This window comes from Dromaius novaehollandiae, chromosome 1 (assembly GCF_036370855.1).
Source record: "Dromaius novaehollandiae isolate bDroNov1 chromosome 1, bDroNov1.hap1, whole genome shotgun sequence".
NCBI classification, from domain to species: domain Eukaryota; kingdom Metazoa; phylum Chordata; class Aves; order Casuariiformes; family Dromaiidae; genus Dromaius; species Dromaius novaehollandiae.
In genome coordinates, this window is record NC_088098.1 from 205,870,873 (window position 1) to 205,942,961 (window position 72,089).

Consider the following 72,089-nt stretch of genomic DNA (forward strand, 5'->3'; position numbering starts at 1 on the left):
ACACAAAACTTAAAAAACATAAATCTAAATACGGTAACCTATCTACAGACTCAGGTGCTATGTTTGGAGACAAATTTGAATTCCATCTCTTTCTAATGGATAACACTAAAATGCAGGAGAGAAACATCCATGAAGTGGGACTTTGAAATGTGAATTTCCCTGCTGCAGTGCTTGAATTAGGCTTCCCTTGAAGATATAGTAAGAATCCAAAAACACATCTGCAAAAAGAAATTCTTGCTGTGTCTGAGATTTGCTCAGGGTTCCTCTAGATTCTCTCACTTGTAAAGGCAATGCTATATTGTAAGAAAGTGGAAAGGGATTAAACTAATATTTGATATAGAAAAGGTAAACATAAAGTCCAGTGAAGTCCCCCAGGTTTTGTCAGACACCAGTCACTGAGACATGACTTCAAGAGTGGCACTTCATATAATTTTAGCTCCTGATGAAACACCAATAGCAGCCTAAAATCCATCTAATTTTATTTACTCTGTCATACTTATATTAGCATATATGAATCTGTGTAGATAATAAAGCCTATGAGGCTTCATCTTTCCTGGCCTGAAAATAATGAAACTTGTCAGATAAACATACAGCTTCTTGATTTACCTTTACTCTGCCCACACAAGTAAAGACAATAGCCACAACAAGGAGATCCATGCTGAAGTAAGAACCCCTAAGGGCCATAGGTAGCTGTAAAGCTGGACCCCAGACAAGGCATTGACTAGGGTGGACTGATAGAAAGACCAAGTTAAAATAAGAAAAAAAGGCTCAGAAGATGACTTTTAAGGTGGAAATAATTAAACTCAAATTGAAATTTGATTGCTGATTTCGTTGTCTTGCCTACATATGTTAATAATGGCCATAAAACTATCCATCCGCAATATACTTCATGTGTTGATGACCTTTGAATAGAGCTAATATCCCTGGGATAAAGAAGAGGAGAGACATAGTGAGAAAGTGTTTCCATCCATTTTTAAACAAGTTTACTCGGTCTGTTTCTATTCATTTCCTTAAGATAATTTAGGAAAAAAAAAAAAAAAGGAGGTATTATTCACAGACATGATCCAGAGGTAGTATCCAGGATTCACGCAGAGAACTGTAAGTATTAGCAGTTGAAGATTAGTAGTGCACAGATTATATTTATTGTGTTGATGTAAATATTTGTCCCAGAAATCCAACTGCAGGGCTTGTCAGTTGTGAAGAGGTTATTGGGATATACCAATAAGTGTAAATGTGCAAACAAAATAGATGAAATCTGAATTTCAGAATAAACTAAAAACCACTAAGCCATACATGTATATGCATAAATATGAAAACCTATACACTGAAGTATTATTTGTTCAAGGCATTCAGTGAATTATAATGAATAATGAAAAGAAAAATCATGGAAACTGTGTTGTAATTCCTGGTAATTCATACACTGAAAACAAGGAGTAAATTCCATCGGCGATTCACAATGAATAGTTCACCCAGCTATTTATTAGCCTGCTGAACTCTCCAGATACATAATATGGCTATGAATAAATGTAGATATTTTTGTGTGTATAACTACATCAAGTGACTCTTCTAGTCTGTTAACTTTTGCCTGTCCATGCAAAAGCTCTGCTGCTGCTTGCATTGTAGGCTTTGGCTCTAGCTATGGGACCTCACTGTATGTCTCAGTCCTCCCGTCTGATTTCATCACCTCTGCAGCTGCTCACATACACAGGAAAACTGATGCACTGTTTATAGTAGAAATTGTTTGCTATTTCAGGACACAATGATGTCTAGAGAATATGAACTCCCTTGAGGAAGGTCTAACAGGAACAGAAAATATACGCATTGTATATTCTTTTTTACAGCTGGCCAGCAAAACTAACATATCTTTTTTTTTTTTTTTTTTTCTTTCTTAACTACAGAACAGCAGAGGAGCAATCCCTGGGTAGAGATAAGAGCAGGACATACTGCTAAGTAGAAGCAAAAGAGGTTTTAGACACTTCATATCTAATAGAAAACTGGTTATAAATGTTAATGAAATACTTATAACCTGCCAAAGAGAATCTTCATAAAATTGCTAATTCCTTCGCACCATCTGGGGTCTGAGTGCTCTTAGCAGCCTTCTAAGGGAGCGTGGTGCTTCTGGTGTGCTCATTCTCATGGGTTAGATACAAGGCAGCTCTGTGAAATTAGAATGACCAACACCCCATGAATTGCCAAAGATCTAAGTGACATAAGAATAAGTAATAATTTAGAAACACCCACATTTTGCCATGTTTTGTAAGAATATTACACATATTCCATTTTTGACTCTAATATATTCCTTGGAAGCCCCAGCTGGTTAATGGGAACCCAGTTTCTGTATTACTTACAGAAGCACAACTGCAAAGAGCTGAAGAGAGAGAATTATTCAACAATCATCTGTAAATAAAGTTTTCTTTGAATTGGGTAAATTCTTCTTCTATCGATATCAAGTTTTCTTAAAATTGCTTTAGTAACAGCAATACATAAAATTCGTTTGAAAATTTTCATTTGTCATGTCAGAATGGAGCTCATGTTCATTCCTAATATATTAGCACAGTTTTATAAATTTCCACAAGTTTCCTTAAATACCTCTGCAACTGTATTATCTCAGAATCAATGATATCTCTTTCAGTTATTTTTTCAGTGTGTTTAGAGAGGTAAATCTTACAGTAAATTTGTAAGCTTGTGGTATTTGTGTACCAGTGATGACACATACCTAGATTCTGCTGTATAACCTTCATCCATACTGAGGAATGTTTACACATCTAAGCATTAAACATAGATGAAAAAATACTGTATATCTGCTCAACATAGTAACCAAGGTTTGCCTCGTTTTGTCTCCTGTTCGTAGTTTCACTGGCTTATTTCACAACAACAAATACATGAACAATTTTTCCAGCTTTTTTAAAAGTAGCAAAGAGAAAAGCAGCCTGTAAAGAAACAAATATGTTGAATAGAAGTTAGTGCATTTACACCACTGTTTTTTAGTGCTTGGATAACCTTGACTGTATCTCCTTTTGATAAAATGATAACTGGCCACTTGTGCTGTTGATCTGCTTTTGCCTCTAGTACTGTAGGAGAGTCTGCACTAGACTTTCTTGATCTTTTTGAAATTCAGCCTCTTTAAAGTTATCCCACTAAGCAACATTGCAGTTCCTCCATTAAGCTATTTTGTTAATAAGGTTTGTTCATTTGTTGGAATGTTCCTGTGGGCAATACCTTTTTTTCTCAATACTTCGGTACTTAATGAAACGTTTGAAATAATGACAGATCCTATATACGTCTATATATCAAGTTTGTTCTTGAAGGATAGATTCATACCTACAAGAAAAAAAAAGCTTTTTCCCTCTTCCTTCTTGAAATCATGCTTTAAAACTCATGTCTTGTCTTTTTTCTTTTATGATAGCAATACTCTGCTGTCATTACCTCCAATTAATCCTTCATTTCCCTTGCCCTGTCTGCTATTCTACATTTTGCTTTTGATCCCTTTAGAGGATGCTTACATTTTACATTGAATTGCAGACAACCGTGGACTTGCTTTTCTCCCTATTATGAGCCAGCCAGAAATGCACACCCACATTCAGTACAGTGTTGAACTCAAACAGTCCCACTGAGAGATGGGGCTCATGGGCTCGGCAGTCACATAGATTTCAGTTTCAGCTGAGTCTGAGCCTTGTCCTGCCAGCTTCAAGAATAAGCAGAATGTCCTTAATCTATCTTCATCTTTAATATGGCAAAAAAGTCTTGCCATAATATTCTGTGCTCTCTTCCTAGAATTAGGACAACTGTGAAACTTTGCATTACTTGAAAGTGATTACACTTTTATGCCAAGACAAACTTTTAATATTCTGATCTTTTTTCACCATAAGCCTTGGGTAGGTTGTTTTACATGGCAGGAAATTCTGTATACATTTAGAAGAAAAAGAATGAGGTATTAGACTGTTAAACTGTTTCTGAAGGATGGTGGATCTTCATAGTAGAATAAGTCTGAGAGATGAATTAGTGAAAGAGGGCAGGTGACCTAAAAGTCAAAGGTGGACAATAAATTCATTTACTGCAAGCCATGCTTTCACATCTATATGTAGAGAGAGCAGCATATTACATAGAACATCTGTATCTTAATCTTACCAGTCCAATAAATCAGTCAGACAACATTAGCACAGAAGGAATGATTCATATTACGTCACGCAATATCCCAAGTCTGTCCACTGCTATCACTACCCAGCACAATAACAAAGAAGTGAGCTTTATTTATATTGATCCTAAAATCACCTTTTGAGCTATTTGCACTTCGCAATGAGTATACGTGTCAGTCAAGAAAAAGAAAGCAGACTATCACAGGACTGACACATTTCCAATATTTCTAGGAAAGGGTAGGAATCAGAAACCAAACAGAATAGTAGTCTAAAATTGACACTGAGCAAAATATCCAGTGGAGAAATCCTTTCCACAGAGCCACTAGTGCTTGCATGCAGTTGTTACCAGCTTCTACAGAGTTACTGCCTTGGTCTGTGATCTTTGCAGATCTTATGACCAGGTCATAAAGGTGTGTAGGAAACCTCCAAGGACACATCGGCAAAGCGGGAAATAGTGTTAGCAATTTGGTAAGTAGCCTTCTTGCACCACGAATCATGAATAACCCAGTGTCCCATTCTGGTGCCATGGAGCTGATTGCTACAAGCATTTTTTTGTTTGTTTGTTTGTTTGTTTGTTTGGATAAGAAAAAGTCTAAAGCTGAATCCTTCTGACATATATAGCCATTGAAGAGCCCGTAGGACGTTTCACAAAACTAATGAATTGGCTCCAGATTCCTTAGGTACTTTCAGCCCTAAGTACATTTCTCCTGGGTTCCAGCTGGCTCTGTTTGTCTTCATTTCTGATCTAAAGTTTTGTGAGAAAGTATCTTCTGGGTGGTAATGCCATATTGGGTGATGTTACAGCAGTGGCATAATTTCATATGAACCAAAAGCAAATGCAGCATATATGGTGCAGCAAAGCAGTGATGCAGCAAATATACATAAGGTTGAAAAGAGCCGAAGAAGGGCTACTCTTCTCCACCATCCACCACCAAGATCATATTTGTTTCTTTAGTGTGAAACAGCATAGGAGAAATTCCCATAACAGTGAAATCAAGGATACCCATTTACAAATTCTGATCATTCAAAAGTTAACAAAACTCCAAAAGCTTGCAAACTAGTTTTGTGTATTCCCAAGTATAAGATACAAATACTTCCAGAGTAAATAAATAAGTAAGATATTGTTCTGTTTAGGATTTAAGTAAGGTTGGATGGTCTTAAGGGTCATCTAACACTGGCTACAATTTTCAGAAGATCCAAAGGTGGTTCCTGAACATTTATAGATTTTCCTGCATGATCTTGAAATTCACTTGAACCTCTCTCTGCTTCTGTTCGTAAAATAGTACAATAATATTTTATTTCCTTCACCTGTTTCCTTTCTTGTCTTAATTTGTAAGATTTGGATGTATTTTGGTGCAAAAACCTATACTAAAAGAGATCTGATCTTGGCTTAGACCTCTAAAAGCCCTGTATACTGTGAATAAACAAACAAACAAACAAACAGAAAATAGTAAGTTTGATTTCTATAAAACTGTAGTTTGTATTATTCAAGGTCTTAAAATATTAATATTCAAGGGTTTAGTTTATATTGCCATTCTATATTCACTTATTTCATAGTTCCATCATAAATTATTTATTTTAGCTATAAATTAAGATTTGCATGCCCTGAAATTTATATAGGCTTTCCAGACAAAAAAGGTTGAAGTTACTGTTGATAATTTTCTGATAATGTGAGTTAAATGTTCAGCTGTGGTCAGAAGGCAAAGAGAATCTTAGGACTGTAAATGAGGAACAGAGAGCAAAACTGAAAAATCATTGTCTGTATAACTGTATATGCTACTCTGTAAATCTCTAGTGCACACACATTTGAAAATCTCATAAGGCTCTGGTCACCTCACCTGAAAAAGAATATAGTATAACTAGAAGGCTGAAAGACGTGGGTGGCTTCTGTATGAGAGAATATTAAGCTGATGAGACTCTGTAGCTTAGACAATATATGACTGGGGAGAGGTATAACAGAGATCTATAAAATCATAAATAATATGGAATAGGTGAGAGTATTGTGCTTTTGCTGACATGGAAATGAGAGAACACCAAATGGAATTACAAAGAAAAAATCCTGAAATACTCAAAGGAAATACCTTTGTCATTCAACACTTAAATGGGTTGTCGAACTTGTGGATACAGGATGTTTTGGATGCCAAGGGTATAAATGAATTCAAAGATGATTAGAAAGGATGGAAGAGAAGTCCACCAAGGACTACTAAACACAGTGGTCTGATTACAACCTCTGGCTCTAGTTCAGGAAGCTTCTTCACCACGGATTGCCAGGAGCTGGAATAATATAAGCAGGGAAAGTATCACTCTGTACATGCCCTGTTCTTACACTCTTTCCCTGAACATCTGCTGCTGGACACCATCAAAGGCAAACCTCCATCTTAATTAATATGGCCATTCTTTAGTTTTGTGCACACAAACACACTAGAGAAAGTGAGAAAAACAAAAATAAAAAACAGTTTAATATCATAGCTACAATTGTAGCTTTTCAGTGAAATTTATTGTCCTGGGTTAAAAACCTATACAATCTTGGTAAAATCCAGCATGCTGAACAGAAAGTTCAAACACTTGAAAATGCCAGAGTCATACCAGTTCTATTCCAGTGTAAGTGGTACACTTTAAACAGAGCTTCCAGAAAGGATATCAACCTGGTGGTAAGTTCTGGTTTCTTCAGGAAAAAGAAGGAATGAATCTAGGCCTCTTCTTCCTTCAGCAGAGTCTCTAACTAGGGAGCTGGCAGCAGGAGTCCCTGTGTGAAGTATGGTGTGTGCAAGGCTTGCTACAGCAAGCGCGACATGAACAACCTGGGCAAAGACACAGCTGCGTTACAGATTCCAGTGCATATGAGTGAAGGAGAAGGTAGGACTGCTTCGAAGTCAGTCTTTATTTTTCTGCAAAATTTCACTGCTGACAGCAGTCCTTTACATGCTTGAGCTACCTCCAAAGTTAAACATCTCTGTGAGCAGAAATACACTTTTGTATGCACAGGTAAAGACTGTGCATCTAACGTAAAGCCACTAGGCACGTGTAGGACAGGAGGTAGTCAACTCAGGAGCAGCACCTGATCAGCTGTCTGAACTCAGATGCCTTAATTTTAGACTCGGTTGCTTTAAATGGAAATTAGGTGCTGATATTCTCTTCACAAACCTAACCCCCAAGTCATTGTTAGAATGATGCCTCTGCTAGCAACTCAATGAAGTACTATGTGTATTGGTGAAAGGGAATAAACACAAAGAATTGAAAAGCATTACACTTCATGACTATGCACTTTTATTCAAGAATTTAAAAATTCTTGACCTGTAAAACTGTAAGCCTTTTGTACGCAGAGTGGAAGCTATTTTTATATCACTACAAACAAATTTATATCACTAAAAGGTAGGTCAGTGGCTCTCAGTCCCCAGTGTATCAGGATGGCACTTTGAAGCTTTGATTTCTGCCAGTCAGGTCATCTCCCCATGTAGCAGATAATATGACTTGACATTCTATAAACTTGTCTATAAACCTTCACATCCCAGAACAGCGAAGTTCCAACTGCACCATCACTATTCATTTGGGCCCTGGCAGTTGTATTTTAAAAACAAAGGTACAGGAACAAATAACACCTACTTCAATACACAAGTCTTGAGAGGAAAATAGCCCAGCCCAGCATATCAGACACTATAAAATGTCATAGTATTAGCATTATGTTCCATGATAATAGATTCATTATATAAATATTCCTTTTTTTGGAAGCTTGCCAGCATCTAAGTCTAAAGGGGGTTCAATTCTACTACACACGCATCTGTGTTAAATAAGTGGAAATTCACTGCAGTGGCATAAATCAGGTGTGAACTGAGACAGCTGACTTCAGTAAAGTTACTCCATATTTACACAAGATGAAAAAAGAAGTAGATCAAAGCCTAATTTAATAGTTATGGGTTAATAACGCTAACTAAATGAGATCCCATCTGTCTAGAATTATAAAATATTTGCTGGACATTTCCAAACATCTATTACATAGATAAGAGAGGCATATTAAAAATTAAATAAAAAATATCTAGTAAACAGATAACTTTATCCAATAGGAACAAATCTTTCCTCATTCTTTTCCAAATGTTTGTGTATGGCTAGAATTCAACCGTGATATTTGCATTAGCTAATTGCAGGTATAAGTTATTATACTTTGAAACTATATAGATAGAAAATCACCTTTATTAGAAGTCCTGGCATCTCTGTGTATAGCTTTGTCTCACCTTTATTTTCTACCAATAACTGACACAAAGTTTTATGTCTGTCTTACAGGGACAAGCAGTTTACCATGAGAGCTGTGATACTCTGAGCTTCTTCATTTCCCCACTCAGATACATCAAATGCAAAGACCTTTTCCCAAGAAAATATCTTGCCATCTGCAGACAGACCCTTACAGAGTAGCAAATGTTCATCTGTGCTGTAGGGCTGTTAGCAATTGATTAGGTGGACCAGCTTATATTTCCCACTTCTTCTTTCTTATGCCTAATCATTCTGTAGTTGCATACATTTAACCAATTGCACCTGAGAGGCCCTAAAACTCTAAATACCAGTTTCTGAAACACAATAAAGCATGAGATTAACACAAAAAACAAAATAAGTTTAGTTTTATATTGGAGATGGGTGACACATGAAATAGGATGCGAGGTATATATCAACTTCTGCCCCCAGAACTGTCTATTGCATTAAAAGATCTGAATTTATCCCTCTAACCTGATAAACCTTCTCTGTACTCATATGGTCAAGCCAGGGAATGCTAGTCTTCATCTCAGTGCTCCTCTGGATATGAGAGCGAGGGAATTGCCCAGACACTTTTATTAATCAGACTTATGCTTAAAGTAGCAACACAATTTATTTCTGCTGCAAGCATTTGTCCTCTAATGGATAGTCTTAGTGCTGTTTAGCCAGGTCTAATCAGGTAAAAGAGTCATCTAGGAGTCTGCAGGATCACAGAAGTTCTGAAAAAGATGTCCTAAGTGGTTTTGTAATTTACTTTTAAAGATAACCTTTTCTTTGTCATTGTGCTCTGCCACAGGGTTTCTTTGACACTCATGAATGTGCTAAACCCTGTTCTTGTCCATACTTTAAAGCTGGTTAAAATAAACCAAGAGAAACTGGTTTACACATATAAAGAAGTAGATATTGTACTGCTGAGCCAATTCTCTTCCAGGCCTAATCCAGAATTAAGTAACAAGATTCAACTAATAAGAATGAATAATCTTTAGTATTATATAGATAAACACACAGGCCATATATAGCATAGACCATATATTCATGCCTACAAGATACATAAAAGCAAGTGTGTGTATGCATATGTATATGCATATATACACACACACACAGATACACAGATAGTCATACAGAACCTTGTTAGAATGAGTGTGGGGAATAGAAATACCAGAATAAACATATTCTGCACATATATTTTCCTTAGTTATCTGTTATTCCCCCAACTTTGAAAACAGAATACTAAATGACAAGCCCTATCCAAAATGTCCATCCTAATGTTTTTGGGAAATCCTGAAGCTTTGGTTTGCAAGGCTATAGAAAAACTAAACAGTGATTTGTTACAGTGCTGCAAAACCAAGGTTACAACACTGATTTAGTGGGAATGTTTCCACATTAATATAAATGTGAAAGCAAGAACAGAATTTGTGCAACAAAGCAAATTTCCTTGTACTGGAAATGCTGCGTATGGAAGGTATTTCTTCTTGAATGCAAGTACTTATCTCATGAGGGGACACTCAGTCGTTTCAAACACAAATGGAAATGGGGCTGTGAATACCCAATTCATACACTGGGAGACAGTTTAAGGATAACGAAAGAGAGTTCTTAAGCACATGTGAACTAGCCATAGCCTAGCTAAATGAATTATAATTCTTATACATATGCTTTTTAACTCCTGAATACCCAAGACTAACAGCCCTTCAAGTTAGATGTACAATTTTGCATCTCAGCAAGTCAGAATTTCAGTAACTTATTTCCTGCTCTGCAAGTGTATGATGAACAATTCCTTCAATTCCTGATCCCCCGGGTGTCCAAACTGGAACCTGTTGCAGATTATGTTTCCTGCACACTACTATCATCCAGATGTCCTTTCCATGGAAGTCAAATCACAGACGTACAATAAGGAGATGGGAATGGGCACTGTCAGGTTTAGCTCTGGTATGGGGCTAGGATTCAGCTGGGATACATGCTTAGGGGTTTGAAGTGATCATAACCTCTGATTTAATCACTGACCGAGAGATCAGTGGCTCTGTCCCATTTTACCTGCTGTCTGAATTGGCTGCATTTGGGATATCCACCTACAGGCTACTCTGGAGATGGATGATAGAACAATTTTCAGAAATAATAATATAACAAATTAAAGTTCATTTTAATTTTTTTCTTATTCTTTCTTATTTTTCCCCCTTAGACTACTATTTTATCCATATATTGAATTAATAGGCTGATTTTCATAGTTTATGCAATAAAGGTTTTGTTATATTAGTTAACTATGTAAAACATTTCATGTAAAAGATGCTAATTAAAAGCTGCTATATTATTTCTTGATCCCAAGGGATATTTTAACTGAAAATATGTATCCTAAAGATCATACTGCCAAATTCTCTTTCTGGTTATCACTGAATAACTAAATTGAATCTAAAAGGACGGAGAATTTTTTTTTTTTTTTTTTAGACAGCCTACAAATTATTCTTAATATTTTTGATGATCTCATACAGATGTGATGGTCTTCTCACTGCACAAGGAGGACATTGTTAATGTAAACAATAACAACCAGTGGCAACTTGCTTCAGTGGGCTGGAATCTCAGGAACGTGATTTATTACCTTGACAAACATTTAAATTGGAAACATCTGGTGACTGGACCTTCATTAATTCAAGGCAGGTGTTTCTCTTTTTCTGTTTCTTTTTCAAACAAAATAAAACTTCATATAAAACTATCAGAAAGAATACATAATACACTAAGTTACTAGCTTATATTTGTGTTTCCAGTTCTTACTATCACAAAATTCTATAGCTACTGATGAAAACAGACTATCAAACAACTGAATACTAAAAGACTGAAAGAAATTGAGCGGGAAATCTTTCCTTAATTTTCTGGAAGATTTTTTATTTATTTATTTATTTATTTTACTTCAAAATGTGTGTATTTTTCCCTCCTGATTTCAATACCCTGATATCTTGCAATATAGCTCTGTGCAGCAAACCAAATTATACTCGATTTAGTACTTCTGCCATGGAGAAAAGTTGTTTTATATCTTAGCATATCACTTCACATTTCCTCATGAAAGTATAAATGCCCTTTTCAAATTTCCTCTATAATGTAAGTTTAATTGTGATTGAAGGAATTTACCTAATAAGATTCTGGAATGACATCTCACCATCTAATGGTTCTTTATAAAAAAGTATATTGCATGATGGTCAGTCTGGTTTTATCTCTGCCTCTGTCAAAATTTCTGTATTATAAGCATTATGCAATGTCTAATACAATGTTGTTAGAAATAAAATCTAATACACACTGAAACTTTTTTTAATAAAGCAAATCAGCATCTAATCTTGAAGATTTCAATAAACAACCACTACTTTCACTGTCAACATCCAATATGAAGATAGACTGAACATACACAATTTCCTGCTTAACTGTATCATGTAAATAATCATAGTAGGATTCATATGAACAAATAGAAACATCCACAAGCTGGAGGTCTATATCTCAGCTAGTTAAACTTGACTCTTTTGTGGTAAATGGAGGAAATAATGACATTTATGGTGAAGTCTCTAAGAATAGGGTTCACCAGAATAATTGTAGACAGCTACAGCTAAAGAAGTCATCCTTACCTCCCTTAATAGGGTTAATCGTTGTAGTCAGTGGTGTATAGAGTATGATTTATTTGACCCTGATGTAGATGTCTAAAATAAAATCATAGAAACATTGGCTGGAAGGTACCTCTAGAGGTCATCTAGTTCAGTCTCCAGCTCAGAGTTGGGCTACCACCAACACTAGGTCAGATCAGCCACAGCTTTGTCTAGATGAGTTTTGAAAAACTCTAAAATCAGAGACTTCACCACCTCTCTCAGCAGCCTCTTTCAGTACTGTACTATTCTCCTACTGAGTTTTTTTCCCCTAATGTGCAACCTGAACCACCAAGACAGAATCTGTGTCCTTTGTCCCTTGTTATGTTGTGTGTTACCACCGAAAAGAATTTGGATCTATCACCTTTGTAACTGCCCTTCAAGTAGTTTCAGGCATCTCTACATCATTTCTTAACCACCTCTATACAAGAATAGACAAGCCCAGCTTCCTCAGCTTTTCCTTATAGCTCACATGCTCAAGGTTTCTGACCATCCTGACCATCTGTTGGTCAGCCTTCCCAGGCTTTCCAGATCTGCCTTGAAAAAGAGGACCTTAAACATGGTGCAGTATTCCTGATACGACTGCAGCTATACTGGATAAAAGCTTCCCTCAATCTGGTGTCCATGTTTCTTTTAATATAGGCCACTACATTGTGTTCTTATTTACAAAAAAAGTCATCCATTAACTCATATTCAGGATGGTGTTGAATCTCCATAATCCCTAAATTCTTTTCAACAAGAATATTATTCAGCCAGTAGCTTCTCATCTTACACCACAGAATTACTACATCCCAAGTGCAAAACTTTGCACTTCTGCCTTTTGGGCTTCTTGAGGTTTCTCTTTGCCCAACATCAAATTTAGTTGATACCCGTCTAGATTAAGGATCTCCTGTATGTCATACTAACCACTACCATAATTCAGTGTCATCTAATAATTTGTAAAATTTTCTTTGTTATCATCCAGATCATTAAGGGAGATATTAAAAAGAATATGGACTATTTCATTATCAACTGCTGGAGATGATAACTGAAACATTCCTTACCAGCTGCAAGGCTGGTCACTTCCTTTTAAATACAGTGGTCCAGACAATTTTCAGCTTACTCAACAGTCCATTGATCTAGCCAGTACTTCCTCAGCTTCTAAATAAGAGTGGGAGATAATGTTAAAAGCTTTACTAAGCCCAAACATTATACACATATGTGTGTGTGTGTGTAACATTCTATATATATCATGTATAGAAGTGTTATACCATTCCTCCCTATCCACATAGCTTGTCATTTCATTGTAGCTTTTCACATTGGTTAGGCATGATTTACTTTTGCTAAATTCATGTTAACTGTTCCTGACTGCTGTCTTCTCCTTCATCTGCTTGGAACTGGACTCTGAGAAGTGATTTATGGTCTTTCCCGAGGCTGAGGTGAAGCTGATAATCATATAATTCCTCATATCTGCCTTTCTGCCTTTCTTAAAAGCATATGTAACATTAGCCTCTTTTCAGTCATCATGGGCTTCCTCTGCTTCTCCCCATGTTTTTTTCTGTGAATGTTAGACAGTGACCTTGCAACCACTTCACCAGCTTTTTCAGGAGCCTCGGATGAATATGACCTCTGAAGTTGAATACTGGAAGTAGCTGCTTACCTGTTGCTCTCCCACTGTTGGCCATCCACCTCCTTTCCAAATTGCCCAAGTGCACGCAGAGGTCAGGAAGCAGGCTTTGCTTTGAAGAACAATGCAGAAAAGATTTGGAGTCCTTCAACATTTTTCATATAATTCATCAATAGGATATCTTCCTTATGTATCATTGTACCCATATTTTCCCTAAACTTACTTTTGCAAATAACATATTTGTAAAATCCTGTTCTTGTTACCCTTATCGTTCCTCTCTAGTTTTAGCCACAGATGGACTTTGACCTTCTTAATTTTGTCTGTAAGTATTTGAGCAATGTTTTCATATGCCTTGTTTGCTGTATGTCCTTGCTTCCACCTCTTGCAAACATCCTTTTTGCATTTAATTCATTGAGAAGTTTTTCACTTAGCCAAGTGGGCCTTCTGCTCAAATTCCCTGGATTTTTTCACAACAAGGTTGTTTTTTTCCCAAGCTCTTTCTAAATCAGACTGCTCCTCTAGGCACCCTTCCCCTTCATGACTTCTTCACAGGGAATTCTACCCAGCAATTCCACAAATAATCCAAAGTTATCTCCCCAAAAGTCCAGAGTCCTCATTCTGGCATGTATTTTACTAGACTTCCTGCAAATCCTGAACTCAGTCATCTCATGATTGCTGCAGCCCAAGCTCATCCTCAGGCTAGCTATCCTCATTATAACAGTACTCTTCACTCTCTTGCTCAGGTTGATTACATCTCTTCCTAACAGTCACTCTTCTCCCTCAAACAAGTCACCACTGCTGAGGAAGACAAATCCTTGTGGCAACACCATCTGCCCAATATGGCTTTGGCATGATGGATGCATTTGCTCCTAGTGGGGGACAAGAGTCCCTGACCAGAAGGAAACAGGTCAGATGTCATCCACCTTTTGATCTCACTCTGTATTGTTCAGGTAGCAGAAGAAAATTTCAGCCTGTTTGATGTAAAAAAAACCCTGAATCATGGTTGTGATGATATGGGAAGCTATTGTAATATTCAGAAAGCAACTGTTAGCTAGAAAGAAAAACAGAGGCATGCTATTTGTATCAAGTTATAATATTTGAGTTGTTTGATAGAACCCCTTTTGAGCAATAAATTATCCACAAGTTTAAGTTGTAATAATGATATAATTATGATAATATGCTAATAATTGCTAATGTAAGTTTGATGTTAATGCAAAGAGTGATTTGTGTAGGTAATAAGAATTAGACACCCTAATGTATTGATCTCAATGTGTGAAAGAAAGTCTTGGAAAATGAATATGTAAAGTAGATAAAATAAGGCATGTTTGAAGGGGTGATTCTTCAGAGTTTTCCCCAGGGCAGTTTTTATTAATGCCAGACCACCCGCTTCTGCTAGGCCACGTGAAAAGGAAAGAAGATGACAAGCTGAAACCCTACTGGAAAACAGACATTTTAATTTCAGTGATAAAGAATGTTAACTCACATCCATACTTCTGCTGAATTACATTTCTGACTTTCTCCAATAATCTCAGACTGACTGTTCAGAGATGAGCCTGGTGAGATTAGCAAACATCAACTGGGCCTCATCAAACCGTAATTTAATATGTTAATTAAAACTCTTACTTTGTCAATAGCATTTCTGGAAGGTCTACTCACAGTACACTGAACCTCAAATAAGTTTTTAGTGCTGCTGCTTCCATGATACCTGACAGATGATGTGTCAGCACATTCACCTACGTGGTGGAAGAGAGGTTCAGGTTCCTGGTCACTCCTCAGAAAGCAGCATAGCCATGGAGCTGTGTGCAGTTTCATATGGTGAATAACATACTCACAGTCTTCTCTATCAAAGTTGTATATAACTGTATAATCATCTATACGCTCACTGAACCAGTGACTGCAACTACACTTACCAGCTGGGTGAGATATCTGACAAACTATAGTGTCTTTCTGATAGTCTTTAAACTATATAAAAAGAAAAATAAGGTCATGAAGAAAGAAGACAGAGGCTTTTCTAAGCATAGTGGGTAGGACAATTCTGGGAAGATCCAAGTTTCTAATCCCTGTTTCAAATCAAAAAAGGGGGAGCATCTTCTAACTTAACTAATCAGAAATTAGCTGGATACAAGATATTGCATATTCTTCTGCCTTTCCTGTCTCCTGCAGAGAAGATGACTTTCTAAAAATGAGGTAAAATGTGTCAGTACTAGTATAAAAATTTAGCTGGTAACTCTGATGCAGGGATAAACACTGTTTCATCTCTTTTTTTAACAGATGCAGATTGTTGAATCTGATTTGATAATGTTCTTCTAATTGAATGTAGTATGCTGATATCATGCTGCATTTTAATCATTCACAAGGTTTAGCTATGTTATATAGTACGCAGGTGATGCTCTAAGATAGCTTAAGGCAGTTTATGTTGACATATGAGTAACAGGCTAATACTAGATGCCATAGATATTTTCTGTGGCACTGTTGTTGCACAACAGAAAAATAAATGTATTTTTCAAATGCCAAATTTGAAAAGCTTTTTTTTCAGATTTTTCCAAATCTGAAAGCATGATTCAACAGTTACAAATCTGATTTAATTTTGGTAATCACATGATCATGTCTAATATTTTGTCTAGGGCAAAATTCATACTTAACCAACCTAGGTAGGAAATCTTATTTTTTCCCATTACCTTAGAGTAAGGGTAGTTCAAACTTTCCTCTGGCTTAAAATGGAAATCTAATCTAAAATGTTTTTATGTAATTATAATAGTACAGTGTAAGAGAAATTGAATAAATTTATGCTGAAAATAATTTTATTTAATTTTTCATCACTTCAGCTGGTTATGCATAAATTATGAAAAATTATTAACAAAGCTAAAATTAAAATTAATCAAACTTCACATTAAAATGTTAGTATGTAGGACATACTAACAACTATGAAATAATAAAAAAATGAAGTTGGTATTCCTTTGGAACAGATTCTTTCCTCCAAATCGCTTCAGTTTTGATTTCTTTTTATTTGTTTGTAACTTCTAATCTACACTCAGGTTCCATTTTTGATCCAAGCAGTTAATCAACATTTAAGGCTTTTCACTAATACAAAAATCAGTTAAAGAATCCAAAATGCCTTTAAGTTGGAACCACATTTGTTTACAAAAAAATTGAGCAAAATCCTAGCACATAAAAGCTCTTCCACATCCACAAGTGGTAAAGGCAGATCTGGCTGTTAGCTCTACGGAAGTCAAAAGCAGCTGAACGTAACTAGTCAAAACACCAACATGCATCTTCATGGCAAGAGAGAGTGATGTTTTGATAACTGAACTAGTCTGACGTGCTTCCGGCTGTTGAGACCAATTTTGATTGCATGACTTTGAATACCACAGGCTATATAATAAGGATAATGTTTTCCATTATGTAATTTAGAAATGTAATTCTTCATTTTTTTAAAATCAGTTTCAAAACTAAGTGATTCTTTCTTTACATAGAAAGGCTGCTGAACTTTGAAGACCTTTTGAAACTGTGTTTGTTTGTAGTTTGTGTTTTTCTATTTAAGTGGACTCTCCAGGTGAATATATGGAACTAAGCATGGCAAAAGTGATTATCAAAGGGAGCCTGCATATACTGTGCCTTGATCCTTATCCTCTGATGGTTTTCATCATTAAGTTTTATGTGATGTGTGGATAAATGCTTCTTCATTTTCCCTCTGTCTTGGGGCTTCACAAATGTATGGGAAATAGAGCATATTTTTTGAGCATTGACTTTTAAAGCCAGGCTGGACAAGCCACTAGAGAAAAGATGGGCAACAGTCTTTTTTTGTAAAGCATTCTGAGATCTACTGGTGGAAAAACAGTGTCAAAGAGCCAGATGTTATTTATTGACAGGGACTATGATGTTTAATATTTTTTTTTAATTCTAATCCTAGATTCTGCTGTTTCTGCAGATACTGTTCATTTGTCAGTTGGAGGAATTTCGCTGTACTCACCAGGAGAGCAGAGACTTAACAGAGAGCTCAGCAGAAGGACCAAGCAGATTGCTGCTGTCTGCTGCCTTACTCAGGCACTCAGAGTGACAGACATGGAAGAAACCTTTATCCTGGTGATATTCACATAGGATATTTTCTGGCAATTCTGGGCAGCCAAGTTAAGCATTTACCAATGTCAAAGAATCAGAAAATGGAGCAAGAAAGGACCTTGAAAAGTGATAACAGTGAGGGGCACCTCAACCTATCTTCAGCAGAACTTCTCAGTAAGAAGGCAATAAAGTGATGGATAGGACACAGGACATGACTCACAAAGCTTGTACTTCACTGAAGCAAAAGAGGCACTGTGATTATGAAGAGGAACGGACCTGTGATGCTTTGCTCTACCTTTTCCCCCCATCCTATGACAAGATCAGCCTGACATAAATCATGCCCGACATGACTCCTCACAAGTAGGTATTCTAGACCTTTGTTGCTTAGCTAGCTAGCTAGTTAATTTTAGCTACCAGATAATTTAGACAGTTTATGTTATCTTTATTATTATTATTATGCCAATAAATTATCACTTTTACAGAAAGGAAGAAAGCTAAATAAATAAAAGAATTATGCATGGCTTCATGGCTATGCCTCAAATCTGGGCTGAATGTTAAAGGGATGTTTCTCAATTCAAACTGATTCAATTCTCGACTCTTTTCTCATGATGACATAAACCAAGGTTTGCGCTAATGTGTAAATAGGATAGTTGCCTCTACGACACATATAAACAAAGCATTCAAAGAAGAGACCCACTACATTAAAATATTGCCAGATGAGTTCTCAGAAGTTAGGAAATATCAGAATTAAGGTATCAGATATAACTTTAATTTGACACCCTACATTTTTGCTTTATGATAACAGTCTTTACATGATCACACCGTATTTTCTTAATCATCCATCGCCGATTAGAGCAAGCGGGGACCGAAGAAATGAAAAGCTCACAATAATGTCACTGTGACTTGTCCAGCTTCATACAGGAACTCTCTGTTAGAATATAGCTTCTTTGGGAAGCATTCGGCAACCACAATTATTAAATCTTCTTTCTTTCAGCTCCTGCTTCATTACCCATGTGCCTTTAATTTCTGAAAAAGTTATGCTGGTATCCTACAGTCAACAATCTCTTTCATTATAAAACCTGATTTACAGTCTGTGAACCGAATGAGGAAAGAATGCTATGAAAAAAAATTGCATGTGCTAATGTAATTATAGATGGTAATACTTACATCTAGACAGACTAATTAAGGCTGCATAGGCAACCTTAATGCTGGCGTTTTTCTAACTTCTGAGTAATTGACCGTGCAGTCTCAATGCTCCTCATCTATCAATTATAATTATCTTTTAAAAACACCAAAAAACCTACTGTTGCAGAGGCAGAAAAAAAGAAGAAATCCTGTCCTCTGGAGCACAGCTGTGCTTACTGGAGAGTTAAAGTCATCAGAGCTGCTCTTCAGAACGCAGCAATAGGAGATGCTGCAGACCTGGTAGCATTAGTAACCTTTACATGGGGCAGGCCCTAGAAAGGGGAATAGATGTAAACACTAGGAGGTTTTCCAGTTATTTGCTGAGAGGAGACAAAGGTAGACACTGGGGATGCCTGCGTGCAATGCATGCTTGGTGCTACTGTTGTCACAAGGCTCTGCTGCGCTTGCTTTGTCCCTGTAGTCCTCTCTTTCTACCTTTCTCACCTCAGTTCCTCCTGCTATTATTTCTTCCTTTTGTTTTCTCATTCTCCTGGGCTTTGGGGCTTGCAGCTCTTCTGAGCTGCAAAGTGCCTGCTGCTTTCTGCTCCACCCTGCCCAAACGCAGCCTGCCTGTTCTCAGATCTTGTCTCCGAAGACCTGCGGCCTGTTAGCGCCCAGAAGAACCAGCTGCATTAAAACTCGTACTCAGCTGCAGCAGCATAGGCTCGCGGCATGAACTTGGCACGCAAAATCTTTGAAAAATGAACCATGAAACTCTCACAAGCTTCCTCTAAACATGTGCAATTTTTTTGGAAGTTTTGGGTATGATTTAACGCTGGCCCACTTTCATAGAGAGTCCAGAAGTTATAGCTATGATGCCAGCCAAAATATAAAGACCGTGTCTCTCTGCCAAGCAATTACAAGGTTGTTTTTATTACTAGTGTTTTTAATAAAACCAAGCAATATATTTTCCCTTCAATGTCATTGTAAGAACCTCTTTACTCATGTTTTATTTATTTTTAAATCATTGAGAAACTCAAGATAGAAAATTTCAGAATAAATATTGGAGTGTGGTAAACTTACAGGCCAAGAAAAAAAAAGTGTCATTGGGAAGTGTTGTGGAACCAGTATCTCTGTCTATAGTCTATATACAGTACTAAGCAGAAAGTTTAAACTTCCAATTAGCAGAACAAGAATATAATTTACATCATATGAGAGATTGAAATATTTCTTTTAAAATATTTTAAGAAAATAAAATGTCATTGCATAGATGAGTTCCTAGTGATGGTGACAAATCATGTTTCAATTCAATCTCTGCTTGAATTCCCTTGCCTATTTGGGAAGAGAGAAAATCAATACGTGTTTTCACATTTGCTTTTACATGCTAAGACACTAAACTAAACCTTGACCTGTGTTTAGCAAGCAAAGTTACCAAGGTTTTTCAAATGAGTAATGAGAGTCCAGGCCTAAGGAATTACACTGATAAAACACAATCTACTTTGGTCAAAGTTACTTTGGCAGAGAATAATAAAAGATCAGTGCCAATACAGAAGCCTGGTGTTGTTTCAGCTTGATTTTGATGTTATGATGTGAGAGGAAAAAATGCTACCAGGAACTATGACATTCCTAAACTTCCCAAAGATAGATAGGAAATTAAATACTACTACTAACAACAGTATGACCAAGATATTCCTAAGTACTGTATAAAAATTCTTCACCAGACTCTGTCCAAAAAGAACACTGTCCTAGGAATTCATGAATATAAACAATCCATGAATAAATTGAGAGTGAACATTTTCTCAACATTAAAACAGTGAGATTCTGGCTCATCTGCAAAGGTAATATAAGTGTACAGGAGCATATGTAGCAGGCTTCATCTCACCAGGGCAGATATTTATATTTGAGCTTGTCGTCTTGGGCTCCCCTTATCAGAGGAGCAAAGGCAGCACTTCTAGGGCACAGTTAATCTCTCCCTAAAGCAAACTAGTAAAAAGGGGCCACATCTAAGTAATATGGTCAGGTGTAGACATCTATATTATAGTGTACATTTAATCCCATCTCTGATGTCACAAAACCTTTTTTTTTTCCAGATTTCTATTTGTTTTCTAGATTAATCTAAAACAGCCTGTTCTAGTTTTCACTGATTCTTTTTGTATCAAAGTTGAAAGTTGTCAAAAGTGACTAGAATATTCCTCAAGATCAAATTCTAATTATTTAGGGGAAAATGAGAGAAATCGTCTGATAACCTTGATACTCAGTTACTTTCCATTCTGAATCCGTCTAGTTCCAGAGTTTGAAGAGCTTGCTTAAAACAATGGTGAATAAAAATAAAGAATAGCATTTGTTCCAAAGTTGAATAAGTTTGGAAAAGTTTGAGTGGGAAAAAAAAAAGGAGAGGGGGTTGGAGGGACTTTAGATATCCTTCACCTTATTACACTATTAAAAAGAAGGAAAAATGTGCAAAAAGGGTGGTTAAAAATGTATCTTAAAAAATCATTTTAAAAAAATTGTATTGGAGTTTTCCAATGACATGTTATTTTCCATTACATTTTTCAGTAAGTTCTAGTTATTTAATTGTGTTCAAAGAGTGCTTGTCCAAGGTAGAGAACATTTTTGTATGGATGCAGAAAGGCATGGATCAAACTCTGTGCTTCTAATGCTCATGCTGAATACGGCAGCAGCTAAAGTAGTAATAGAAGGCAAAGACTTACAGAATTAAACGGAAATTAAAATAGGGCTGTTGAATACGGCTTGTCATAGTAACTAATAATTAAATAAGAAGAGAACAGTCACAGGATTTTTGGTGTGAAGCATTAAACCTCTTCTTCACATCCCCCTCAACACATCCTGCCATCCCCCGGGATGGCATCCTACGCCTCAGTCTTGCCTGAGTCTTTCAAACACACGCATTAACAGGACAACATGTCTATACACAATCTTATTAGGTAGACCTGGTTTATGTTCTGGCCAGCCTAACAATCCCATCTATTCTCTTTCCTCGTATGAACCTCAGCATGATCTGTTCCTAGCACTTGCTTCAAGAGATCTGAAAATATCCAGGCGGAGAGAAGCACAAAGAGGATAATAAGACCCCATGAGATGGGTCTTCCTGGAAAAACATTTTGCGGAAACAATAATGTCCCTGTCTAAAACACATGTTCTCTACTCCCGCACGATCACTCTGTGCATCTGCTAGGATATTTTCTGTTCTCCACAGAAATAGATAACTTCCCATATTGAGAAAAATAAGTTGGGCTGGTTCATTTTCATCTGTTTACTCTTTGTGGGATAGTTAGTCAGAAAAAGTGTTATATGTTAACTCCTGGAAATGATACTGAGACTTGTCTACAGAAAATATTCTAAACACATACTCAACACTATTTTGTTTTTTAATTGAAAGTTTTTCTGAGACAAAAATGCTGAACTCTTTTATTCTGTTTTGATAACACTTTCCTCTCTAGTCTTGCAGTTTCTAATAACTGCTTTGAATCTGCAAAAAGGCTAGGTATTCACACTTCAATTAATTTTACCCTATGACTTTGGGAATGACCATTTATGCCCATAAGACAAAAGGTATAAATTCTATATGAAATAAAAATAATATTCATTTACTTAAATACTGAGACTGAATCTCTATATTAACTAAGCTAAAATAAACATTAACCTTGTCTTCGCATACTGAATTTTCAGGAGTGAGCTTAAGCAGGTAATAAATAACATTGTGTGAGAGAATTTCTATGAAGAAAAAGAACAATTCTCACAAAAATATTAGACTAAGCTTGGTTAATTTTACAAATGAAGCGGTCAAACTTGAAATGTCAATTCCTGCCCCCAAAAGTCACTATAATATTGCAACAGAAATTGGAGATTAAATTTTGCCTGGAGCCAGACTTAAGCACATGCACAAGATATAATGGAACATGTAGAATGAGAAAGAGTCAAATACCTTACTGTCAAGATTAAAATCACAGCTTCAAAATACACTGGCACCTTCTGTTATTTAGGCAGAAACATCTAAATAGCCAAAGGACTCTGTGCCAGTAGCTATGCACACATGTTCAGTAGACAATCTAAATAGTGCCTTCAATGCATAAATCTTCTGCACAACTTCTGTTCGGATTAAAGAATACTTTTTAATACAAGCTCAGCCCTGAGTCTACCAGCCAGTTTGATGCTTTATAAATAGTGTCTCCTCATGACTGTAATGACAGAAGGCTCAAGATCTTCATTGTGGGTGACGGCAACTGAGCATGATGCCATATTTTCCTTTCAGAATAGCTTTCCTCACGGCTATGCTGTTTCTGTGGGCTCTTCTGTAAGTAAACAATAAAAAACATGCTTTGCTACTTACTAACGGTATAGATATCCCACATCTTCTTGTCTGTACGAGTTAAGGGTCTGCTCAGCAGCTCCACTCTGGGAACGCAACAGACAGGTGTGTTGGGATCTGCAGGTCCAGATCAAATGTGTGAGCAGGAGACTCACTAGGCTTTGGGGGTCTACATGATATATGAGAACAGTCGAACAGCTGTACTGGATCAGACCAAGAGCCAGCTTGCCCAGTGGTCTATCTCTGACAGCAGGAAATGGCAGCTGATTAGGGAAAGCCTGTGAGAACCAGGCAAGCCTATAAGGTACAGGCTTATTCTGTATTCTCCTGCACTATCCGCCTAGCTTTCAGCAGTCTGTTGAGGGATTTCTGGAGCCAGAGATATTTCTGTATGTAAAATCCTAATGCATTTTTCTTCCATCAGTTTGTCTTATTGTTTTTTGAACCAGTTTCCACTTCTGACATCTGGAATATTGTTTGGCAAATTCGTCACTTTATGTATTCTGTGAAAAATATTTCTTGGTTGTTTCAACCTGCTCAACGATGATGTTATTTGATGCTCCCTAGTTCTTATGCTCTTAGAAACAAGGACTGTTTTCTACTCTTACATCATGTGGGACTTGAAGTTGTAACTAGATTCAGTCCTGCAGGAGCCATATGTTTTTAAGCCACGATTTAACATCATATATCATTCTGCTACAAGGATTACATTTCTTTAACAGAAGAACAGATTCATGTTCAGGAAAACTGTTTTTCACTGTTCAGACAACCTACCCTCAAAAGAAAGAAATTTAGATAAAGACCAGTGTAATGACAGGTTTAAATTTGTTGCTAAAATTACTTGTCAGATACTTAGAGAGAATCAGGTTAAGATTGTTCATTCTTTTACTAATCAGAAATAATAATAAAATAAAATAAAATATAAAATAAAATAAAATAAAATAAAATAAATAAAATAAAATATGTTTTTAGTGCTTGACAAAGATTGATGGTTTTGTGCATATACATTTTTTCTTACGTTCGATGTAAAGTATTGCAAATTACAGTTTCAGGTAAAAGTGCATTGATATTTATTCCATAAATAGTGGCTACGTGGCAAACTATCCCAATAAATTTTGTCCATAAGCCCTAGAAAACTGCAGAGAAAAGACAGAAATGTCTGATTGCATTCAGTAGGAATAGAGAAGTTAAAATGATCATGACATAAAGCAATCATGCATAACATTGCTTATAACCTTCCTGCTTAACTCTGCCTTCTCCAGAAATTCTCACCATTCTTGTCATTTGCATAATCTTGAACAAAAGTATTGCCATTACCTCTAAAATTATTTTAAATCAAATCTACAAATCTGGGCAGTTTACAGATGGCCTCAATGGACCTCCATTTTGGGTGTCATTTCTAAGCAAGGAAGAAGGGGCAAACAGTCAGCTTGTTAACTCTCATCTTCACTTTTCTGTCCTACATAGTTTAGCTACCCATAGATTTCATGTTATATATAAGTTAATTGAATGGCTGAATAATATACAATTTCAAGTTGTAAAGTATTTGAATGAAAGACAGAAAAGAGTTGGGAAATTAATTTCATGCATGTGTTGACACTGGTGCAGAGAGCAAATATAAAAAACCTGTGTTGTTACTGAAAAAAAATAGCAAAACAATTAGAATATTTTGTCTTTTCTAATTATATCATAGTTGATTTCTTATTACCATTATAAATTATCAAAATTCATATGAAGGGAAAAACAGTCAAAATCTTGGGTTGACTGAAGGTATCTTTTAGCCCAGAGTTAGGTCTGTCAAATTCCCCGTATTCACCCTTTTTGTAATGTACGTCAGTCTCCTTTATACTATAATAATACAGTTTGAATCTGAGACACCAACTAACTCTTAACTACTTCCAAGAGATTTTTTTTTTATTCCTCCTTTTGACTTTGAAAAACAGTATTAAAAATGCTGCAAGAAAAACCAAGGAGAACATGACATGACCGTGAAGTGACACTCAAAAACTGACTGCCTTCTGCATGAAATATATCATAGGTCTACTGCCACTTTGAGTTACCTGCTGTTTCAGAGTCCTGCTTCTCTGATCACCCACCTTGCTGGTTAACCCTCTGGAGCCACCTGGACTGTGAGACTTTCTTTGAACACCTACAGGGACAAGACAAGGTGGTTTCATGCTGGGGGAGGAGACGTTAAGCAGTGCCACTCAAAATTCCCCAAAAAAGGCCTGCTATAAGTGACCCATAATAAAAATTAACATGGTAAGAATGGAGGAGGAAAGTGCTGCATATGGCATATGTAGTACACCAGAAAGGCACAAATAAACCTATAGGTCTTAGATACCAAACAATAGACATTTCCATGAGCTGTAAGTATGCATGCAGCCAGACCCCCTAGAGCAGTATGGATGAAAGCTCTATGGCCAGCTGGCTGGGATTAGGGATGCTTCCTAGAGCAGATCAGAGAGACCAGATAAAAGGAGCTACTGACTTCGCAGTTCTTCTGCTTAAAGAACATCTATACCATACAGAACTCAAGTCATCCTAAACCAATCAAGAAAAATTGTATATGTGTTTTTAGAGTTTCCAACATCAGGGGACATATTAAGAAAGAAGGTAGATTTGACACCTCATATTGCTAAGAATCAGGAAATACATTAAAAATCCAAGATTTAAAAAAATATTAATAGACAAGAAAATTGTGAATTGGTAATCTTTAAGATTTAGCTTTTTAAAAGAAAGATGAAATTCACATATAATAATCTGTTTCCAAGAGCTGCAACTTTTGGAAAATAGCACGAAATATCCACAAAAGTTGTGATAAAGTTGTTAGAGATGACAATCTTGGAAGAACGATAGTCCTTATTGCAGGAATTCTCACAGAAATGCCAGTGCTAAATTAGAAGGTCCATTTTAATTATTGCCTTCTGACATCAAACTCTATCAGACACATCTAGTCTGATGGTGAAAATGGTAATGAAATGCAATTTAGTGGATTATTGAGAAATGGAAATTTCCACAAAAGGCATTAAATAAGGAAAATTCTGGCAAAGTAAACTTTATGTCTACATTATTTTCATGTACTCTTTATAATTTTCATATGATGGAACAGAGAAGAATTCTTTTTTTTCTATATGGAGACTCCTAGTTAAACTAAATACTCTACAAACAAGATGCATTTGGTACAGAAGTAGAAAGAGGCAAATGGTATGAAAAAAGTGATTTTAACAGAGTAAAGTTTAGAGGCGAGAGTTGGAAGTGGGTAACAATTAGAAGAAAACAATTCTAGATGAAAAGGCAATTCTGTAATTTATGTTCTGCTTATAGAATTGCTGATATAATTTGCTGTTGTATTTACTATCTTTGCTGAATATCAACAAGTTCTGTGTACATATTCTGAACCAAACAGACTACCATGAATATTGCAAAGGAACTGACCAATATAATGCTTAAAAGTCCTACTTCTCTTTGGTAAGAGAAATGATATTTTTGTCATAGGACCTACAGTAAATTGTTAACATTGTAGTATAATTGCTATTCCCACTTCTTTCTGTGGGCCTCGTGAGGAAAAATATCAAGTTACATTATCTAGCAAATTCATATGAACTCACACATCAATATTAATTTTTTATGGTCTGAATCAAAACCAATATCCATACTCTGGATATTCAATTCAAATTTATTTTTCTAATTACAAAATTCACTCAGCTCCACGTTTCAAACATCCACTTTGCAAGTGCATAGTTGTTTTTTTTTTTTAATTTCTACAGAGTAAGAAATTTGCTTCTTATTGTTAATCTGAAGCTTAGAAATTGTAAGTAATCCTTTCTGTTGTCAGGTATTGGAATAAAACAAATTATTATCATGTAAGGCACAATAATTATTTGGTAAAGCTCAGTTGCGTTATTTAGAAAAAAAAGTCCACATCTTATTCTGAGCTAGACGTGGCAAGTGATGGTTGCATTATTTTTTATCTGTACTGTTTAACTCAAAGTATATTTGGAGGTAAATGGTAAAATAATGGGAGCAATGGTACTTTGCTTTGCTGCAAGACCACATTCTCTAAAAACTAATTCAGAAAGATGTGTTTAATGTAAGAGGCATATTTACACGCTTAGCATATTTGCCAAGTGCCTTGCTTATGGAAGTTCTGCAGTACTTCAGAAAGAGTCACTAAGACTCATTTGGAATTTGAGATAGATAAAAGTATGTTCAGACATCTTAGTGAGATGTTTAGAGGCAAGTGCTGGAAGTTGGAAACAGTTAGAAGAAAATAATTCTTCCTTGCAAAGTCACAAAAATATGACTACGTCAAGGAAGGTATTTTTTTAATGTGTTATTTATGCTATGATTAGTATTAAAGACCTAAACCGTACTATAGATTCACACTAGGCTACTACAGCAACCACAGATAAAAAAATACACCTCTTTACCCAGATGAGATCACATTTTACTCACGTCTGTGTAAGTATTTTCAAAGCAACATCAATTTTGATCATATATTGCCAGAAATAACACAATTTGTACTCTAATTTCAATAGAATTTTCATGTATGCATTAGAAAATCAATTATTTGTTTCTTTGTCTAGACTTTTTCTTTTAATTTGTGAAACCATAATTTTGATCCAACACAAAACCAATTTTGATCACCAAGTAATTGTACTCTTCAGCTGGAGGAAAATAAAAGCAAAAGACAAGGACCTATGGACAAAAGCATGGCATGCAAAATCTCAAATTCCCCATAAATGACAAAATATTAATTAGAAATAAACAAAAAATATTAAGTTTCCGTGATAACATGAATCCCAGAAAGCAGCAGTAATAGTGTAGATGAAGTCATGCATAAGAAATATTAATTAGTACCAAGATGATTTTAGTACTGTGTACATTCCAGTTTCTAAAATTGCAACTCAACAAACTGTTTAATAATTGATCGTTTATACCAACTAATTAAATATGATTTTGCAAATTATGAACAACTGAAAGTCAATATAAATACATGGTGAACACAGTTTACAGTGAAAACTGCTTTTTTAAATCTTTGTTTTCAGTGTATGTCTTCCCTTGCAGCCTACAATTAACGTTATAAAAGAATCTGTTTCCAAACTATTGACCTAGAAGAGCAGATAGCAGCAAGATCCCAGCCATTTCTAACTCTCTTGATAATAGAGTCCACTCTCACAAACTGAAGGGTGAGAAAATTCAGAGGTGCTCATTCTGTCAGAAGAAAGAACATGCCTAAATCAGAACCTATAATTGCAATTCAGCAGACAAGAGGTGACAGATCTAGACTCCTGATGCAAACCTACAGTCCCAATGGGGCAAGAAGGCTGGATCTGAAGCACACGGACAAGGTGTGCTTTCCCTACAGACTCCCTACAGACTCCCACCAGTACCTGGTGTGGTGGCCATTTGGGGGTTACCCAGCTGAAGTTCTCCATGTAGATTAAGCAGTTGCACCCGGGGCTTTCAAGAGCTGTAAATGTGACAGCCTGCCCGGCAGTGCAGCACACTGGCAGAACAAGCTGAGATCCCTTGCTTAGTCAGGGATAGGAAAAACAGTTTCACAGATTCTCTGAGGCTTGTCAAGTTCCTCAGTTATTACAGTTACTGCATACGAAAGGTCTTTCGCAGGAATTAAGCCAAGAAGCAGAAAGAGACTGAGACTAGCAAAGTAAATGTTTTTTCTTGCATCTGTTGTCAGTAGCCTAGAAGCATCAGAGGGTATCTCAGAGGTGCTGGTGGAGGCCAAACTTCATGACTACTTGACCTCCAAGGATACTTCCAGTTTAAGCCTATGGTGGAAGGCCAGAGGTGAATTAAGGACAATGTTTGTTCTGTGTGACTTGTCTCATCTACATTGCAGTAGAAACACTCTTTTTGTATAGCCAAAGATAGCTAAGCTTTAGCTAAGCCAAAATCATGAACTGTCCAACCTACATGTTAGGCTCTGTCACAATATAGGCAGGATTCTGATTTGCAGTGAGTTACTCTTGATTTATTCTGATATGATGGAAGAATGAGATTTTTCACCTTCCTCAGCTGTTTGAGGGCCCAAAGATCAAGCTGCATGCTGAATTTCTTCTTAACCACAGAGGGGAAAAAGTTGTGTGCAGATTTGAGATACTTCCAGGGTTATGCATCAGTTAAACAGGGGTTTTGAGGATGTCAGTTTTGCTCTTGGGCTCCCATTTCTTTAGCAGATCTGGCCATGAGTGTGATGGGGTTTTATGCAAATGTTTTTTTGTACCAAAAAGCACTTCATTAGTTACAAAGATTTAGCACTTGGTTAATATTTCCTGATTCTGTAAATTGAGCTATAGATCTTAAAATACGGAATAATTAGGTATGTATCTTCCAAAACATAAAGAATAAAATAAACAATAAAATATAAGCAATATATCCAATAATAATAATAAAACAAACTATCTGATGCAAAATGTGTCTTCATTTTTGCTATTAACTATTCAGACAGGGGGACATCAAAGCATAAATAGTAGATGCTACTGGTCTTCTTGCATTTAATAACTAAGTGCATCTCTGCTTATTTGCCTTCTTTCCATTGTTAATTGCTATTTTTATTGATAGTGGCTGAATTACTGAATTGATATATAACTGTACTTTTATCAGCAAGCATGAAGCACAGGGTTTTTTTCCATAATTATAGAATTTCATTAACTATCTGTAAGCCTTTCAGGAGCCAGAAGCTGGAAAAATAAGCAATACAATTTTCATTCACTGGTTAAAATAAGAGCAAGCAAGAAATAAAGCTATGCATTAGGTCTTTGATGAATAAGGTCCATGGAACAGCTACAACTCACTTATTCTATTGTTACTAAACTCTGCATAAAATTTTAAGAGAATAGATAGTGAATAAATCTAAAGTAATCAATTATATACTCGATTTCACCCTAACAGTAGAATAAGGAAAATAATATTCAGCCTAAACTGTGGTAAAAAAACAAGGCACAAAGGATTTTTTTAGAAACATTATTTTCAATAGAAAAGTATGAGCAGAGCCAGCTCAAGGCTTTTGCATAGGCAAAGTGAAATTTTGCTCCTTCAAGGATGAAGATCAGATTAGTTGGCTCTGTAGAGACAGGCTGCCCTGTGGCTGTCACTGATGAGTGGGGGTGAAGGGGTGAGATGTGGGGGTATGAGAGCAAGCACTGCTAATGCTGAGAGTCCCTGCAGGTCCCCCAGGACCCTGTATGCCCAGACCCTTCACCCAGCATGAATCAGAGTAGCATACGCAGCTCTTTTTTAAATCTAGTGTACACAAAGCAGGCAGCAGGCATTGCCTCCCCTCCTGGAGCACAGCACTTTACCACACCCCTAGCAGTCAGATGGCATTCCTAAAACTCGGCCCAAATCTGTGCCTTCCAATATATAAATGTCATAAGAACTGAAGTGTGCACTGAATCCCGGACAGGTGAGATAGCTACTTCATATCATTCAGTACATACATTTATTAAGCCCCATCATAAAGCTTTTAGGAAGGAATATTGCAGCAGGCTATTCACCACTGATGATAAAAAATTTGCTTCTAATTTCCACCTCAAATTGATTTCTGGCCATTTCAGTCCCATTTGTTCATCTGTAGCTTCAATAACATTGTCTGTCTTTTATGCGGTGATATATCTTTCGGACTAATAGGGGAACCGAATTACTGGATGGCTAAGGAAAAAAGGGGCTGCAGGAACGTTAGCCCTGCCCTTGCTACTGACCCAGGATAATGCATGTTCCCATATCTTCTGACATTAACATGAATACAAAACTGGCCAGCTTCCTCATGAACTCAAGGCTGCATCGATGACTGCAAAATATACTTTAGGTGCCTTAAAGAGTTCTTAGCCTGTACCTAGTTCTTTTCACTGATATTCCAGGGATTTTATTGACAGCAAATATGGTTTTCTGAATATCATCCAGACATTAGAGCAAAATATTGGCAGCTCAGTGAGAATGTTAGGCATTTTTAAGTAAGCCTGGATCCAGGACTTTGCACCAAGATAGGATGACAACACACTGCTGCTGTGATACAACAAGTGACAGGCTGAAAATGCCATTCCTGAAAGAGACATTAGTCTTTGCCATTTCACACTTTGGTCTAGCTGAAATTAAAAACAATAAAACAAATGGATTAGTGGAGTTGTGCTGTATCCCTTCTGCCAGATAACACGCTTTATACCTGTGCTTTGTTTCTGGAGTATAATGCACAGTTATGTTGGCAGGAGGAAAAGGTGGTAAATTAAATAATTCAGTAACTCATAAAGGTGAAAAAAAATCAAAAAATGCAAAAATAATCTAGCCTCATTGGACTGAGAAAAGGCAGATGATAACTCACTTCTACTCTACCTTCTCTCTATTTTTTTAATTCTTCTTTTAAAGTAGCTTTTATTATGTCAAAAATAACTTGTAAATGACTGAGGTCCAACCAAATGGGGCAATTTCATATTTCTCATATCAAAGATAACACTGAGAATGAGATTTCTCTCATCTATTGTCAAACACCAGAAAGTTAGTCTTTTAACTTAACTAGTCATCTACATTACATCCACAGCAAGTAAAAGAAACATGCAGCATCCGTGGGCAGTTTACCCAAATTATGCTACATGTCTAAGGTATAGAAAGGATAGCTCAATAACTGGCCTAGCTCTTGAGTGGAGTGAATGTATGGCATGAATCTCATTCTGTTCTGCAGCATGGGCTTTTTTTTCTTTTTTTTAATATCCATAATTTTGCAAAGCCTCTTCTTCCCAATACTGATTCCTGATGTCAGATCCATAAACACAGTCAGCTCTAAATTCTCTGTTTAATATAATCCAGTCTCTGCTTCTATCATTACAAGATGGCCATGTGTGTGTATGTCAGCATTAATCACAGCATAATTGGTCTTCAAACATTTTTAGTGTTTGACAGAAGCAGAAAAGAAAGCTGCACAAGTGGTATGTCTGAGCACAAAAAAATAGACTTCATTTAAGTTACCTTCTTTAAAAACTTAAATTCAAATGCTGACTTCTATGATCCTGCCTTTAAATCAACACTTCGTAATCATATGCTCAAATGCAATATCATTTTAATCCTTCTCTTGTGCAGATATTATAAAATCAAGTAAGATAGGGATGCAAGTTTATATGATTTTCCTTCTCTGATTGTCTTTTAGTTCTTTAATCAAATATATTCATATATATTTTCCTACTACTCTTTATTTGATTAAAAAATATATAGAAAAATTATTTTAGTCTGAGATGACAAGGATAATGAACTTTTGAAGTCTGCTTTTGAAGCTAAGTCATCAGTTATGACACTTCTATTTTCCCCCATATCTCAACATTGCGGCCCCTTGAATGTTATTAAAAAACACAGATTGAATGTATTAGTTATTGCAAAGAAAAACCCCACATTTCAAGGCTTACTTAATACTAATTGAATACACAATTAGAAACTTGCAAATTATTTATCAGCTATGCAAATGCATGTTTGTGATACTGAATGTTTAGTTAAAAAGTATCCAAGGAAGGCTTATAAAACACAAGATTTTAATAGCTCATACAGCCTTTTAACTGTGCCATGACTGCCATATCTGTCTCATAGCTCTTTCATAACCTCTGTGTAACAAATCAAAGATCTCAGTGCTGCTCCTGTAGAACAAGTGTCCATCATGGCAGGAATTTATGGGACGTGTATGCAATCTCAGCAGGAAGGTAAGTGATTAGAGGGATGTTAAAGCGGGTATTTGCACTATTGAATGTTGGGCATCTGTCTTAGGTAGCTAAGGATTTTGATGGCAAGCAAAGATGGCATCGCTTGAAACAACTGATGAAGATAGTACCCATCAATGTCCATTCTAACTAAATGCTGCACAGATTTCTGAGGTCTTTGTCAATCACCTCCTGATTGCAGGCTAAATTCAGTTACTCTTTTTTCCCTCAGAAAATTGTGCTGTAAACTCTAGACACTCAGAAGCTGATTAATGCCCATTTCAGATGTCCCTGCAGCAAGAGTTAAGCACAGAGCGGAGACTAGCCACCCAGCTAAGTTAAGCCATTCCCACCCATCAATCATCTGCTGAAGTTTGTAACAGGATGTCTTAAGGAAAAGTGATATCAGTGATATTTTACTAAAAAGCTGCAGTGGTTCAAGAATTGATTGATGAGCACATCAGGAGTCCATCAAGTGAGAGCAAGGTAGAGAGGTGGGTGTACAGTTCTAAGGCAAGCTCTCCCCACTCATCCATCAGCGTCCTAACTTAGCAGACTACTCTCTCTAGTTTCCCTTTTCAGTCAATAGAGAAAAAGGTTTCTCTAAGGGTGAGCCAAAGCTGTAAACTAACTGACTGAATTCCACTCAGGTGGAACCTATCTCTTTCCATTGACTAAATAGTAGGATTGGAAAGTTACTAAACTTAAACCCAGAATTCAGACTTTGTGAATACTTCTTAAGAGCAAATAAATGGTCCCAAAGTCTGTTGAATGGCCAACATTTTGACAAATTACCTTCCCAGTGGCTGCATATTGTACCTGTTCTACAAATACAGTGAACAGTACATTTCAACATCAGCACATCATTAAATATTCCAGCTTTTTCAGGAGAACGTATCAAAAAAAGAACAAGATAAGTTGTAGAATGGGCAGTTAGATTCACCTTTCTTCTGCTCTTCCACTCCCAAGACTAGCAAAGGCCATGCAAACAATTAACAGATATTATAGTTTGTGGCGAAAAATGCATTTGATTTTCTAGGCCTGCTTTATAGTGGCAGTCTATTTAGGTTATTCAGGAACAACCCAACAGAAAGTGTTTCTGACCCTGAGAGAGCAAACCATTTTCTGGTGCTTCGTTCCCCACTGCCTCTCTGTGAGCAGCGTTCAAAGGAATTCTGCCTCTGTGTACAGATGATATGAGACACAAGAACATTACCTCTGAAGTACAGGTCTGGGGAGATATGGCTTCTTCTTTTCCCAAGCCTAATGGGACAAATCATTCCTGAATCAATGGGGTCACATCAATGATTGTTGTCACCCAGACAATATGTTGCTGTAATAATGGTAAATGAATATTATCTTATTATGAATATTAGTTGTCCACTTAAATTGGCAGACATATTTAGGATATTCAGTTTAGTTCAGTTTACAGAAGGTCAAGGGAAAGCTTGAACAGGATTACTAGCAACTTTATGATAACAATCAGATCAGAGATTCAAATGGATTCATCCTCAGATTTGTTCTGGTGTTTGATTTTTAATCTATTGCAAATCTTTACATCTGCTGAGCAAGTAAAAATCCATTTTTTCCGAAGAGCAAGTCTATACAAAGTTCCAAGGGTGTATTGTGAGTTGGACTACACTAAAAACATCTTTCAATTGCATATACTACCTGCAGCGAGCTTTCTGCTACCATGGGAGATGGCTTGCATTCTTCAGGATAGTTAGGCATCTCTACCCAACTCTCAGTGTCAACTTACTCTTAGACCTACATTTGTAACTCACACTACAAACTTACTAAGTTCGTAAACTTGTATTATGTAGCACTACTGGAAATAATAGCTGGCCTCATTGGCCACTGGTGGTATAAACACAGCACTGATATTTCCTGACAGAAATTCACCAGGGAGGGAGTTTTGGTTGTATAAAATTGATAAGGCGTGGGATCCTGGCAGGAAAACAGGGGACTTGGCACAGTGTAAGAAGTAGGCAGCCCTGGCATGCTAAGGGTATTGATTTAAGACCATCTCTGATGATTAGTGTTTCCGATAATTTTTCTCCAAGGGAAATTCTATCTAAACTTATAGTGAACTTGCTCTACTGAATCTGGAACCCATCTGTGCAATGATTTTAGATAAATCTGCTGTGCCTGCCCATGCTATTTGTGTTTAATTAGTCCAAGACGTTATCGTATTTTCAGGATATATATTAGAAGCCTCTGTAAAAGACTGTTAGTTGGAAAACATTTATATACTTCCAGGGTTTTCACATGAATGAATGTTCCTGCCAACTGCACATGGACCACATTGGGTGTACTAGCACAGTGAAATAACACCATCGGTAAGAAGCAAAAAGCCAAGAACAAAATTTTTTGAAATGGCCATCAGTGAGAAGGGATTTTGGCCTAGCTTGCAAACAAAACATGAGATGAGGGACTAAACTTGGATGTGCACATTTAAGAGACTATCCTACCCACTGAGTTACCGGATACAGGACCTGTCCAATAAGTCACATCATCCTCTGGTGTTATTCTGTGTAGAGCTCCAGCTGCTGAATGAATATTTGCAGCATCAGGCTGGCTGGTTGGTACCTTCTGACAAAATCCTCACTGTTCAGCATAGGCATTTTTCATTGCTAAAACTTTTTAGATCTCTTTAGGCTGCTCCTGTGAAAGGGTTTAAGAGAGCTACTTTCTGACTTCAGATGCTATGGAAGTATTTTAACAGGTAACACCTGCTTACACCATTGCATGCTTGTGCATGTGGGGAAGAATCTGGTTTTACTGGGCTGAAGTTGTAAAAAACCCACCTAGTTAGATCTGTAAAGATGCCTGTTCATGTTAAGCATTGAATTTTAATTACTGGTTTTAAAAGATTGCACATACCTAAAAACATTTGAAAATCTTTCTAGAGAAATCATATATATAATCTGCAAACCTCTCTGTATAATTTTATTCCAGGAGTTTTACAAAATGAATGACCGGATATATCTAATTAATTAAAACTTACAATACTATACCACCAAGATAGGGAAATATTATTTTTTCTAGATAAATATTGGAAAGTCAAAGTGAATACTGGTGCTTTCAGCAGCTTCTATTCATTTTGCAAGTGTTTGTTTTTAGATGATGCAACCTTCTGTTCCCAAATTTTACTCTATCTAGATTCCACGCTTAGAGAATTTCTAGTCAGTTTGCAATTTTGGAGATAGGACATAGAGAAAAATAATTGTGGGGTTTCAAACTCTGTTTATGAGGGTATATCTACTGCAAAGAGGCTGTCTGCCTTAGGCATGTGATGTCATGCCACGTGGTCATTTGTTTGCATCAGTTAAACAGCAGTCCATTATTTTGACAGCTGTCTTATCAGTATCACTACTGTACCAAATTAGTGAATTGCCCAAAATAAAAATAGCAAATAAATTCACAACACAGGGCAAAGTAAGGCTGTATTCAAGTTTCTATAGTTATCATCAATATAAGTCATTTTTCATTGAAGAGTTAATTTATTAATATTTTTGATAACTGTCATGACAACTTGAGTATTAATCAATGATCATGCAGATGCTACAAGAAATACAGCATAAAGTAAATTCCTATAGATAAAATTTCAAAATATTTTTAATTCCTTTTTTAAAATGTAATTAGGAACATCCTAATTGGCTAGAAATAAGCAGAGAGTTGTCTGTTTAAAAGTACTCTGGTAGATGCCTCTTATATCTCCTTTCAATACAGCAAAATCAAATATCATCACCATAAATGTTCTTGACCAGAATAAAATCATTAGAGCATTAAAATGATTTTCTGTCTGTAATAGATTAACAACTAGATAAATGGACAAAGGACACAAGAAATAACATGAAGGGACTGGAAAAAAATCACTGATGTGTGCTTAACAAAAATTTACTGCAAATAACATACTGACTCGACTCTACTTCATTGCCTTATTTTTTTCTATTTTTTAACTCAGAGTCTGGTGATGCAGATGTAATTTAACTATGTTGTATCCGGTACAGCAAAGATCCAAAGCAAGGTAAGTGCTGCTATACAGGGCCATAGACGAACTATATTCATCCCTGCTAAACAATCAGAGGAAAGGAGAAAGGATGTATAAGATGTGGCATAGGTAAAGCGATTCTGCTCCTCATACAGCCTGCCACCTTTTCATAAGCAGCAGTTCAGGGACTTTTGCAAGCCAGAGGTTACATCCACAGGATCATGTTTAGCAGCCAGTAAAGACCTGTTCTCCACGTATAGGCCTAATTCCTTTTTGAACTAATTTGTACTTTTGGCCTTCATAACATCCTGTGGCAATAAGTTCCTTGCTTTAATTGTGCTCTTTGTGGAGAAGAACTTGTAGTGTTTATTCCTTGCTAGCACTTTTCTAAGTTTTTTGGGTTTAAGACATGGACTGGAAGCAAGAAAAGCCATGAGAGAGAAAGGAAAAAATGTATATTCTTAATAGAAAGCTAATAAATATTAATTTTCCCATATTCTTCTTAGTGTAGTGGCTAGATATATTGTCCTTGGCCTCAATGCGAGGAGGTACTAAATAGGTTTCTATGGCTGTGCATCAAAAAAACCTTTTGCAGTATTTTACAGCCTTTGTCTCAGTGAGGTAAGAGACTTCTGCACAAATATTACCAAATTTCTTAGCTTACCTCTGCTTTCATTGAAACAGAGAAGAGCTTTTGGGTGTAGAATCCTTCATTAAATCTTTTCGCTCCCTTCAAGTAAGGCCCTTATCTGTTTTGGAAGACCAACCCTTTCTCTATTGCCTAAAGCCCACTTTGCAACTTTGAACAGATGTTTTAAAGCTGTAACATGGTATATGGTTCCTTTTCTTGATGGCAATAAGGAGTTCCTACAATGTAACTTCACAGCTATTCTTGGAAATGTCATATTAAACAGATCAGTAAACTAATGCAGGTTAAAAAACTTTTTTTTTTTTCATGTGGTTTCACAATTAGTTTTACTGACATAACGGTAAGGGAAGTGCAAGAATAAGAAAAGTTAGCTAGACAATAGACATTCCTGAAGCTAGCACACCCGTCAACCATAGGTAAAACCATAACCCTACAATCCCATCCTGCATTCTCTTACTCACCAGGGAGATAAGACAGCAGTACCTGATTTATATATCTCAAGGCCAGAATAGTGTCAGTGGCTGATAAGATTTTTGCTAAACTGCCAAAAGCCATTGTTCTTCAGCAGCAGAGAATATCAAGGAGCCAGAACTGCAGCTTGCTCCAGGGCTTCTGCCCACAGGGTGACACAGAGCAGACTGCACTGCCTGTGTCTTCCAGGCACCCTCCGTATGGAAATTTCCTTCAACTTTGTGTCAAAGCACAAAAGAAGACGTGGAGGGTTTAGGCCTTAATAAATGAGCTTTAGCAATTCCATTTATCAGTTGAAATGCCAATATTTGTCACAGAATAGTGTTCCATACTGCATATTCTATCCAAAAAAACAGTAATGCAAGGCAGGAATAGCCCTATAAGATATATTTAAACTGTTTATTTTTAGGTTTATATCATTCTTTTTCTCAAAGAAAAAGATTAAGAAAACCAGGCAAAACTTAATATGCTTTACCAGTAGGCACTATGAGTTTAACTCTCCATTTTTATTATTCTGATTATCTGAACTGAAACATCTTTTCTTAATTTGCCCAATACATATTGAAAAGAAATAATTAAAGGTCCTTTGAAATCTTTCCTACCAGGAGGTTAGACAAAAGCAGAACCCAGTTGTGTCTATTGTACATTCTTGATTTATGTTGCTTTAAAGAGCTTATCAATAACTCATGAATGAGAGACTCTGTGGACCTTAGAAGTTCTTTACAGTATGAAGGCAGATTTCTTGTTTAGTCATTTATTTCTCAACCATTATTCATTCCTCAGAAGCAGAAATGGCATTTCACAGTAGCTATTTATATTTTTATTTGGCCACTTGTTGGTTCTGCTTGTCAGATGAACAATGTGAACAGTATCTGGTTTTAGTTTCAACTTCTCATTAACAGAAGTAGAAATTCCCTTTTACACCTAGGTTGCTGGATTCTAAGCCTGCCCTAATTTGATGTACTTGGGTAGAGGGCCTAATAACGCCAACTATAAACATAAAAATAACTTTTGGATGCAAATTGTTGATAACTGCTTGAATTTCAATGCTCTTAATGAAACAGACTGATGATGGTGTGCAAAACATAGCTAGTGTTTTGAAAGTTATGGCTTGCCTACGCTCACTGTGAAAAGTGCTGTAAAACATTTGAAATATTTATTAAGCACTCATAAAAAGATGGAAAAAAGAAAATAAAAACAAAGGAGGAAGTTAATCTTCACACTTTCCTTTATTTCCTTTCCTTTTTGTTGTGCAGATCTGTAATATCTGCTTCGTGCTCTATCCAAAACTTGGTTAAGTGACTGGAGTACTACTCTGGACTTTTGTGGGATTTTTGATAGCCCATTTAATGGAAAATCTTTGGCATATTTGCCTTTCAAATTATATGGAATATTCGCTATTACAGGGAGATTAGACACTTGCCTAGAGCAACAAACTCTTGAGTGAAGCTGAGCAGCCACAGAAAAAAGTTTCCTGTGCATTTTGGCTGTACCTGTTGCTGAAAATGCTGGAATGTCACTGTTTCCACCCTACTAGAAATATTATGTTGATGCATCTGAGAAAGCACATTGCCACAGCAGAAGAGTTTGGTGAGATATGGGGAGACAGCAGTAGGAAAGAAATGAAGCAAGCTGTAAGGAGCAAGATGAGGAGCTATGCAGACATGGAAGTAGCTGGGAAATTTCTGGGGCAAAGCAAGTGGTCTATGAAGCCTGAGGAACTGCCACCAATTACTTTGTCCCAACCTTCATGGAGAAGCTGAGCCTTCTTGTGCAGGGAAGACTTCAAAATCCTGCCCTGCCTTCCAGATAAATATTCTAACCACCAAATAAATGTAAAAAATCAGTAATGCTACCACTAACATCTTCAGAGTACTGCGTGTTAATTATCTGTAACCAAATGAGCAAGACAGGTTCATAAAGAGGTTTCATCCTGCAAATCACCATCTCATATACCTACCTAATTCAGATGCATATACACATAAGCTGAGACTACATTTCAGACTTCTTTTTAATAAGTGTTGTTGAAAGCCATGTATGTCTCTTTGCTCAGCAGGCTGGCTATTACTAAAGCTGAAATTCTTCCCCTTTGCTATACAGGAGCAAAAGGACCCAGCTTGGATTTGTGAATTCTGAGAACTAGAAGTCCAGATTTTTTTTTTTTTTTTTTTGGGGGGGGGGAAGCTCTTCTCTTTTTTTAATTTATAGACAACCTAAATTGCCTAAAACAGAAACTTTTTTGGGATATCCCTACTCATAGCTAAACTAAAGATATAAAGATAGAGAAACAGTTCTTTTCAGTTCAGCTTTTCTTGTGTAGTAACTTTACATTGATTGCAAATATTGAAATTCTAAAGTACCTCTTCCAGGTCTAATGCAATTCAGGATTGTAGACAGAAGTATTATGCTTAGACATATCATTTTCCCAGTGAAAATAATGATTTCATATGAAACTTTTGTCTTTTTCTCCAACAGGTGCAGAATATTTTAACAGAAATTATCATACAGTCATAGTAAAAATCTGTACAGTGAAATAGATTTGATTTGTAACAGATGCGCGTCAACTTCATTCAATATTTGTGCATTTGAACTTGTAACATATTTGTGTTGCTTCATGTACTTTATTGTGGGATTTCTTTGGTAATATGTGTTACAGACAAAGTTAAAGCTCCTTATACACTTGCAAGTGTATGACTTTATACATAGGAAGCACATGAAGATTCTTTGTTTTCTTCTTAGCATAATAACCATTTTTATGTCTTTCAGCTCACACTTGGGCTACCTAGAGAAAACTAACTTCCAGAGGTATGGAAGACCTACAGTCCATATTCATTTCGTTAGGAGTTACAAGTCATCGTTATCTCTTCTAATTAGACTCCAAAGACTAGTAGCTGTCTCAACTGGAGGAAACATATTATCAAAGAGTGTTTCTAAGGTATCCAGCATAAGAGGACAAAACAAAGATCACAAAGAATATCTGAGGTAAATTCAAGATATCACGACTCACTTTACAATGCTTACACTGGAACTGCATTCAATATGCTGCAAAAAGATGTATACAGTAAATAAAATATCTTTCTTTTATATCTGACTGCTGCCCTTGAAAGGTTTCCATTAATTAGAAAGCATATTTCATTTGTACTAGGAAACATATTTCCTTTTTATGCATAGCTGCAGACCAAGAGAAGATGTACATATATCTGAAATGTACTCATGTTATTGATTACTGGTGCTTCAGTAACACTTCACCAAAAAAGAGCATATAAATGTTAAGTAATGTAAACCAATCACATGATTTCATTTTGTTAATTTAACAAATAATTTAACTCATTTCATCCATTTCCCACTATCATTCTTCTGTTTTAAACATTTGGTTTGAATCATAAAATTCTTGCTGTTCCATCAGCATTAAAAGTGTCTCCAAGACAATAGTCAGAAAAAGGAATGAGAAAATGTTAACTGCCCATTCAGGAATGACATGGAGATTACACAGGATGCTGTGCTTCATAACTTGTTTCCTTACCTCATTTCTGCCTAGGGCAGTGATAGAGCCAGTACCATTCACACGGGCACAAGTTTCTGCCTATAATTTTACCTGCAATTCCTCTTCTCTATAAAATCTGTCTAACTGTGAGCTCACTGATTTCCACAAGAGGAAACGCTTCCGTGTGCTTCCATGTTCTTCCATTATGGATAGGTATTTGCAGGCAATCGAGGTGACTCATGGAGGCAAAACTGTGGTCCATTTCACATCAGACCATCTCCAGCAGATCACACCTGGTATTTTGGTGGGTTCATGAGTGGTGCACTGAGAGCAATTAGCATCTGAATTGAGCTACATGAAGATAACAACAGGCGATTACCCTATTTAACAGCTGTTAAGTGGTGTTAATTGCTGGCTATAGACCACAAGCTGAGGAATTTTGTGCAAACTGCACAAACAGAACAAAACAAACGGATGATGTAGGGGAAAAATGGGTCTGAAAAATCTCTGTATTAATCCAGAATATGCATACAGCTGGAGAGATTGCATGTTATTGCTGGTGTGAACAATTTTTAGCCAACAGTTTGTCAAATTCCACCCGTTAGTGAATTGTCTGTGAATAGACAGCAATTTCTATTAATTTCTTCATTATTCACAGTCATGTAATGAAAGGTTTGTGTGAACACATTTTTGCCTAAGGTTTTCTCCAATGGGGCTACTTCCTGATAACCTTAATCTTATTGAACAGTGCCTTGATTTCTGTGGAGCAGAATTAAGAATAAGATGTTTTCAGAATCTATTTTAAATTATTAGGTAATAATCTGCAAGAGGAACTTTTAAAATGGGAATATTTGCAGATGAGATTATGTAAAGTTTCTTTTGTTTTTGCTGAAATGTTTAAAATAGCAGGAAAAATGCTCCAGACAAAAAGTCTTAGAGTTGTTTTTAGATTTTTTGAGATATCCTGTTGGTTTTCAAGTCATTGTTGTTGTGAGTGCTCAGTAATCACAGTCCAGTATACGGACAGCGGAGCTCATCACGGTGTGCATCCAGTTCCCTGAAAGCATGGTTTGGACTTTTATATGACAGAGAAAGGTTCACATAGTTTAAAAGTCTAGGCACTGAAGCTGACAAAGGTTTGGATGCTGTAAAGATATTTGTAAGTCATGGAAGCGGTCATGGAAGGAGGTAATTATAGGGAAAGTCAGTGTTTTATAGATCCTGAAAATCACTAGAGTAATAAATCCACAGTAGAAAGAGGGATATATGCTAATGGATTTCTCTGAATGTCTATCTGATATGCTTCTCTGTGATACAGTCAGACTAGCTGCTGACAAATGGAGCATGTAAGAGCAGAGCAGGGCCTTTGCTGATGTGCCTGTCCTAAATGCCTCACGCCAGTTGCTTTTCTAAGCATTAATCAAGAAAGAAGACCCACTACCAAGCACAGAACAGACTCAAGGGCTAGCATGGTTTTATGGTTCCTGCTGTTTTAGCTCCTCCTCAGCTCCATCATTTGAAGGATTTTTTTTCTCTCTTTTCTGTTTTATTTTGGAGAGAGAGTGCTATTTTTTTCTAATGTTTACATTGGCGTTCCTACACATAAATACTTGCCCACGCCCATTACCCACAGTAGTGACAAATGCCAAACATATCATCAAAGTTTTCACAATTATGAATTTGAAGCGCCTCCTTTCCCTTCCCTCTCAGTCACTAGAGAGTTTCTGACAGGGAGGGGAGTGTCGATATGCAATAAACAGTGCTAATGTCTAAGACGTGTCACTCAGGCTGTGACATTTGCTTCTTGGGCATTCTGAGTGTGAATTTTGTTAAACTATAGAAAGTGTAATTTTAGAACACATTTGATCTTCATAGAATTTGAATATTTACATGGAATTTGAGTTTACAAAGTAAATTAAAAGTCTTCTGCATTCAGCGATTCTCATATTATCAATGGGAAGGTTGTTTCCATAGCAACTTGTTAAAGGGCATTCAAACATTAAGCAGCCTGGATTCTTCCCCGTCCTCTTACAATTTATTTTCACTTAGCACCCTTAAAAATGAAAGTCATAAAAAAAGAGAGAAGAAAAAGAAAAGAAGATCTGGGACTGGCACTGTGGCCATTAACAGCAAGACAATAACCAAGGACGGCGGCTCTATGATTTTAGCTGTACAATATCATAGATTGAAGAACCGATATGCTAAACTTCTCAGCCGCCATCCCCCTGAAGAATCCAGTTATAGCTTAGCCCTTTCTTTTAATAAGGCAGATTGTAGTTTAAATCTACAGTCTATGTAAATACATATATACATACATACATACAGAGAGAGCATGAGAGAGATAAACCTAATCTTCATTTTAATATGGCCATATTTTAAATGTGTCTTTAAATGTTTGTGTGCTCGAGGACCACTTCAGGGAATACAGAGCCAAGTAAGGCTCATTAACTTGATATGCAGCACTAGGTTTGGGTAAATCAAAGAAATCTTTGAGTTATGGGTGTTCTTTGAATCTGTTCGTTATGGGAGTTGTTGAATCTGGTATCCTGATAGAGGAGAGGGTGCCGCAGCTCCGTGCCCCCAGTCCAACCAGTAGCGAGGGGGAGCATATATTCCCAGCACAAGCACACCATAAAACACACAGATACACATATACACATGGCCGGCCCCACAGATCAGCTCTCAGCACTTCCACAAACAGCACCAACATCCTCACCATGTTCCCTACTCCGGCTGATAAGGACAGAGGTCCCTTAGTGGGAAATATATATGTACATATGTAGACCTGTCAGTCGGTGGCAGGGGAGGCTCTCCCGCCGGCTCGGGGTGCTGGCGTCACCCCAGCCCTAGGGTTGGCAGCTCCCCCAGGACAGCCCTGGCAGCGGGTGGGGCAGGGTGTCCCTTTCCCACTGGGGTTACTCTGCGCCCTGTGTGCGGGCAGCAGGTTTCTGTGGGCTGATGGCTCTGCTGTGATGCCCCCGGGAGCAGCCGGGTCGGGGTATTACTGGGCTTCCCCCATCTGTCCTTGCTCCTCTGGGCTCCTCTGTCTGTGTGGAGACCCTTTTTTTATCACACATCCTAACCATAGGCCTGATCCCAAATCCTGCAAAGTCAACACAAAAAGGAGTATGAATTGTGAGCTTTGGATCAGGATCTAAAATCCTCCTGCTGGCATTTCTGGCTGCCTGAGATTTAATCTAGCTACCCAGAAGATCTTAGTGGTGTCCCTTTGCAATGCCAGTGTTGTCAAAGTGTAGGTTTATAATTTAGGATCTCACTGCAGAAGGTAGGTTAGCCTTCAAACAAATAAAGCAGGCTGAGGCTCGTGTGCATCCTGGGAGTCAACAGCACTATACTGTGTACAAACCTCCATATCAATGAGGGAGCAAAGATGAGAAACATTCATCGCTGTTTTAAGGCAATATGGGCATAGTTGAGAGATTGTTTTCCTCTCACCTCACTAGACTGATATATCCAGATACACCTCTTATCAGACAGTGCCTGGAAATGCCTGATGAAATACAATTACAAGTTTATGCAGGTATTATATACTGTCTCCCCTCTGTATAGGTAATTGTGGATTGTTGTGACTAAGTCTCTGACACCCCGCTTTGCATGTCAATACGGCCATTTCTTTTGTGTTGGCTTTATTCATCCCCTGGCACAGTTGCAACAGACAGCTGACAGTGTAGAGAGACGGTATGAGTAAAAAAATATGTGCTTCAGAGGAATGTTGAAATCTCTTGCACTCTTTGCTGTCTTGTCTACTTATATTGTAAGTTCTTCAACTTCTCAATGTTACCACAGGACAGACAACACTAATAATATAGCTAAAGTAAGAACAGAAAGTCTCAAAACTTTTTTTGACATTATCCATAATTTCATGAAAAATCAGATAAGATGAATCTAGGAGAAATAAACCAACTCACCAAAAAATCCAACTTTTCACTCATATTCCTTCAAAGATATAAATTAGGATATTTTAATCTCAATATAATTTATACGAGAGAGTAGAAGGTGTGCCATTATTTTTCTTTTACTATTAGATTTCTGTATTAGTTTTTAGTGGTTAAAATCTGACATAATTAGCATAATAACTAGTGTCGTTGGCACCTGAGGGTTACGGGGAAGTGCTCTGTCCAAAGAATACTTCACATTTTGCACTCCATTAAAGGATTTCTTCTTTGATTTCACCTTTTGATTTAAGTAAAATGGAGTACAACAGAATTCATAGGAATCTAAGCTCTTCTGTTGCTGAGTTTGGACCTTGATCGTATCTAGTCACAGTAGGAGTGGTACAAAGAAGGCTGCAAACACATCTGCATTTTTTGAACACCTAATTCCTCCCCACTGAGTAGCAATCTGACACCTTCCTTCCTCTTATTGTTATTGTATTTACAGAATAGTGGGGAGTTTAACATATCTCTTTGTAGTTGCCTCTCTTTTCACACCATCGTGGATAGTCCAATGCAAATGTTTCTATTAATATTACTTCTTAGCATTTGAGCATGTTTCCTGTTTGTAAGCTTTTCTGTGGAATTTGAGGTCAGTGTAGAAAACTCAATTTAGCCAAGTTTATCTATGGCCTTCCCTAGCCACCATCTGAAATGGAATATATTGCATTTATTTCTTTTAAAAGCACTCAACTCTCCTGCACTCATTCTTTTTCTTACGCTTTCCTACCATGAAAACTTCCTTAACAAATCTGAATTCCCTTTCTTAGAGTTCATTGTTCATTGTTACTTTGCTGTTCTTTGCCCAATTTTTTGTTAAGGATTGTGTCATAATATTGTCAATCTCATTTCAACAACTTGCTCACTTTTTATTAGAACTGGTACAGAAGATCCTCTCTTTCTAGTCAATGTCTCCACCTTCCAGATTAAATCAGTTTTTCTTAATAAGTTCCAATATCTCCCTGAGCAGTCTGTGTCCCCCTTCCTTGTCCACAACAGGCCTCCAGATGGTTAAAAATTCCCCCGATTACTAAGCATGATACTTTTGTGAGTCTTCCATTAGACACAAAAATACTTCTCTTCCAGGTTTTACTCATTTTACTCATTTGGCAGCGTAAAGTAATCCTCAGCCATAGCAGTTCCCGTTTCGCTTTCCCTTTTAACATTATTCAGAGATTTTCAATCAGCCTGTTCTCATGTAGCATCTAGACTGAAGAATTTACACCTTTGATATAAAATACAACATTTCCTCCCTTTCTTCCTTGCTTGCCTTCTTGGACAAATTTTATTTTTCTATGTCTATGTCAGACGTGCAACTTATCCCACAAAGTTTCTGTGATGACAGTTAAGTCAACATTTTGATCATGAATTAAGACTTGAAATACCTCCTTGTATTTCTGCAATAGTTTACAGACACATAAGATATTCTAATTATTCTTCCTATCACTCTGTTTTGAATAAATTCTTTGTCTTCTCTTTCCCCATAAATCTTAAGCTTTAATTCTGAGGATTATATATATTCCTGCAGATTTTAGTTCATTCCATTAGAAAAGAAATAGGTTTAGCTCTTCTAAGTGGGACAATCCATAATAAATTCACAGAAGCTGGAGTTGTACCAGTATTAAATCTTTGGAATTTAGAAGAGAATTAGGCCAGCAATCTTTTCTGACTTGAACAGATGTCTGCCAATGATTTTTAAGAACTAATATTACATTATTATTTGTGTTATTACGCTTACCACTATAGAGGCGGTTACAATAGGACTGGGCCCATACTGTAGTGAAAACATTAAGATTTCCCTTTGGAAACAATAATAAATTGTGTCAGTTTTCTAGGCCTAAGCAATTTCCTTGAACAGTGTAATTAATTTATAGGAAGACCCCAGTCAACTGTAAAGATTGCAGTATAAAATTGCAAATCAGAAACTTGTTGAAAAATAATACTTGCCATAAAAATGATAACAATAGCAAGCAAAGTAATTGAAAAGTAACATGTAAATAAATTACCATGGTGCTGTTCTTGCTGCTATGGTTAATGTTGTGTCAGCACTTGCATTATAAGATCCATTTTTCAGGGTTTATAAGTCAGCTATAAAAATGAATAAATAAATAAATAAAAATCTCTGTAATGCTGAAGCCCAGTGTGGAAGGTCTTGCCCTAGGAAGAGTTTTTATCATAATATTATAGAAAAAAATACAAACCTCTCTTCAAAAAACAACCAGCTCTGTCTTGGGATGGAAAATATGGTATTGGTTTGCAAGTCTCTTTTAGACTTTTTGGACTGCGACTAAATTTGGGGATAGAGGCACAGCTTTTTCCTTCACTCAGTGATTTACACCATTTAAAATGTAAGGTTTAATGCGGTTAAGGGATTTCTGTGGAGAGTCTGTGGGGAACGTTTTGAGGGGGAGAACCTGCACTGCCAGCTTAAATTTCTCTGCCTGTCCCACATATTCCTCTGTGGAGAAAATCTCTGTAGAACTAAGCTCCAGGTCACAAAGGAGTGGGAATATATGTGTAGTTGAGTCACTGCTACAAGATTATATTTGTGCTAGTACAACTCAGCGAGACATTTAAGTAAAGATACAGGAAAGAAAACTAAGGTAAACTAAACTATGAAACCTCTTTGTGTGGGAGAATTCAGTGGGATCATTTTCCTTCACAGCTGATAAGAGCTGATATTTACTTACCATGTTTTGCTTATACAATATTTTCTAGATCAAGAACGTGTTAGGTCTAAATAATGTAGTACTGAAAAATATATCATCAGTAATGATTGTGCATCTACTGCTAATGGTGCATTATTTGAGTGGATTTATGGGTGCTCTAGGGATGCAGACATTGGCCTTGTAGTCACATCTGCATTCATCAAATCCAGGAGATAAACCCTTTACTTAAGGCCAAGTGATGCAGGGTGGTTTTCTCCATTAGTAAGATATTGTTAGTCTTGCTTTTGCTAAACAGACCCCTCTCCACCATGCACCAGTTAGCTCAGAAATCTTGATCTCTGCAAGTACCATCTTGTACTGAGGTTATTATTATTTGTTGTTGTTGTTGTTATGGTTCAAAGTATTTGTAAAACCATCAGTGCTCTGTGTTGGCCCTCCAGAACAGTACTTTGATATGAAACTGAGTACAAGTGCTGCATGGCCTGGGATATGGGTATGAGTGTTACGATGGGAGACTATTAGGGAGAAATGCCATGTATACTATCTTTATTCTTACTTTTCTGCTTACTATTGCTATTGGATACAGATTGCTGAATTACACAGATTTTGATCTGATCAAGTATAATATTCTTATGCTTTTATGAGGACATTGGTAGTGTCTGAGAGCGTTAGTGTTAAGGTAATGTTGAAAGACTATGAAAGCTAGAAAGAGCCAAATCTAGTACAGTCTTATCTATACTGCCTATTGGGAGCATCCCTGGAGTGAACCCTTCCCTGATATCATCCTGGGGGTATTTAGCTGAAATATTTCAAAATAAAATCAAAGAATGTAGTAATAACTCTGGAGTGTGAATGATGTGGCTCCCAAGACCCAGGAGTCATATAAATTGCCAAACTATACAGTGTAAGCAAACCCTTCAAAAACCTGTTCTGGAACACTTTAATATATTTTGCTTATAGATCCAAACTGTAGGAATTTATATAAAACCTTAAATTAGACCCATGTTCTGGCCTACATACGTTTCTGAGGCAGTGAAATCATGTTCCTAACAACACAGAACATCTGATAGAGGAAAGGCTCTACACAGCGACCTTGTTATTCACATTTTAGGTTTCAATATGAGATAGCATATTATGTTTTTCTGTGTCCACAATGCAGATGTTTTTGGATGTTGGATGTCTGTGAGCATGAATCAAGGAAATTCCATTTAGCTCTCTGAATCACTGTATTTATGGCTGGTAGAAAACCCACTTCTCCGAAGGAGGCATTCCTGAGTAGCTCTTCTCTCAAAAGTCTTTGCACTTACCAGCAGAACGCTGCAGCTTACTGCTAAGTCTACTACTGTGTGGCCTTCTTTCCTTAAGGTTTAGACACATCTGTAAAGTTACAGACCTACATTCCACAAAATGTTTATATGCTGTGAAATATTTTAACACCAAAGTTTTATCTATGGAATTTGGTACCTAACTGTTTCTGTGAATTTGCACATAAACAATTTGGAACATTTTGTTTTTCCTGTGAGGTACACGCTTAGCTTAACTGGGCTGAAGGACTCCTGTTGGTTACACTTTTAAAGGCACAAATAGGCATTTCACAAGAATAAGAAGCTTATAAACATTTCTGAAATTTCAAATGAGCAGCTATTTCCATAACTGTGTGTTAAACTGTCTGCAAATAACTGGCCTTCTGTCACTGAAATCTAACTAGCAAGCAATGGTTTGTATTGTGGTGGAGAAAATGGTTGTAATGAAATGAGGTCAGTCTGCTCTTTAGGTATGCTTTGGGATAGGTGAAGTGTTAGAAATGTTTTATATTGTCATGAAAAAGAGGCTATACCAAAAATTACGGCATATGCAGTGACTGCAAGGCAAGTTTTACCTATTTGTTTGTCAGTGTATACATATGTCTTCACATTCTCAGTAAATAATACTAAGTGCATATGTGTGAGAGGGAGGAAGGCTGTGCTTCAGTTAAGAGGTCAAGGCTGAATATCCTAAAACAAAAGCATGTGGCAGGGTCATATTCCTGGTCTCTGTCACCAGCTCAGCACATTAGCTGAAAATATTTACTGCAGAAGCACTAAGCAATAGAAGAAAAACGCAATCCAAAAGCACCCAAAAATTAAAAAAGGCAAGTGAAGAGCTGATTATAGGTCGTTTTTTCTCTCCTCCATATTTTGCAATAAATAACTTGCTTTAGTAATGTTCCATCTAGTGTCTCCCAGTGATTTTGTTTACAAAGCCTCCCATTATTACCCACTCTCCCGATGTGCACTTTAAAGAACGTGAATCACATTAGTGTGATTACATTTGCATTAAACACATGGTTAGTTTTTTAAAAGTACAAATGCTTGTAATTTTATGACACACCCGGATGAATTATAAAATGATGTATAATAAAATTATGCTTGATTTCATAATTATCTGCTGTTATCCTTGGCTAATTAAATATTCAGTATAGACGTGTTAATCCTGAAAGTCTCCCTGGCACCCTCTTTTCTCCTCTCCTACCTCTATTTTTCACATTCCATTGAGTTACAAGTTGTGTCACGGAATCCACAGTAAGAAATGTGTTCAACAGCTGTGGGTATAGGTAGATCTTCAAACAACTATGCTCAAAGTTAAAAGTGAAAATTTTAATATGTACCTATTACTTCTGGCAGGCATATATTACTTTGCTTTGATCATATTTCTTTACTAAGCTTCCTCATCTGGTTGAAGTATAGTCTCTTGGAGCTATTCTTCCCCCTTTATTTTCTCAGAAACTTTTCTTGTATTTTATATATTGTAATCCTCTAAAATAAGCTGTTTTGTATTTGTCAGTGGTGTACTATATAAGCATCTAAAGATACTCAGAAGTATGCTAAATCTGAGGCTTGAAATAGCTCATTCAAAATAGAAAGTGTGGGAGAATAACTATCATATTGTTGTACCCTAATTCATATGAATAAAATGTCCACCTTTGCTATCATTCAAGTTAACAGCAAGGTCCTCAGTGGCTTCAAACAGAATATACTATTAAAGCATGTGGAGGTGCTGTTACTTTCATAACAGGTAAACCTAATTTTAGTTAAGGATTTGATATGCGACCTGCGGAAATCATCAAAGCAAATTCTTTTGCCACCAGCGAGAGACAGGCACTTTCCAGTGAGATTCATTCCACCCTAACCTAGGCATCTTCTACAGGCATCTCTAGAAGTTCAGTTCATTTCACCTCTCTTGCTTCACTGGCTACAAAGGCAGACAGCTTTGGGTCAGGATGCAAAGCATTTGCCCACGCATAGGCATCTAATGCCATTTGGGATGCCCTGGGGTATCCTACCAGAAAAGCAACAAGTTTGCCCTTGGTCTTGTGTCAGATTTTTTGGCCATATTTTGATGCCTCAGATATTGTCGGGAAACTCAAAAGCATTACCTACATTTAGGCAATTGCATCAACTTTAGATGTCTACATTTGAAGCTAGTTAAAGCTAAGTAGAAAATATTATGCAATTGTCAACTGTGTTTCTTTTAGTGATAACTACAGATAGGTCATTTTTTCAAGTGAATTTTTTTATTCACCAAATAACTGCTTACAAGTGGAACAGGAAATTTCAGATTTCAGTTGTATAGTTTGATTTCATAATTTGTTTAAACTTAAAACAAATGTCAAATCTGAAAAATGGCATATTTGTTTTAGCACTGAAAAAAATGTTGTTTGGCAAGCTAAAATACTTACTTGCTTGGTTAATTGTTTCTGTGCAGCCAGAACTGCTCAAATACCTCTACCATTACCACACATACGAAACAAAACAAACAAAGTGTTTGCTTTTCAATGTTAAAGTCTTATATAGGCTAGATTTTGCACTTCAGGCTGGAAATGTTACTCTCAAAGTACTGCAATACATCAAAAATATGACTTTGAGAAATGGCATGTGTGATACCTTCTTTACGCATGGAACATAACTTCTTTACTGCTTTACCTATCCTAATCTGCTTTGCATCACCTTGATCCCTGTATGTACACCTGGCTTAAATTTGATTTTCTCATTTTAAACTATCATAATGCTACTGCTTTCATCATGGTTAGTTGTGGCTTGCACTATGCAAATGAAAGGGGAGTCAATCATTATGATTTTACAGCCTTTTATTTCTCAGTCGATAATGATAATCTTTGAGCTTGGTCCTGCAAATGATCATTCATGCAAGTAAAATTAGGCAAATAGATCTGCATTTGTAGGATTACTCATAATGGAAGCTTTCACATTATTAGGTTGCTACACAAATGCATAGCAATTCTCCTTTTGATTCCTGCATTCCCCTCCATACCTCCACACCTTCTTAGACCTGTGAACTCCCAGTGACTTTCTGTGCAGGCTTAATGCTGTGCAAATCCGAACCTTCAGCTATGCAGCTCTTGGACCATATTTGAACCTTTAGATCTTTTTGCAGCAAATCTATCATAGACACCATGTTGGGAATTAGAGAAATGTTTGCAGAGTTATTTAAGCCTCTGATCTGAGTTATTTTTCAACATAATAGCATTGTAAAAGACAATAATACCATCATCAAGACCCATGTGTACAAGCCTGTTTGCGTCTTTCATGTATTATGCAAATAAGATATTTTATTAAACATTTAAAGTAATTCATTCCCTCTCATATGTTTATGTTTTTATTAGCTGTACATAGCTGAGCCATTTTCAGTGCAGTCATTATTGTTAGCTTGTTCCTGCTTTCCACTCAGCATGTGCTTTCCTCTACCTTAACGGCCTTATATAAAATGCACTAGGCAAAAGAATTACACAAAAGTCAGAAGAATAATAACAGAGATGATGCTAAAAATAATAACTTACATTTTACAGTGACCATGCCTTAGAGACCCACAATCAGTACCACGCAAAGCACTCCTGCATGGTTAGATTCTGTATCCTTTGTTGCCAGATTACAGACAAACACATTGTACTAATGGAAGTGTTATTTCCTCTGTGATAACCACACTAATTCATCAGAATATTTTTCCTTCTTCTTGAACAATCTTTTCCCCAGTCTTCCTGCATTAAAATAAATTAAACAAATCTAGATCAGTTTTGGCTTAACTCTCTTATTACTTTGTCAAAGTCTTTTAGAACAAACCTCAGACTTGGTTCCTCTTGTCCTCCGTGGCAACAGTCATTGCAAACATCATTAAGAATGTGAGGTCTCTCCCTTAATTAAGAACTAAAAGGTTTCGTTTCCTAAAACAAAAGCATGTGGCAGGTTTTATTGATCTGGTCTATGTCGCCAGCTGAACACATTAGCAGAGGTTATTGATTACTGTAGCAGTAATGAGCTTTGCTCTTTGTCAGGTAAAGCACACATTCCTAAGAAGATCTTCTCTGAAGAGACCTATATGTATATATGCATTCACCAAGATACAATGAAGAAGGTTTTTAAAGCCTTTATTGCCTATGTATCATTTTTTTTTTAATTTAACAGCAATCATTAGAAAGGTTATTTTCCAGTCATTATCTTGTTATAATTCCTTCTGAATGCTAATGATGCACTTAGGAATGAATTCAAAACCAAAAAAAAGCATAGCATTTTTTTTTATGTAAGCACATATGGCTATTACTGCTCTTAATAACCCCCAGCAAAAGAACCACCACTATATTTTAATGAGCCATTGTAGTGAAGTACGACTTGGATAATCATTATCTAATGGAATGCATAGGATCTTTTCCCAGTTTTGGAAGAGTAATTTCAGACTGAAGGGTGTCCTAGTTAATACCCTAACAACATATAGTTTAAATCTGGATAAGGTGCTAGCAATTAATAAGCTCTTTATTTTCAAAAGTACTTCCGCGGAGAAAAGACTTCTGATAAAAGTAAAGGGTCTAATAGTGGCTGGAAGCTGGAATTAGACAAATTAGGATCAGGATGATCCTAACACAAAAAAGACTCCATAATCAACAAAACAGAGCTGAAGGGGTCCCGCCTCAAGTGCGTACACACAAATAAGGATGTGCTGAGAGAACAGTTTAGAGGGAAGCTCTCCTACCTTTTCTGAGAAATCAGCATGAGTGGGTGCCTCTCCAAAACACCTGTACACAAACACACGCAGCATGGGGAACAAACAGGAGGAATTAGAGGTCTGTGTGCTACACTCTGATTGTGAGCATGGAGAGGTGGTGGGACAGCTCACATGACTGGAGTGCTGCAATGGATGGATACAAGCTCTTTAGGAAGGACAGGCTGGGACAGCGAGGAGAGGGAGTTGCCCTTCATGTGAGAGAGCAGTGGGAGTGCATGGAGCTCTGCCTAGGGACCTGAGAGCCTTTGGGTCAAGATTAGTGGGCAGAACAACGTGGGTGACACGGTGGTGTCTGCTATAGACCACCTAATCAGGAAGAAGTAGATGAAGCCTTCTTCAGACAACTGGAAGAAGCCTCACATACCTAGGCCCTGGTCCTCATGGGGGACTTTCACCACCCTGATATCTGCTGGAGGGACAACACATGCAGTGCAGGATGTTTCTGGATTGCATTGATGACAACGTCCTAACACAGGTGATTGAGGCAGCAAGGAGGGCAGATGCTCTGCTGGATATGATACTTCCAAACAAGGAAGGTTGGGGATGTGAAGGTCAAGTGCAGCCTTGGCTGCAGTGACCATGAGATGGCAGACTTCAGGATTCTGCAAGAAGAGAGCAGGGCAAAAATTAGGATAACAACCCTCAACTTCAAGAGAGCAGAGTTTGGCCTCTTTGGGGATCTGTTTGGAAGAATCCCATAGGAGACTGTCTTCAAGAGAAGGGTCTAGGAGAGCTGATTGATTTTCAAGGGTCACCTCCTCCAAACTCAAGAATGGTCTATTCCAATGTGTGGGAAATCAGGCAAAGGTGTTAGGAAGACGTCACGAAGGACAATGATGTTGAACAGAGGAATAGAGACAGGTTCTGGAAATAGATATTACTGTAGCTAAAGTGGAAAAAAACCTGACAGATCTAACCACTGTTTCAAAATTTGTAAAACCAGCCACAGGAATTTACAAATGCAGTAGCAAAGCTTTTAATACTTGTAAAAAGTGCTATACAGTAAAAGAAAAGCATGACCTCAACTATGTGCAAGGTGTTAGAACACATTTTGCAAGAAAGAACAATCATATACATAGAAGTAAATGAAAAATAAGATAAAATCAGCAGAACTGTTACCATTGGGAAATAATTAATTAAGCGAAGGAAGATGGGCAAGGATTGGGAACTGGGTATCAAAGAGGAGACATAATGGGTTTAGCTGAAAGTGGAAATAGCAGCCTGGAGTGAGATTATGAGTGGAGTTACTTAAAAATCCATCTTGGGACCAACTTTATTTAATAATTTTTACTAGGGCCTTTGGCAGAAAAATAGGTAAAGTCTTTAGCAGAAAAAGTTAGTCTGTTAATGAAATTTGTTAATGACTGTCAATTTGGAAGAATTGTCAACATAGAGAAGGATCAGAACATGTTTTACAGAGTGAAACAACGAAGATCTAGAAAACTGGTGAAATATGATCACATAAAGTATATGGTCATGCACCTATGTCTTGATTCATCCCATTTTAGACATGCCTGGGGTACAGTTACTGCAAGTTTCTTCTATAATCAGTGGAGCAAAATAAGCACCTTCAGACTGAGATATAGAATCCTTAGAGAATGAGTTATTTTCTGGAGGTGTCTTTCATTGACTGTAGATAGAGCTCAAAGGGTATCTAGTTATGACCTGTTCTACTGGTTCCAACTCACGGATTAGCAGGAAAAAAATTCTCCCATAAACTGGAAACTCAACTGCTGCACTTTGCAAAACTTTGCTGGTACAGAATTTCCTCTAGTCTACATCAGCCAGTTGAAAGCAGTTAGCTCCAAGTATCACCCTTAAACAGCAGCAGCCATTATGATGTCTGCTGAAATTGTAAATTATTTTCTCTTTTTGTCTTAGAGTCCTATATTCCCATTAAATATGCCCTGCTCAGTGATGTGATTACACAATGCTTTGCTTTTTCCAATGAAAGACTGTCAGCATTTGCATGGTACTGTTAATTGGTACTTTGCAATTTGACTGAAATGGGAAGGTTTCCAGAGTTTGCTCTATTTCAGCAACCATCACACATATTGTTTAGTGAAACAATGAAAGGCCCAAAGAATTTTTTTTCTTCTTCTTCATCCCAAGCCCAACAGAGATGCAGAAAAAACAATGCAGGTCCTAATTACTGTGAGTAGCTTTGTGAGGGTCAGTAGTTTTAGAAGGCAATTGTGTCAAAGAAACTTCCACATGTTAGAGGTAATACTAATTTATCTTGAATCTGTGTGAGAGAGACAGAAAAAGTAATCTTAAATTAGTAGTCAACCTGAGGATGACCATGAACCAGCACCATGATAAAGTCATCATAAAGGTAAATCCTTGACTACATCAGTGACATCATACTACTCCTAACTATATTAAAAAGGAATCAGCAATCACAGCCAGGATCTCATCTGGAATAGTCCAGATCTCATCTGGAATATCGCATACTTCAGTCATGCAGGGTACATCTACATTTCCAGCTATAACACAGTCAGGAACAAGGTAAAGTGCTGGGCTCAGTTCTCCATATTGCTTAACTGTTAGCTCACTCCTGATCTGTTTTGGATCACTCCAGCAAGCTTTTCACAGGAAAAGCCCATTCTCATTCTAGAAATAATTCACTCCAGGGATTGTTTCCATAAGGCAATATAAAGACCATATGAGAGCTACCTAATACAAATCTCTGTAGTCTTGCAATACTATCCAAACAAGTTTTGCATTGTCAAGTACTCCTACATATGCCATACACCAGGGTATAGAAGACGTATCCTCATTTACATGGCATAGACTGCAATATAGTGCTCACATTATTTCACCTTGAACTGACACCCACCACCACCACCACCACTACACAGGCTAATAATTATATCTTAGGGGCACTAGCTGGGCTTTAAGATACCAAGGGACAGTGTGTTTCTGCTGATGTAGCCAGCCTGCCCCGGAGGGACGAGCCCTAGCCCAGTGAGAACATGAGCCACACAGTTCCCCCGGCATCATTTTCTGTTATTCATCAGAAGAGACACAGCCTTAGCTTCCAGGAAGGTGAATTCAAATCAATAGTCCAAGCAAGCCAAATAGACTGATTAGGGATTTGGACTTCCTGTTTAACAAGAGAAGACAAAAAGTTTAGTTTAGCCAGATTAATTCCCAAAGAGTACATAATTGTCTTCTGTAAATATATCCTATGTACCAGAGAATCAAGATTACTTTTGAGCTTATCCAACGTTTTCACACTTTTCCAGTATGTAGACATCTAAACTTTTCCTTTGGAGCTTTAAATGTCTGGATAAAAATCATATAGGTGTAATTCTGTACATAGTATATAAACACACTTTTCTCAGTCTCTTTAGAAATATTCCACAGACTCACAGGTCAGTGGACATAGGTGAAAACCTCTGGACCCCTTCATCAATAGAAGAACTGATAGGTATGAAATGCCCACGTTGAATACTTACTTTCACTCTGTTTAGTTTGAGGTGGTGGATAACCTGTTCTGCAGTATGAAAGCCCCATGTCCTTATTACCGTGAACAGGTTGCATTATCTGAAGTGAGACAGTAATCTTTGGCTCAGTCCTCATGAATGATAGGAAACTCGATCTACTGTTTTGTTAAAATGATAATAAAATGAAGATAAGTTTAATAAAATTAAACATTCCTGTTTAGGTAAAAGATCCTTTAAAAACAGTATTTCCAACACAGATTTTAAAATGAGAAAAGTGCTCTTGAAAGAGCTTCATTTTTGTGGAAACTGCAGTTGTGTGTGTGTGTAAAATTATCTTTATGGAAAATTCCCAACTAGATCTGGAAGTTACATCATTATACAACGAGATTTTAGTGGAATAAATTGTGTTGCCTGTAATAACTGTATAAAATAAGAGGATTTAGCTTAATATCTCTGTATTAATTTCAGTTCAAAATATTTCCAATGGAACCATTTTCTGTCAGAAAATACTAACTCAGTGAAATCAAAATGTTTTGCAGGAACATATGTTTAGCTTAGTTTTCTAAGTGAAACTATTGATGTTTCAATAAGAAATGAACTATTCTTTTTCCCCAGAAGTTGTTTCAACTTCTATATTCAACAGTATAGCATAGGCATAGTATAAAATGTGAAACATCCCAGGACAAGTCTTTGGGAACTGAGCTCACGTTCTCCATCTCACGACAAATGTATTCTATATAACACATCACGGCTACGGAATTATGAGGCTTACGTACTACAATTATCATTCCTATGTGCAGTTTACTATTGAACTGACCTGAGAGAAAAATTGATATTCATTTCATCTAACTTTAGATCTCTGCAAAGAGGACAGAATGAATCTGGGAAAAGTATGTATTATTTTGAATTAGATAGACCGCCAACATTAATATTAAAATGTGCAAAGCACATAAAGATACAAAAAGACAGTCTAAATAAATGCACCTATTTCCTATTAATAGTAACTTGTATAGTGGGCAGAGGTAGGAGTTACTGAAAATATCTGAAGAATGATACTTTCCGATGTTCATTTGCTCAAAATAGTTGGCCTGTTCTTTAGAAATTCACAGAAAATAAAAGCTCATTAACAAAATGGCACAATACTAACTTGCTGCAGTGGTTTCCTTCTGCTGTAATGTTAGGTAGTGGATGAAACCAGCAGCACAAGAGAGGTGAGGCCTCCCCACACCTTGATATCCCCTTACTCCTCCATTTTCCCACACTTGTTCCTCCACAAACCACCTGGAACCCTCCTTTTCACCACCTTTAGTTCCTCCCCCAAGCCCCCTGACATCAGTCCTCCTCAATGCCCCGGTGCTCTTCCCCTGTGCCCCTCACACGTCCCATCCCCGCAGCAGAAGACAGCCCTGGCAGGGGATGGCTTGGGGCTCCCGTGGCTCGGATGAGGTTACAGCGGTCCCCTCCCGGCCACCCTGCCTCTGCACCCCTCCATGTGTGCGGGGAGCAGCTCTCCGCAGGCTGACGGCTCCGCTGCGACTGCCCCAGGAGCAGCCAGGTCAGCGTGTTGTTGGGGCACCTCAACTTGCCCTTGCTCCTTTGTGTGCGTGGAGAGCACTTTTTTATCACATACCCTGACATATAATCTCTCTCTAAATGCTGCAGTGCAATTCAAAGTTTCCTAAAATCATCTATTAAAATGTGTCTATGTCAACAGCAAACAACCAGCAAGAAACAAGTGAAGGAGTATGAAAACCTGGATTTAACAAATTTACTAGAAAACAGTAAAAGTTCTATTCATATGAAACACTATCTACTTCCTTGGAGTTATAGGTTTGTCAGATGAGAAATAATCACTTATAGTTTTATTACCTGTATTGTTTCCTCTGTGGAGAAGCAACAGGTGTCAGTGTGTTATCCTATGTGGATTTCACATCTAGGCTCGTTTGTCAAAAATATGTCCAGGCATATGAAATGCAACCACTAATCTGCCTAATATTGTGTGTTTCTGAAAGTCACGAACTGAGTACCTAGTAACGGTTGGCTGCTCTCTTTTTATGTGTGTCTCAAGGTTTCAGTAATTAGGAAAATTTATCTCCTTACAAAGTTAAAAGCATGAAAGCCCTGCTTGCACTAGACTAATTATTTAAATTGCATGGCCATATAGATGCTTTAGAAAGTAGCAGAAGGGAAAAAGAAATGTGTTGCTTAATGACATGCTGATCTCATTTCTACTAAACTGAGGTGAAGAACTTCAGGAAAACTCAGAGCAAAATCCAAACCTGCAAGCGTCGGTGCAGTTCCCTCTCGAACGCAGCTCCTGGCCCAGGTCTGCACCCATGCTCTCCGGTGGCACCAGGCAGAACCCAACGGGGAGGCAGCAAGGGTGAATTCTCCTCTTAGATATTCCTTATATATAGCAGACCAAAGTGCTGTACAATCTCTTGTCAATTATATAGCTCGTGTGATAATGCTAAATTTAAATCACTTGAATTCTCTGCTGGTGGTACTGGTTTTAGACTTTAGCATGCTGCGGAGTATGAGAGACTGTTAAAACTTTAATTAAAATTGTCTTCTGCAGATCATATACATCTTAAATACTAGAAGCTAGAATTTGTTATTGCTGCCTACAGTAGAAACACCTTATCCATTGGCATTTGTTTTTTGAGAAGAGTTTGATGCCCTTTGATAGAGAGCAAAGGGATGAGCTGGTTTAATAACAAGCAGTTCTGTAAGCAACAGATTAGTGAAGAGGAAGTTTATGTCTGGAAAAGGGTGAATTTACTAACCTCTTGTTCTGCTGGAGTCATGTTAAGCTTTTTCTTCTCTATCTAGCCACGCATCTTCATGAAAATTTTTGAAATTTAATATCTTTTAATACTTTTACTGTTCCACCACTATAAAGTTTTATATTTATATTTATTTTATATTTATTTTATTTATAAATTTATAACAAATCCAAACCTGAAAAAGATTCACATGGCCATCTGTTCCTAAATATCTGTGACATTCAAAAATCTAATCTGCATTATCAAATATTTATAAAACTTTTATTTTAATTTATTTTATTTCATTCACAACAAATACTGAACAAAATACCTTTGGATTAATTTGGAGTGCAAATTTTGTTCTTCTTATCTATAAGTCAACCACAATCACTTGAAGGCAGCTCTGAAAAAAAAGAGACTCAAGAACTGTGACACTCACCATTGCAAGGCCCTTACTCTCTGTGCCCCAGCTTCCTGTCTGTATAACGAACATAACGTGAACTTTTGACTTTTCTGAGCTATGTTTAAGTTTCATATAATGAAGACTGCAAGGTTCTGCTAAACTGTGGTTACAAGAAAGAGGAAAAGGCTAGCCAGAACCTGCCCCCACATTTTAATACAAATATTCGACCCATATCAATAGACCTGACTAACTGAAACTTGGGAAACAGTTCAATGCTGTCTCTCTTACTGTTTAATTTTTTGAGAGGATGAGTAAAAAAATTTGGAAGTAAGGGAACAGGAGAATCATTTGTGGCAATAGTAAAATACATCATCATCATTTGTTTTAGAGTTTAGAAAAACAATATAAATAACAAGATACAAGAACATCGTTATGCTTTATTGTAGGGATTAATTGGGGTTTTGAGTCAGTTACTTTGTACTGCCTTACTTTCTATCAGCATTACCAGAATTGTTAAAAGTATTTCTTGTTTTATAATCAGGATCTTTTGCTAATAACTGAGAACATCTTCTTCACCCAGCAGAAAGAATTAAAGGACATGTCATAACACAGATAATTTACTAATTTAGCTTTATAGGTTAATTTTCAACAGAATTATTATTTATTGCCCTGTGACTATCATTTGTTATTATAGATCTAGTTTATTGTTAAGAACAAGCATAATTATTTCATTTTTTGCATTGAAGGTTGTGTTTCACTTAAAGTTATAGTGAATGCAATGAGCAGAGTTTCTCATGTGGCATGCAGTTATGAGACTGTGGCTCTACCACAAGGTCTGATTGCAGCATGATTACAGCAGTGATTACAGCTGTTTAAAACAACATTATCTCTTACTCTTCACAGAACTCCCAAAAATACTAAACTGGCTTTTTCATTAAAAGGAAATTTTAAATTGCTGATAAGATTAGGATTTTGTTGTTGTTGTTTTGACTTTTGTTCCTCAGCTTTCATTGACATAAGATTGTCTATGAAGATCTCTTTGGTGACTGCTATTAACTGCTGAAAATGCAAAGTCTGTAGCTGTGTTTAAAACTGAATCCCTTTATTTTCATATTATACATTACACTCTGAGAGTCTCTATAATTGATAAAAAAAAGTTTTAATCAGATTGCTATTTTCTTTGGCCCCAATTCAGAAGATAGGTTTTGAATTCTTAATTTGCAACATTCTGATGTGTGTAGAAGAAACTTTTTGGTGTTTAAAAAAAGGAAAAACTATCTAAGCAACTGAATTTTGAAAACCAGCTCTTGTGCAATCCTTAGAGATTTTTAAAATTAAACTACACGTATCCCTTCTCTCGGCACAAATCTATTACTTTTTGGACGCTATCAAAATGCACTTACTTAAAATTCATATAAGTTCATCAGAAACTGAGATGATAAAATTGCTGAAGATTTATCCTACCAAAGTGTTGCTAAAGAGTGCTTCTGGGCTGCTTCAGGCTGCTTTGCATCATAAGAAGACTTAAATTTAGCAGGTTTCAACTGGCCAAAAGCCTCCCTATATGTAGTAAAGTCAATACGGATTTCCAGATATCAGAAATCCACTACGGTGACACAAAATCACCTTCTCCATCCTACAAACAATACAGGGCATATACAGGAAAAAGCAGAAGATGTTGCTAGGACAGCCGTGTGCTGTGGAAAATGATGGGTGCAGTAGCAAGCTCTTAGGATCATAAATAGTTGGTGTAAGCTATTGAGAAGATCTTTTCTAATTTCTGTTGATCCTCAGGACCTCAGGGATCAAAGATCTGTAGTTAAATACAATGCAGTCACAGTAAAACCAATTTAAAGGTTTCCAAGGTTTCCAAGCATTTATCATCCAAAAATACCATTTCATCAACATCAGCATTTCAGAAATGGTATGTCAATTTTGACAATATTGCAATTGAAAACATAGCTGATGCAAGAGAATATTTGGACAATTTTGGAACACAATGCTTAGATTTTTCAGCTATCATTTTGAAACCATTTTCTGCTTCAAAACATATTCCATTATTTATCATGAATCATATTACCACAAAATTGGTACAGAATAGTTGGATTTATTGAAATGACATTTTGACACTGACATTCTGACATTGCCTCAGTCTGTCTCTCTAACCCCCGCTCACCTGATATCGCCATGAGTTTTGGGATTTGTTATCATTGTTGTTCTGAATACATGGAGACTCACTGTGGAAAAAAAATTCTGAGTTTCAACAAGTTTAAAATTACACCACCTTATTGCTCATTTCTGGACAACCCTTTCCCAGGTGTTTGGATAAAGTTGTATTATAGATCCATTAGTGTGTCTCTACATCATTCAGCAAAGTGTGCTTTTGCAGTCATATCCATCATCCTTTTCTTCAGCAGAACAGTCTGAAAGAAATTTGGAGTAACTGATGCTAAGACTTGTAAAGACATGGATAAAGCTTGATGCTTCCGTTTTCTTCTTGCACCTAGGTGCCTTGCTGCTACCTATAGATATAGTTCCGTGGCTGGAACATTCACTTAGATGAAAAATAGTTAAACAAATAAAATACTTATCTGACTAGACTAAAATATAAACTTTCTCATCTAGTCTTTTAACACCTCAGACCAAAGCAGGTTTCTGAAATTGGATAATACTGAATATCTTTACTGAAATTATTTTACATTAACAGGTGTGATCAGATATGTGGATATATGTTTATTTAGAAGTACCCCTAGATAGATAGATAGATAGATCTCGCTTTCTGTTTTTTATATGTATAGCAGAATACATATATATACATATATATACATAAACATATTCATAAAATCATCATCCTAATCATAATGATCGATCTGTTCAAATCTATCCAGTTCAAATCTACCAGACATTCTCCCTGCAGACCAGAATACAGATACAGTCTGTGAGGAAGATATCTGTGCAGCAGTCAAGTCCTCAGACTCTTTACCCCTTGCACCTCCGCCAAAACTGTGGTTCCTCACAGGAGATTTAACCTGTAAGATCTTTACAAACTGGAAAACCAAAGTACAGCAATATGCAATCATTTACTCATTTTCACTCAAAAAGCTAATGCTGGAATATGAACATAAAAAAAGGAGACACAGATTAGACATCTTTTGCTGAACCTTTTTTTGTTTGTTTTTCAGGGAGAAGAGCAAAATTATGGGGTATAAATGATTACTAAGCTATAGAACATGAAATATCATTCTCATTTCATTTAAAGGAGATAAATATTGCTTTTGCTGAGACATTAAAGAAACACTTTTGCACTTCTCACATACACAACACAAAATATTTTATGGGAGATGTTTGCTTTTGTTTTTTCCCAGAGGTTTGGGGGTATTGCAGTATTTTTCTAACCTCCAGCTTTCTGGTTTCACACTGAAATGGGAATATCTCATTTTCCTGAGAGAATATAAACTCTTCTGATAGGACTTGTGTCTCAAGTGGAATCGGAGCACAGAAACGTCACAAGGAAACTTTCCCAAAATTTCATAGATAATTTCATAGAAGGCTTTGGCTATATCTTCACATTAAATATCCGAAAAGTATCCTACTCTACAAATGCAAAGATACTTGTCTTTTCCCTTGCCTTGCCTTGCCTTGCCTTGCCTGGCCTTTACAGTCCTGCAGCTGTCCGGCTCCCTGCTCTGCCCGCAGCCAGCAGCGCTGGACAGCCCTCTTGGGAAGCACCGCTGAGACAGTTCACCCAGAAACGTGTCCCTCACAAGTAGCGCTAATTTGACACCACAGTTCATGAGGTAAGCCATACAGCTGCATTAGCAGAGGTAGGATGAAGCCTTTTGTAAAAGCCATTAAAAACTACTTAAGTACAGTAAAAAAGATGAAGAAAGATTGGTTAATAAACCTCAGATTTGATTCTGAGCTAATATCGGGAGTAAATTCAGTGAGTCAGAAGGATTTACACTAATTAATAGACACCAAAAGTAAATGCAGAACTAGAGCTCTGTGGATCAGCTTGTGGATTCCCTACAAAGTATGGCAATGACAGCCAATGTTTAAGGCTAATTAACGTGAAATACAGGCACAGAAAAAAACACTATTTCACATTTTGCATTTTGCTGTTTGCCCATGTGAATATACTGAGGCAGTTCTTCTCACATACCATACACAAAATGTCATTATCTACGGCAGTAGCGTTGCCCCCGTTAGCGGACACAGCCCACAGAAATAGGTGCAGCAGTGGTGGTGCTGCAGAAGGCTGCGTGAAGGCATCATTCTCTCCGTCCGTGAAACCAGAACCCCAGGAGCAGTAGTACTGGGAATGCTCTAGCCTTATTAATCTGCCATGAGTGTTCCTCTGCTGTAGAAAGAAAATGAAAACCAGTCCATGATCAGAAACCTTACAGTCTAAACAGAGAAGAGCAAAGTCATCTCCACTGGAGGAGGGGCAGGTTCTGTTATGTGTTGGAGAATAGAAAGTGCTATGTATTTTAATTCATTGATATTTTAATATGTAGTGGTCTACCCAAACAGGGCAGTGAGCTGAATTTGGGTCTGAGGCTGCTAATGCATCAGGGCTAATAAAGAGCAGATCGCTATAATAATTATGATTAATACTTTCTTTCAACACAGCAGTCTGCTTCATCATCTTTAGCAAAGCGCTAATTTTAATTTAAACAAAGCACATTGCCAACAAGCTAAATGTGTCAAGTTGAACAGTTTAGTTTCCTTAGTGCACATACTATCAAGTGTACTTTTGTTTCTGTTATGTATTCAGTGGATGAGGGAATGTTGTGCTTTTCACAAATAGCTTTCTATAACTTTAAGCAGGCAAGAAGCTAAACTGGTGTACAATTGCAATATCACAGTGCTGGAAGGAACTTCTAGTAGCATTATCACTAGGTGCTGAAAAAACCTTTGATAGGGTTGTTCAGGATTATCTCTTTAAATCCTTGAGAGAATGGGATTTGATGACATTTTATCAATGGGATTAAGCTGCTCTTTTCTTAGTCCCTTCTCTTGGGTGATTTCCAAAACTAAGTACATTCCAAAAATATTCCCATGACAGACCCCTTTGCCTAGTGCTCTCCAGCACTGCTCCAGAATCACTGACATTTGCAACCTGGAGCTGTTCAGATTGTTTAGGCCTGCTCTCCAGGCCCAGAAATAAGTGTTCAGGTCAGTAGAACTAAGCAAAAGTTTTCATTGCTTGTCTAGATTTAAGCTGAATCATGACAAATGAGAGGCATGAATATTAATTAGCTATATCTAACTAGTAGTACTATTCCTAGATTTCCACTAATTGGTAAAGGCAGAATAATCCCCAAACTTTCATAAGAGCTTATTTAAATAAATGGCACCTATCACTTTTTCTGCAAAACTTCACAGCTGTTACTACCAGTAAACACAGTGTCAGAACTTAAAAAAAATCATGAAAATGGATGCACCTTGTTAATGACATATTTGAAGTTTTAATTGGAAATGGAAAACAAAAACATTTTGCTGGAAATTCCTGTTTGTGGAAATAACCACAAAAAGTTCTTACTGATTTACTCAAAGTTTCCCATAATCAGAGAAAGAAAGACTGGAGAGCATGGTAATGGTTTTCATAGGAATGGGCCCAGGGACCAGTTATCCAGTTGATGCCCTTGTGATCAAATCTAACCAATATAACCAAATTCTTAAACACCTAAATTTAGGTGTTTACTTCTCATTGTCTACCTGTAATCTGGGGATCTGCTTTCACATCATAACCAAAGGAGATCTGCTCAAACAATTCAATGGATTTTAGAGAATGATAAGATCATGAGCTGCCCATCCATAGACAAGTAGCATCATTTGAAATACCCTACAGTGTCTCTCCTGGCCTTCAGATAACGTTCAAGCAAGACAAAGGACTCCCCTAGCCCTGGGTCATGTTTGCCTTTCTTGTGTGGATAACTTGGATGTTCTGGGATGTCTCAGGTGGAACCGGATGCCTACAGTCAGGGAAATGCCTGGGGGCCAGCAATGGGAGCCAAGATACCTAGCTCACCTGCAAATGTTAAATGGATGTGTCTGCAATTTGGAGTTTAATCTTACCCCCAGTCTACTTCCTCATGTCAGCCCAATGCAGCTGTATTTAAAGAACTGTATTCTCTCATGAGCCATTCTGCACACCTCCCTTTTCAGTAATTAGGTTTGTTTCTTTTTACTGTAAAGAAAAATATATTTCCCTAAGTCCCTTATAGTCAATTTTAGTAACATTTTTTTTTAGTATGGCTCCTATAATGTGAATGTTTATTGTGAAAGATCATAGAGTTTGCAAGTAGATTAAGATGAGTACTTCCAATAATCTTCCCAATTTGCCACTTTGCTACTACAGAAAATTAAGTTTCCTTCAGGCCAGCTGGCTGTAGGTGCTTGTAGAAAAGAATTTTTTTCCATAAACCAATTTCAAAGTAGAGGCTAAGACTCTTTTGACAGTGGATCTCCTGGATTTACAAGAAAATTCCACTTTCCTTCTTTTAAGACGACAGATATTTATAGAATGAGAGGTTAATATCAGGAACAAATTCAGAGCACAAAATGCCCACAGACAGGGGATGTCCAAAGGCTCTGAGGCTAAAAATGATGCCACTTCTTTTTCTTTCTTTAAAAGACAGATTTCAGAGTTCTTAAAACAGATATTTCCTGAAGGTTTTCAAAGAGCTATAGCAATGTGTCTGAAAGCTTTAGTTTTACCAGTACATGCAAAATCTACAGTAGTTCTGATGAAGTATTGGACATCAAAGAAAAAAACAGAGAAACACTACTGGAAAGGGGAGTTAGCTGATACTCTGATATTTTACATGTGCAGATTCTTGGATGATCACAGAGATTTTTTTTAAGTAAATTAGAATTAAATTTCTCCTGCCACAAATGTACAAACAGAAAATTCACAGTTATTATAGTACATTCAGAAAAAAGCATCTACATTGAGTGAAGGACCAAAAATGTCTGCATCCAGTAAAGAGGTTCCTAATGAGACGAAATCTAAATATTTGTAATATATGAAATCACATGAAATTAAATATGGTTCTGGCCTTTCATTTTGTCCATACCATAAGGATGAACAATTGTAATAAGGTGCATACTTAAGGTACTGGTCTATATGGAAGACTGAAGGGATGTAAAAAATCAGGGTAAGATTTGGAAGTGAAAAATGACGCCTTCATTTACCTGTCCCTAGAGGTAATGCAAGCATGTAAAAAAGCGCTGTGCACTTTATGCCATACTCTATCTGCAGCATTGTTCAGTATTCTCACCTCCGATTCAAACTCAGTTCAATCAATCTCAATTTGCAGAAAGAAAAAATCCATAGAGAAATGAGCTAATTGGTTTCTCGATATCTTATTTCAAACTTATTTTTTTATTTACTAGTTTCTTTGAATTGAATTTTGTTAATCTCAAATGCTCACTATGAAAGAAAATAAAGCCTCCAAAATCACAAAATTATTTTTTAAAAATATGATGCTTAAAAATACTAAATTTTGGATTTTCTTTCATTTTTCTCTTAACGGACCAGGTAGATAAACTGCAAATGTTCAGACCATCTAGTTTTCTTGGAACCATGAAGACTAGCAGATTACTTCTTCATTTTCTTTGAGAAAGCTGATGTTCTCTAGTAATCATTTGATTCCAACAGCTGGAGAAATATTATTAATAAGAATATATTATATATATCCCAAATGACAACTCACAATCAAATCATAAAAGCAGGCAGCAGTGGATACACCTTTCTGAGCGTGTAACTGAAATACTCATCCATGGCTAAAGGATCCCTCCCTGAGTAGATAGGCAAAATTTAATATAGCTACACAAATCACAGGACTAGCTGATTCAATCACTGCTTAACTTGATCTTCTGTTTAATTTCATTAGAGCATCAGAAACCAATATGTTTTCAGCTTAAAATAATTCAAGTATGTTTGTTTTTAGCAGTGCAGCAGGACAAGGTTATAAGAATTAAAGAAAACACATTTGCAGGAAGTAAGAAATGCAGTAAGTAGGCTATTTGGGGAAGAAATGTTTAACTTCACGATGGTGGAAGGGCACTGGGAAACCTGAGACATCTTTAATGCGCACAAGGGTATGTGGTTTCCATCAAAGAAGTCTGAGTCATGCAGGTTGTATAAGTATCAGGTGAGGCAACTTATCTGTGTGGCAGCAGCAAGGAAAAGTGAAATGGGGGGCTAGTATTCCCTTGGGAAAGACACTGAGCAAGAGCCAGACTATAACCATGCTGCACGCCCATCAGCAGTACTGTGCAGGCAGGACTGTGCAGACAGTGTCACAGACTGTGGTAAGCGTGCAGAGACTGTCTCACACATTGCAGTTGTTCTGTCCGCTTTCAGTTTACTCTGTGTACTTTCATCTTCACGTTTGCTTATATGGGAAGATTTTGCAAGCTCTTCAGTCGGAGGGAAGAACATTTCCATACAGGATCATGCAGTCACAGGATGGAGGACCTCTGGAGAGCAGCGAGTCCAACCCTGCTCAAAGCAGGCTTTGCAGTAAGGGCACACTGCTGGCTCATGGTCAGCTTGGTGTCCACCAGCAACCCCAGGGCCTCTCTGCAAGGCTGCTTTTTAGGCGATCGGCTCCCAGCCTGTCCCAATGCACAGGGCTATTCCTTCCCAGGTGCAGAACTTGGCATTTCCATTCGTTGATGGATGTATAACATTTGTATTGTGACTCTGGAGAATAAAAGACTGAATTTCTCTTTAATGTGTATCATATATGGAACAGTTGTTACATATATACTTTGCAAAAATAGCTAAAGCAATTCAATATTTCAATTGAATCTTAGAATTAGAAGGTAGAAAAACCCATCCTATAATTATATCTGTTTCCTCAGTAGCACAGTGTTGTTTTCTTAAGAATATTTAAATGTTCTGTTAATATACCTTAAAACAACTGAAATTATTATTGCTATGATCCCTTCATTTGAAACACTTTTCCATATATTCTAACTGGATGAACTATCATAGTCAATGGCTTAAAACAGCTAACAGACTAAGATCTACATTACTAGCTTTGTCAGTTTGAAGTGAATACTATGCCTCTCTGCATAGGTAGGAAAGGTAGGAAAAAAAGACTTGGAAAATCTTGTAGAGTCTATCATGGTGACTACCACAGAATCTCATTATATTTTTAAAGTTCTACTTTACCTTTCAGAAGCTGAGGAAAGACTAATTTACTTGGGATTAATAAACCTTTCAAAGAGACTTTCCTACCTGAATGCTTTGAATGTAACTCCATGCACAATATGAAGCAATTTTCTAGATAAATATGTCACGTATCACTTCCAGGAAAATGCTTTCAAAACATTCACTTCTTTCAAAAGTAGGGGATTTCTGTGCAAAGTGAAAATGGATGAATTTGGTGCAAAAAAGCAGAACAGAGTGAAAATGCATTGTGTGGTTGAGTAAAGCAAAGGTACGTATTATAAAAATGTTTTCCCTTGAGTTTTGCACAAGGCACAAATACTGGATTAATTTGCCACTCTGTCAATAGCATAATGCACAGAACTGTGGCCAGGGATCCAGAAAAAATCGATCTCTGATGCTGTCAAGAAACCTATCAAGTTTCTCTTGGAACTCTACAAGTGACAACTGCTATCTAAATGCTAAGCGTTACTTTTAGCTGAATGTTAGTAGTAATATTATGCTAAAGTGAGAATACTGTGATTACATCCTTATATTTCAACCCTTATCTGCCTGTCCTTTTGTAGCACCTCTGTTTCAATTTATGGTGAAAATGAATCAAGCTTTCAGGATCTGTTCTATTAATGAAAAAAGCCTAGAATTTTCACCTGTAATATTATTTTGCACACTTAATTTTTTTTAGCTGTATCTCAAAATATTTAATTCATTTGTCACTATTTATACAGGGATTTCTATCACTCTTTCTCAATGTTTGTCCAGCGTATGGAGTACAGCTATAATCTCTGTTTAAATCTACCCTTGTGATAACTTTGACAAATGATTTAAAGGATATTTTCAACTATATTTTTCACTTGTAAGTGAGGGGCCTAAGTTATTGTCTACTGTTTTATTGAAATACAGTGACAAAAAAACAAAGTGAGAGACCAGCGATAGCAGAAATCAGAACATAATTATCCGAATTCTCTAGATCTAGATGCTTCTGGCCAGGGGCAGCTTTTACCTTGGGGATAGCGTGGTCCATCCTCACCAGAACGTCACAAGCTTCAGTAAAGTCCTTCTGGTTAAGGTTTTCCTTCTGCACTGGAGGCATCAGCAGACATACTAATGTTAAGCCTGGCAGCAGAGCACAACACAGTGTGAATTATAGACTGGAATAGGAAGGGCACACCAGAAGCACATTGCGCCTGCACAGTAGCCCATGGTTGGAGATTTTTGATTTCTATTGAACTTCCAGGATGACTGTGGAGGTCTTTAGGCCCAGTTTGAGGACTATGCACTGTAGGTTTTCTAGTAGTTATCTAAGTGTCTTGGACATAAGCCCCTATGTTTCACCTCATTCCCTCTTTAGACAGCAATTAGGCAGGCTTAAGTGCCATTCCCACTTAGCAAAAGGGCCAGAGACACTCAAATGCCTCAGGCATTTCTTTTCTGTAGGATAGGAGGTGCTGAGATGCCTGAGCTGGCTGTGGCTGTTCTGATAGAGGGAGTTTATTAGCTTGGACATGATGCCATGCTAACCTGGCAGTATTGCTTTCAGGCCTGAAGAAGTACCGCTCTGCGTGTAATACGAGTTGGACAGAACCAACTGTTCTTAACATTCGCTACATCTGAGTAGAACGCTTTGCTCCAGTAGAAAGAATTTAATTCTCAGTATATGGCCATGTGCTTCCACGGTAAGGTCCTAAGAGCATACACCATCAGTCTGGTATAATACACTAAGTGTGCATGCCATAAAGTATGAATACTGGCTCATACACTATGAGAGCTACAAGGCATCTGCAGTATACAGGCTAAAAATATGTACATTTTATGAATCTATTTCAACCCTTACTCATTAAGAAAGGCATCACCATGGTAACTTACACATTGTAAGTTAGTACTACTATCTCCAAGATCCTTAAGCACATAGCAACAGAAACATACTGCTGGAATGAGTCCATTTTTACAGTGTTTGAAAGTTATAAATAAGGTTTACTAAGTACTTTATGTTTATTGGACTGCTCAGTTTTATACAGATAAGAGAAGGCATGGGCGTTCAATATCCAGCTGGCATAAATCAAAATCACATCATTAATTTGTAGGTTAAGTGATCCTATGTGAAATTATGCCAGCTGAAGACAGTCTATTGTCACCTATTTGTCATTTTGACTTTCTGCTTCTTTTTGTCTTGTCTTGCCAGCTATTGCTTTAAAAAATAG